Source organism: Zea mays, chromosome 10 (assembly GCF_902167145.1).
Source record: "Zea mays cultivar B73 chromosome 10, Zm-B73-REFERENCE-NAM-5.0, whole genome shotgun sequence".
Taxonomy (NCBI): Eukaryota; Viridiplantae; Streptophyta; class Magnoliopsida; order Poales; family Poaceae; genus Zea; species Zea mays.
Window position 1 is genome coordinate 148,805,659 of NC_050105.1, and position 59,314 is coordinate 148,864,972.

Here is a 59,314-nt window from a genome sequence, read left to right on the forward strand (position 1 = left end):
GTGGACGCTTGTAACCCCCCTACTGCAAGCGCACCTGACCTGGGCGCGGGACGAACACGAAGGCCGCGGGACTTCCACCTCTCTCACGCTCGACTCCGGCCACCTCGCCTCTCCCCCCTTCGCGCTCGCCCACGCGCTCGACCCATCTGGGCTGGGGCACGCAGCACACTCACTCGTCGGCTTAGGGACCCCCCTGTCTCGAAACGCCGACAAGCATAGACAACCAAGTGTTTTTATACATGCAAACAGAAGTATATGCACTACTTTGTATGAAAATAAGGAACGATTAATACGACCTCCGTTTTTATCAGAGTTATATATGTTAGCCATAAGATGCCCGGACCAATGATGATTTTATGGAGGCCCTAAAGAGAGTTCCTAAGAATCACCCCTACAAGAAATCTTGTATAGAAGCAAAGGAAAAAGGCCCCAAAAGTGGAGTATAATCTAAATACTTAAAAGAAAAATTATCTATACTAGAGAAAAGGGTCTCTAGATCTCACCATTGGCGCTAGGGGGAGTTGAAAGGGAAATGTGCCCTTGGTTCTAAGTATTTTGGTGATTTAGTGTCCAACACAAGTGCCTAAGTGTTAAATGGTGGACAAAGTACAAATCAAGTATAAAGGTATGTTTCTCAGACTTAGTACATTGTTTTAGAGACTAATGTATTGTGTCTAAGTGCTGGAAACAGGAAAAATCAAGTTGAAATTAAAGATGGCTTTGTTCAGCCATAGTCAGCTCTGTCTGGGTGCGCCGGATTGTCCGGTGCGCCAGGCTGGCTCAGGCGAACTTTCTGCTCTCGGGAAGTGATCAACGGCGTACGGCTATAATTCACCGAACTGTCCGGTGTGCACCGGACTGTCCGGTGAACCAACAGTCGGCCGAGGAATCTGCGCGCGACGCGTGGCAAGCGCCAACGGTCGGATGGGGCACCGGACTGTCCGGTGTGCATCGGACAGTGTCCGGTGCGCCAACGGCTCCCAAGTGCCAACGGTCGGCTTCGCCAAATAAGGAAGGAGATCCGCACCGGACAGTGTCCGGTGGTGCACCAGACTGTCCGGTGCGCCAGGCGACAGAAGGCAAGAATTGCCTTCCTGGAATGCTCTCAACGGCTCCTAGCTGCCTTGGGGCTATAAAAGGGACCCCTAGGCGCATGGAGGACAATACCAAGCATTCTCTAAGCATTCCTAAGCACCAAGACTTCGATTTCGCGCATTTGATTCTTTGTGATAGCAATTAGAGCTCTATTTGAGTTGTGAACTCGTCGAGTTGTGTTGTGAGCTCTTGTTGCGACTTGTGTGCGTGTTGTCGCTCTGATTTCGTGTCTTGTGTGCGTTGTTCATCCTTCCTTACTCCGTGCTTCTTTGTGAACATCAAGTGTAAGGGCGAGAGACTCCAAGTTGTGGAGATTCCTCGCAAGTGGGATATAGTAAAGTGAAAGCAAAACATCGTGGTATTCAAGTGGGTCTTTGGACCGCTTGAAAGGGGTTGATTGCAACTCTCGTCCGTTGGGACGCCACAACGTGGAGTAGGCAAGTGTTGGACTTGGCTGAACCACGGGATAAACCACTGTGCCATCTCTGTGTTGATCTCTGTGTGGTTATCGTGTTATGCAAGCTCTCCTCTCTAGCCACTTGGCTTAATTGTGCTAACCCCTAATCAAGTTTTGTGGATTAAGTTTTAAGTTTTTACAGGATCACCTATTCACCCCCCCCCCCCTCTAGGTGCTCTCAGGAGTCTCCAAACTCAATTGCCCTCTTGTGAAAACCACTTGATTAGGCCTGGTTTGGGACTATCTCCTTTGAAGACAGGTCTGCCACACATATCATCTTGCTCCCCATTATACTCCCACATGACACCTTTGATGCCTTTGGAGCGAAGCAATCCGCTAAGCCAGAAAGTGTGCTGGGAGCATAGATTTCGAGAGCCTAGCCCTCACAAGTTCTTCTATCCTCAATAACACTGGTTTCTAGCCTTCGTACATCTTGGGGACGTAATCGTAACTGAGGCCTTGTAACCGTATTGTTTTCGTAAAGACTTTATCGTTTTAAAAAATTACCGATTTTAAAATTTGAATTTCAAATATCTATCAATATCATATTGTAGTCGCCAGTAAGTAGATTAATTATGAAACCGGGTAAATTTTCGATCGGCCGACAATCGTTTTCGTAAAGACGATATTGTTTCCAACCGATTCCGATCGTTTTCACCCTATCCACCTATGCCTCCCCCACTAACATCTTTTGAAAAACTGCTTTCATGGGTCATCACATATATCTAGGTTATTCTCCAATATTCCCACTTCTCATAAAAGTCCATGGAAATATATGAAAGGGGGAGGAATGTGACAACATCTGCCCCTTTGAATGTTGTTGTCGACAATAGCGAAGATGGAAACATAAGCTAGGTCAAAGTGGAAGAGGTTAAAGTCGATTCGATGCTCGAGAGGCTCAAACGAGTGACATGATAAAACAAATTGTACATCAACCTAGAGTGGATGACACAACTGTCCAAACTTGGGCTGAAGGAGGCAATGCTAACGCTAACTAGAAGAGAGGGAAGAATGGACACAATACTAGCCTGGCCGGTTGTGACCGGAGGGCTGGACTCAGGGCAGAGCTAGGAAAAATTTAGGAGAGGCTGAATTAAACCGCTATTTCGATATGAACTTACTAAATCACTCACAGTAGACATATATAATAGTTTGAAGTAGTATTATAATAAAACATCGAAGTAGCATTATATCGAACGAATGATAAAACCCCATAAAATATATAATGAAATTATGCTATATACATTTTAAATTTTTGGAGAGGTTTTAGTGGGGCTCTATGGACTTGGGAACGGTAAGAGACTCCAGCCTCATCCACCGCACCGCTCGATGCAGGTAACTTTCTAAATTTCTAGTGAAAAAAACATTGTTAATTAATGTAATTTTATAGTTTGGATTCAAACAGTAATTATGATGATCCTAATAAAATATTTGCTAACTTCGCTATTGGCTGGATGGCTGGATCCATGTGCTTGTCTTGACTTGTTGTGATCCTAATCGAAATCTAGTGGTGTCGTAACATACAACCTTAGTGTATGGACCATAGCAGAGCAGCAGAGACAACTTCACACATCCTCTAGCTAGGTACGCAGTATATATAGATTGCTTTTGTCTTGCGCCCGGTTTTTTAAGGTCGGCGAGCACACGAGCGAACCCCGGCAGAGTTTTTGCTTAAATTTGACTGATAGCACATTTTATACGTTGAGTGCCTCAATTCGAAGAAAAATCAGCATGTTGTGACAAATGGGCAGCCACATCATCATGTACTACGCACCGAGTTAAACTAGCATATCCATCGCTCTTAAACCTCACACAAATAACAACCACCTGTCCAATCCTCTCACATATGCATATGTAGGCTATCGATCGATAGCTTCCTCCTGAATTTAATACAGGCAACTATTTATATATGAATACATGCCTTGCTTTATTTCATTCATGACACATCAGGTGACGAGATGAAGTACCAAATTGGAGATGTATATGTGTGCCTTCAATCATCACATTAACTATAAATTATATCCACCCTGATTTGCTAGACAGGCCCCTCCATTGCATCACCATACATACATAGTCCATAGCTGGCTAACTTAAATAAACTAGCATAATTAAGGAACCACCATGGGTGCCACACTAGTAATCCTAGAACCTTCAGAAGGACCAACTAGGCATGTAAACAAAGAATAAATCTTATATACATATATAATCTTCTTATTAAATTGGTCCCAAGATGGTCCCAAAAGTGTGTAGGCGTCGTCCCTTCATCTCACCAAGAACCATCCAACCAGACCTCACGCGGCCCTAGCAGCATATATATGCACCCATTTTGTCCATATGGCGAACCAAAGCATTTTAGGGTAGTTAGCTAGGCCACGTTCCACAGCATAATTAAGGTCTTTGGCATGCTTTAGCCACACCCCTAGTTGGCCATGTGTAGAATATCACAATATGCCTCTCGCAAAAAAAAAGAAAAAAAAAGAAGAATATATACACCACATCATAATGTATATATGTATAACACCGCATGTACTACCACTTAGTACAATTAATATCTTATATAAATCCATATATGATCCACCACATCCTTTTCTTGTGGGACACACTTACAGCCTGACATGCCAATGATTAGTAGTTTTGTGTTGCGAGCTCTGAGCAAGTGTCATGAGATGCAAGGGCTATAGCTTTCGCTATAGCGTGCTTTCAGTGATGGCAACAATCATCACGCCATCATCATCATCATCATCATCACAGCAGGCTACCTGTAATAACTTACTGATACCTCACCTACTAACTGGCTAGCTAATGGCAAAATGCTAGACCGTGCTCTCTCTCTCTCTCTCGCGCACACACACACGCACTCGCTATATATACTCAGTCACTTGACTGGAGTGGCAGTGGCACACAGCAGCTAAGTAAGTGCTGCCATCATCAGTAGTGGCGAACAGACCGAGAGTGTAGTGTAGCTTGAGCTCCGCGCACAGGCCGGGGACGATAGTGGCAGGCAGGAGGTACCTTACCCATGGGTAGGCTGGGCTCGGTGGCGCGGTGGTGCGGCGGGTGGAGGGCGCGGCGGCAGAAGCTGCTGCTGCTGCGCCGGCGGGGGCGGCAGCACAGCGGCGGCACGGTGTGGCTGGGGCGGCGCAGGAGCTGCGGGCGGCTGGCCGTGTCGCGGCTGGTGCGGTGGCGGCTCGTCGCGGAGCTGCTGCGGCCCATCAGGAAGGCGCTGATGGAGATGGTCGCGGGCGCCGGGTCCTCCGCCGCCCCGGGCCGGCGGCAGCTGGTCACGCTGCCGCAGCTCAACTTCCCCTTCGTCGGCACTCTCACGCTCCCGGCCGTCGCCTGATCGAGACGCGCGTCTGCGGTCTGCGTGCCCGGCAGGCATGCATCGTGTAATGATTCTGCGTTTTGTTTGTACGTATGCCTTTGGTTAAAAGCGATCTCCCTGCTGGACGCCCCTCTCATTCACACTAGCTAACCTGCTGTGAGGCTGTGTCTCAATCGTGTTAACAGCTAGCTAGCTCCTAGCTGACGCCCTTTTCCCTTTCATAATACTTAGTCTTGCTGAACGTACTTTAATTAAGATCCTTGTGATACAATTTAAGAGAGTGTTTACATACTAAATTAAATCCTCAATTATGTCCTAGGAGTAAAATACTAGGGGTGGGGATGGATTAGTATTTTTTTTTATTGATTTACGACATAGTAAAATTTCATATACATAAAATTCCATATGAGGCGAATAGACTAGCGACGCGGAAGTGAGTTGTTGAGGAAAAAACATTTCCTAGCTAGGAAGCTTCCTACGTGCCCTTGATAATTTTTTTTACTCTAGTATGTATGTACACCAAAAAAATTTAGCAATGATTCGGTTTAGGTCCCTCCTAGAGATGCTCAAACGTGGCAGGGACCCACACGTGCTTATTAGTATGGACTATGGACACTTGCATCTTCCAAAAAGAAGACCCACGGTACGTGCCCGTGCTTGCACCTCTCAATTTCGAAGAGGGGTGATCCACTCTCTGGCGTACATTCTGAAGCATATACATCTCTACTATATTTCGGGCAAAAAAAAAACTTAATTTGCATGTAGGAATTCATATGACCTTTCCAGCTGAGATCTACATAAAACAAATTCATTCATCTAGAAATAGAACAAAATTTCATGCGCGACAAAAGCAAGTGAAATTGAAGAGTTTTAATTAGATCAAAGAAACATCTTAAAGTGGTCAAAGGCAATGGCAAGAATACGGGAGGGGTTGAATAGGCTAAAATTCTCATGCTATTCAAAATTGAATAGCAAGGGGATCTTAGGCCCTCCAATCCGCTATGATATCCTTGCTCTCAAACAAAACACTCGCTAACATCTGAAAACCAGAGCTCGTGTCATCTCATTTATTTATTTGTTGCGAGGTATTTCAAGTTTTTTTGTTCAACTTATTAGATACAAAAAGTGACATGCATCTCATTTATATGGACCGCGAAAACTAAAACACCATGCATTTACAACACTCACATGCATCTCATCCGGAAAGTCGGGCTTATATGTATCCTTTCATATGCAGCTATAGTGGCAGCACATCACACTTTCTAGCTTTATCGTACGCTAATTATATGGAGCATATGAGCTGAGCATGTGACAGATGTTTTCTTGCATTTCTGAACCTCATTTGCAACATGAATGTCTTTAAAGGCGACGGATACCATGTCCATATACAAATTGATTTTCGATGCATGGAACCAGTCTGTCCATCTAGCTGGCGACAACTGTAGCGTGCGTTCTGCGGAATTCTACAACAAAACGCGCGCCTTCGGGAAGTTTGTCTTCAAAACTAATTTGAATTAATAATTACCTTCGGCTCTCTATCTACTTCGCCTACATTTCGCAAAATAGTTTTACCCACAGTTAATGGTAGCTCAAAGGTGGTTCAAAGGCTCAATTAAAAACATATAAAGACGAATAGTTCCTCTAGTCCTGTGTATAGCTAGTAGGAATGAGCATCAGTTCTTGACCCAGACGTGAGACGTGACAGGAGAAAAAACAGATGCCAATTCAATTCATTATTCTAAGACAAGTATTTTGACATTATTTTTCCAATAGGTTATTGTGAATTCGTCTCTTTATAAATTACTCTAGTATATTGTATCACATATGCATAGCTGCAAGCAATTGTTCTGCTAGTTGTGTATCATTTTTTTATACTACTAGCTGTTGCATGTATGCAAAACGAAATATTGTGGGCAACCATATATAGTATTATAGATGAACACCAATACCCAGAGAAAATGATAGACACATATGTGGTGACAGTAACTTGAGACTATTAACTGGTATGAGTGACATGGCACCCTTGTTCATATATATGAAAGCCAGATTGCCATGAATATGCAGTTTTCTGTGTTAGCATATGTAGAAAAAGAAATAAAACAAATAAGATGTGATTACCAACAACAATCAATAATGTACACAAATGTCACACTAAGTACAGAAACTAGTCACGCGTATTGAGATGGATTGGAGTGTAATTACGACTTAAAAAACACAGAAGCAAAACCTCTCAGGCCTTGTTTGAGTACTCTTATTGTCAAGGGCGTTAACCCCTCGAGCAGCTGGACCGCGGCTACGTAACTCGTACCCGCTGTCCGTCTTCTCCGGCGAGGTAATCCTCTGCCGTAGGCTTTAGAGAGAGTGTAGGGAGATGGGAGATAAAGCTGATGTATTTCTTATTCCTTTCACTGCCTCATGGTTCCATATAAATAGGCCACTGGCCCGACCAACTAGGTAACTTCTAATTTAGGAAATGACTTATTTGGAAACCCTAATTTAGGAAATGACTTATTTGGAAACCAACTCCCCTCTAATTAAGGCCTATCAATTTGGCCACTAATCTAGCCACTTTCCTTGGATGGACCTTCCTTGGTAGTGCTGCTGCTGGCGCCTTCCTTAAACGCCCTAGCCTCAGCCCTCCTGGCGTCGCGGGCCCGGGTGTAGGTGCGGCCCCACATGACATCTCTCCCCCCTCGAGGTCCAGCTCGTCCTCGAGCTGAAAATCTGGGTATGTAGCGCGAAACTTGTCGAGGTCCTCCCAGGTCGCCGAAGTGTCTGGTTCGCCCCTCCACTGGACCAGCACCTGTTGAACACCCCGTGCCAGGCAAGCGCGTTCCACCCGAGCCGGCTCTGGAACAATCGCCCCATGATGGATGTCGGGTAGGGGCGGTGGGGCGGATGGAGGTGCCCCTACAAACTTCTTCAGGGTGCCCACGTGGAAGACGTCATGAATGCGGGCCTGTGGTGGTAGCTCCAGGCGAACGGCGACATTGTTGATGAGCTCGATGATGCGGTAGGGCCCGAGGAAGCGGGGCTTTAGTTTGCCCGATGTCTGTTGTGGCAGTGAGGACGGAGCTCGCTGGCGAAGTCGAAGGAGTGCCCAGTCGCCGACTGCATATGTCACTGGCCGGTGTTGCTTGTCGTAGTGTCGTTTCTGCACCGCTTGGGCCTGCTCGAGGCGATAGCGCACATCGGCCAGGAATGCCTCGCGTTCCTCCATGTTGCGTGCGACCGCATCCACCCTTGTTTCACCAGGCTCATAAGAGCGGATGGAGGGCGGGTCACGACCATACACCACCCGGAATGGCGTCTCCCGGAGCGAGGACTGGTATGCCGTGTTGTACACGTATTCGGCCCACGGCAGCCAGCGAAGCCATTGTCGAGGACGGTCGCCTGTGAAACAGCGGAGGTACATAATGATGACGCGGTTGGCCACCTCCGTCTGGCCGTCGGACTGTGGGTGGAAGGCGGACGACATGTGCAGCTTAGTGCCCATGAGCCGCATGAGCTCACGCCAGAACGTCGAGGTGAACACCGGGTCGCGGTCGGACACCATGGATTGCGGCACACCATGGAGGCGTACAATGTCGGCGAAGAAGGCCTGCGCCACCGACTCGGCGGTGTATGGGTGGCCGAGGGCGATGAAGTGGCAATACTTGCTGAAGCGGTCGACGACGGAGAGGATCACCGACTTCCCGTTGACACGGGGAAGTGCTTCAATGAAGTCGAGACCGATGTCTGCCCAAACGACGGTGGGAATCGGTAGTGGCATGAGGAGACCTGCCGGGTGAAGATGCTCCGACTTGTACCGCTAACAAGTGGGACATGCCCGGACGAAGTCCTGCACCAGACTCCGCATGTTGGGAAAATGGAAGTCACGACGGAGGCGGTGTAGTGTGCGCTGGACGCCCTCATGTCCATCATTATGGACAGCCGCCACAATCTCCTGCAGAAGTGGCGAGGCCGGTGGGATGTATAGGCGCCTGTCATAGAGAACCATGTCGTCGACCACCGCCCATGGATCAGTGCGTGTGCCCGCCCTGACTTCGTCGTGGATGGCAGCCAGAGCGGGCTCAGTAGCCTGGGCGTGTCGGAGGCGGCTGATGAAGTCGAAGCGGGGAGCTGAGATTGCCTGGAGAGTCCCCGTGCCGTCCTCTTCGGTGTCGCGGCGTGAGAGCGCGTCGGCCACCGTGTTCGTTGCTCCTGACTTGTACTCGACGGAGAAGTCGAACCCGAGGAGCTTACCCACCCAATGATGCTGTGGAATGGTCGCCAGGCGCTGATCGAGGAGGTACTTGAGGCTGTAGTGGTCTGTCTTGACGACGAAGCGTCGCCCCCATAGGTACGGACTCCAATGCCGTACGGCAAGCACGAGCCCGATGAGTTCGCGCTCATAGGCCGCTAGGGAGCGATGGCGGGGCGCCACCGGTCGACTGAAGAAGGCGAGCGGATGAGCCTCCTGTATGAGCACCGCCTCGAAGCCATAGGTGGACGCGTCGCACTCCACGATGAAGGGCTTGGTGAAGTCCGGTAATGTCAACACCGGTGCTGTCGTCACTGCCCTTTTGAGGGCACGAAAAGCGGCGCTTGCCTCGTCGGACCACACGAACCCCTCTTTCTTCAGGAGTGCTGTGAGGGGTGCTGCAATGGCGCCGTAGTTGTGGACGAACTTGCGATAGTAGCCTGCCAGACCGAGGAAGCCCCGCACGGCGCGCGCCGAACGAGGTTGGGGCCAGTCGTGGATGGCCTAGACCTTCGCGGGATCCATAGCGACACCAGCCGCTGAAATGACGTGGCCGAGGTAGGCGACGGAGTCAACACCAAAGGAGCACTTGGACCTCTTGACAAAGAGTCGGTGCTGGCGCAGGGTGTTGAGGACGACGCGGAGGTGCCGGAGGTGGTCCGCCCATGAGGTGCTATATATCAAGATGTTGTCAAAGAAGACAAGCACAAACCGGCGGAGGTAGGTGCGCAGGACGTCATTCATCAAAGCCTGGAATGTGGCTGGGGCGTTGCACAGCCCGAACGGCATCACCAGGAACTCGTAGAAGCCGTCGTGGGTGCGGAACGCCATTTTATGGACGTCCTCCTGCCGCATCCGCACTTGGTGATACCCCGACCGCAGGTCCAGCTTGGTGAAGAGGCGTGCACCATGGAGCTCGTCGAGGAGCTCGTCGACGACCGGAATCGGAAACACGTCTTTGACAGTGAGCGCGTTCAACGCGCGGTAGTCGACGCAGAAGCGCCACGACCCGTCCAGCTTCTTGACAAGGATGACCGGGGAAGAGAACGTCGAGTCACTGCGGCGGACGATGCCCTGGTCGATCATGGCGGCGCACTGCCGCTCAAGTTCGTCCTTGTGCGCCGTCGGGTACCTGTACGGTCGCACCGCCACCGGGGAGGAGCCTGGCTTGAGGACGATGTGGTGCTCGCGGCCGCGTGCTGGAGGTAGTCCGCTCGGCTCGGTGAAGACATCGGCGAAGGCGTGTAGCAGCCCGTCGATGAGGGTGTCGTCGGTTGTGGCGGCTAGGAGAGTCGGCGTGGATGGAGGTGCTACACCGCGCCAGCAGACGTCCCGACCCTCCCACTGGAATGCCATGGTTCGGGCGGTGAAGTCCCATACAATGGGCCCGAGCGTGGCCATCCAGTGCGTGCCGAGGACGACGTCGTATCCCGCTAAGGGCATTACGAAGAGGTCGACGCCGAATACCATGCCGCCCACGTCGATCGGAGCGTTGCGAAGAACGCCCGGGCAGGCCACACGCTCCCCATTGGCCACCGTTGCCGTGAGTCGAGGCCGCGGCTCGATGGTCAGCCCGGAGCGTCGCGCAGTCGTTTCCCCGATGAAGCTGTGTGTGGAGCCTGTGTCGATGAGCGCGACGAAAGTAGCGGCGCCGACGATCACCTGCAGTTGTACTGTATTGCCGACGAGTACCCCTGCGACGGCGTGAAGGGAGAACACCGGTGTCTCCGTGTTGGGGTCCTCCCCTGTGGCGGACTCGTCGGCGGTGTCCAACTCGACGCCGTTGATGTAGAAGATCCGCGTACAGACGCAGTTGTGCCCCCGTGTGTAGCGCTCGTTGCAGTTGAAGCAGAGGCCTTGCCGACGACGCTCCTCTTGCTCCTGCATGGATAGGTGTTTGCGCCCATCTGCCATGACCGCGGGCGTGGCTGCCTTCTCAGCCGGCGGGGCAGGCAGAGCTAGACGCGGTGCAGGGGTTGGCAGCAGACCACGGGTGGCGCCCTTGGGAGGCGGCGATGTATATTGTTCCCGAAGCTCCAGCTGGCGCGCCAGGCTCATGGCAGCCGCCAAGGACTGCGGGTTGTGTACCTGGACGTCAAGGCTGAGCGGGGGACGGAGACCCCCCGTGAACAGTTGGACCCGTTGTGCCTCGTCGAGGGGTCCTGCACGTGGAAGGAGCGCCTGGAAGCGGTCCTGATAGTCCGCGACAGACCCCGTGCGGCGGCAATCAGCCAGCTCGAAGAGAGGCGCAGCGCGGAGAGGAGGACCGTAGCGCAGATTGAGCAACTCCTTGAACCTGCGCCACGATGGAGTACCCTCGTCCGTCTGGACCTGGATATACCACATCTGCGCCCCATGCTCCAAGTTGTAGGATGCCATCCAGACCTTCTCCTCCTCCATGATGCGCTGCTGATGGAAGTAGGATTCGCAGCGGTTGATGAAGATGAGAGGATCGGTTTTACCATCGTACCGGGGAAAGTCCAGCTTTTGGAACCTCGGTGGCCGGTCCCCATGGTGCTCGCCGTAGCCGATCTTGTGGCCGGAGGCGGACGTGCGGTCGGCTGTGAGGCTGGCGATGGCTTGGGCGTTGGCCGCGACGGACGCCTGCAGGGACTTGAGAGCCTCGGCAAAGGCCTTGAAGTCGTTGGAATCGCCCATGGCTGGAACGCAAGACGCCACAGAGGACGTCGGTGATGTTGGTGCTGCGGCTGGCGTAGTGGTGGACTGGGAAGAGGATCGCCGGGATCGTGATACCAGGTTGTCAAGGGCGTTAACCCCTCGAGCAGCTGGACCGCGGCTACGTAACTCGTACCCGCTGTCCGTCTTCTCCGGCGAGGTAATCCTCTGCCGTAGGCTTTAGAGAGAGTGTAGGGAGATGGGAGATAAAGCTGATGTATTTCTTATTCCTTTCACTGCCTCATGGTTCCATATAAATAGGTCACTGGCCCGACCAACTAGGTAACTTCTAATTTAGGAAATGACTTATTTGGAAACCCTAATTTAGGAAATGACTTATTTGGAAACCAACTCCCCTCTAATTAAGGCCTATCAATTTGGCCACTAATCTAGCCACTTTCCTTGGATGGACCTTCCTTGGTAGTGCTGCTGCTGGCGCCTTCCTTAAACGCCCTAGCCTCAGCCCTCCTGGCGTCGCGGGCCCGCGTGTAGGTGCGGCCCCACATGACACTTATATTCACCAATCCACATGTGTTGAGATGGATTGAAGTGTAAATTAGTTTAGTACTCAAACAAGGCCTCAAACTTTTACCACAATTGAGATGGGCTGAAGGAGGCATTTTTGCGCTAATTCTTACGTTCTTCGTGCGTTGTGTAGGCATAAGTTATCTTTTCATGACTCTCTTTTCAGTTCTGTAACATGAAAAAAGACAGCTGTAGTGTCTATACATGACATTCACATTCAATGCAAACAAGTCAGTTTCATCCTTCTAGAGCGATTGATAAAATTTGATCTTCTCAAGCTGGTCACTCCAAAGTTGAATGTTGTGTTATTACTTAATAACCATGTGTGATGTCTACACCAGCGTCTATGTATTTCACTCAGTGCATAAATATTCTGTTCTTGCTTGAGTGCGGTGTTATTGTTTCACTAATAAAAGCTAATAAAAATACAATGTGCTTATATAAACTGATTAAACTTTGGCATGCATAATGGAGACTTCATATAATTCACAGCATGCTAAAATGCGCTGATAGTTGGATGTTGTGTTAGATTTGTATACTGGCCCACTATATGCAGTGCAACAAATAAAAACTTAATAATACTAATAATTAACTCGTGTATAAAGTATAAACACACAAGAAAACAAAGCAGAGACCAGATCAAATGAGTATACATTTTTGTTGCATTGGTATAGAAGCCTCCAAATTAAGGAATTGGTACCCAATATTCACCTGCCACCATTATTCTATATAGTGGGCAACATATAGTGTTATGTATATTTATGTTAATCAATGGAAGATGGATGTATAGCTATCTAGAAAATTATTGGTACAGCTAGCTAAATCTTGTGGGCCGATAGAATTGGCTAGCTAATTGCAAAGGTTGGTTAGCTTAGCTAGCTATATATAGATTCAATCGAGTACCAGAATTTAGTGTCATTAGTACTGATTTAGGTGTTCGAATTGGACAGCTATATTAATCACCTAATTAAATGTAATGTGTTATGCACGTGCCCTTACCTTATGTCCAAAGAGAAAATAAAACAAATGAAAAGGATACTCTTATCTGTAAGGAATGTTTATGATGAGTGCAATGTCTGAACTATATATGCATGTGTAGTCTGATGATAGTATAAGATTTGCACGAATATGCTGCTTAGCTTACCCAGGGGCACACAATTTGCACAAATCACTTCTCTTTGGTCAGTTGGAACAAACAGAAGAAGCCAGTATTAAGCCTTTGGGATTCTTACCTCACAAAGAAAGCAACAAAAGCATGTGCCAAAGACAACAACAACCAAGAATAATAACACATGACAAAGAACCAAAGAGAAGAAAATTAGGTACAAGTACACAGAATAGTCTTTAGAGACGGTGGCACCTAAAAAGGAACTGGGGATAATTAGTTGGCCTAACTAGCTGACTGAATGTGAGATGAGGCAAAAAAAAATTCCAGGGAGGGCGGAGGGGGGCAAAAGGGAGGTCCTTTATTTAATCAAAAGATGGTAACTGCATTAGACAAACCAATTGAACACAACACCACCATCCTAGCACTCCAATTACACAAGGCAAATAACAACTAGCTAGAGCTTCATGCATGTACCTATGCCCTATGGTTGTCAGCTCTCCCACCGTACAGAGTAGAGGGAGAGAGAGAGATACATGCATACACGTGGGCAGGTAGCCGCGCGCACCTATACCTCATTCCAGAAAAAACAAGAATAACAACTAGTATACCTAACTCGATCTAGAAGAAAAAAGATAATAGCATGTTAATAGCTTATTCATGCGTCAGGCATTATTCATGCAACCACTCATGGTAAAGGTTCATGTCATGCCATATATATGATCAGTAATTACTTGTTCCCCATTCAGATAGGTAGACCTACGTACTACATGCATAGAAAAGGAAGATTGACAGGCAAAAAAAAGTGTGTAACACAGCTATATACCTACCTACTACGTAGTTAGGTACAAAAGATACATGACATATGGCTCCACAATTTTTCACAGGCATGTATACGCATACTCAATCATCTGACCAAGTACCCAACAGCAAGCACTGCACTAATAGCTTATATATGTATGTGGCTCAATTGTCTCTCTATATATATATTACAATTAATTACCCGAACAATCTCTTCTCCCTCCAATTGATCGGTGTGTGGTTCCATCCTCCATGAATGTGTGTTCCCAACCTATACACCCACTAAACATATGCACTAGCAGCAATAATAATAATCGATCTCTCTCCTCAACAATAATCTCCTATCTTAATCATGCATCCATCTCATGCATGTGTGGCATGAACAAGAGATATGCGATGATGATTTAGACACAAACCGCGGCGACGGCGGTGCAAGAGGGAAGAATCAATTGACCATGCGGTATTGATTAATTACTGGTTGGGTTGGGCGGAGAGAAGAGGTCGACGAGGCTCTGCATGAGCTGCACCTGCGCGCGGAGGTGCAGCACGTAGTCGGCGGTCTCGTCGAGTAGGCTGCAGTACTCCATGCCGGCGCCGCCGGGGACGATCCGCCGGAGCGCGTCGGCCCTGGCCGGCTCCCCGGCCTGCCTCGGAGGCGGGCCCTGGACCGGCGGCGCCGCCGCCGACGTCGCCCCGGCGCTGGCGCGGAGCATCGGTGGAGGCGCCGAGGCGGAGACGCGCCTCCGCAGCAGGACCGCGCGCCTGGACGAGCCGACGACGGCCACCCCGCGCGAGCGCGCCCGGCGGAGCAGCAGCGCCTGCGTCCAGGCCCGGCGCGGGCTGGCGGCGCGCGCCATGGACGAGTAGGCCGCGCGGCGGATGGTGCGCGGGCGGCGCGGCGCCGGCGTGGTGCTGTGGATCCGTGCCAGCGCGCGGAGGAAGTGGAAGGCCAGCATGCGCTTCGACGACGGCGAGTCGTCCGAGGCCGGCGGCGGGTCGGCGACCCCGCGGCCACGGTTAGGGCTAGGGTTAGGCGGCGGCGGCGGTGGGTGGTTGTGTTGGTGGCGCGCCGTCGTCCTCTTCCCGCCGGCCATCAACGGGCGCGGCGCGGAGGAGGGAGAGCCGGGGGAAGGGTGGTCGATCAGAGGGTCCTGCGGTGGGAGGTGGGCGCGTCGCTTAAAAGGCAGGCGGGAGGAGAGAGAGAAGACGGATGAGGGTGAGAGAGAGAAGTTAAGGACGAGGAAGATGAGAGAGAAGGGGGGATTTGGGGCTCTGACACAGAGGATCAGGGGAGGAAGGTCCTGCCTGCCGGTCTGCCTGCTTCTGCCTCTGTGATCATGCTGTGAGTATTCTATTCTAGAGAGAGAAAGAGGAGTAGAGAGAGAGAGGGAGAGAAAGTGAGGAACACGGGTCTGACACAAATGTCGTCTGCAAGATCCGGTGTCCTACAACACACACTACCCTGTTCTGTTGACAGCGAGAGACAAAACGAAATGAGGCAGGAGCCCGGAGGGAGGACCGAAGCGGCGAAGTGGTTGGTGGTGGGGCCGGGCGTTGCAAACCACCACATGTGCGCACATGGGGTGCCTGGCCCACCTCCCCTTCCGCGTGGCGGTGGATGGCCCGCCCGAGGCTTTCCAGCCCGCGACGTGCAGCACACACGGACACGGGGATTAGATGGGCCGGCCGGGGAGGAGGAGTCCTGCTAAGCTAGCTCTCCCTTCGTGTTATCTTTGCTAGCTTGCTAATGAATCCGAGAGGAAGTGTGGTTATGTGATAATGCATTCGCAACCGCCAGATGCTCACACGATTTGTCTGGAACTAACAATGATGCATGCATGGATCATGTTCTTGGAGCTGTCGGCCGGGCATGCAAACAGCAATTTTATTAATATTGCAGTAGTGCTTGTTTCTGTCCAAGCTAAACGACGTTTTGTTCGGTCGAGATCACACATCATCCACGTATGTACTATATTATTAGTATCCATCACAAATTCTCCACATAGATTCCCTTTCTCGTGAGGGGTTCGTATATATGCGCTCTCCCAGCATATATATCTACATAATCTATGTCTTTGCCTGATACCTACTGTGTAACACTAGAAACCAAAGTGATTCTCCCGTTCATCCTTTTTTTTTACTAAAAATCGGAATGGTGGTGCCTCCAAATAAGCCTTCGACATAGGCAGATTTTGCTATTTAGAAGACAACCAAAATAAGATACATCTATAAGAATTCCAAAATTAACTTGTATAGATAGGAATGCAATCCATAAGAAATTTTAAAAAGAATTGATGGTATTGAATCCTGTATTGTTCCAAAGGCTCACGCAGGAAATTTTCATGTAGGAAATGAATTATTCAAAAAAATCCTTCATATTTCTTTTGCTTCGAAGGGACCCGTATATACTGTGATGTGTGGTAATAGTTTTGCTGCCGATTTCATTTGCATGCAAATGTACGTATTGAGTTAGTATGTACTCTATTTTTCAAGATAAATTAGTGCCAGCAGTTGCAAATAGTTTTGAATTAGGAATAAAGAGGAATCAGAGGAAATTGCGAATAGTTTTGAATTAGGATATATCCAAGAACATCGTTCTCTATTTTGATAAGATCGATCTGTGGAGAGATGTAACTGTCAGATGCATACCCCTTACCTTCTAATGTATCATTATCGTGCTCAATGTCTAGTATGTGTCTTCTTATGTAGTACACGGAAACTGTGAAATAACGAGAATTAAAACCAACTGTTTTAAGTGTCTATGTATATAAAAAAAATGAGATTAATGCGTGTTCACTTGTCTGAAAAAAATATTTAGACATTTAGTAGGTAAAAAAAGGGCGTACCCAGTAGGTACCTTACAAAAAAACCGAGCAATTAAGTTGCAACACCAGCTTTAAATTAAAAGTGGAACAAATCTGTCAGGGTAGCTTTTCAACATAAACAGTGGGGCATGCATAGCTAGGAACTTTGCAGCCGGTCTGCATCTTTTTTTTTTTCCTAGATCTATGTAGCTCAACTGTAACTCAAAATATTAGATATCCAGGAAGTTCAGATGATATGACTGGAATGTGTCAATATATATATCTGAGCATACAATGGACTGGTGAACAGATCAGCGCCTGCTAGCTTTTGTTTATCTCATCCTGAAGCCATTAGCAGTAGATTATTAGAAGATTTCAAGAAGCAGGAATTAAAGGATGGGTTGCGAGTACAACGACAGGCCGGTCATCAAACTTGTTTGTCAATTCACATCTCATAAACCACTTTCACTGATGATTTGGGGCCTTTGCCCACATCCACATGCACGCCGTGCAAATAAAGCAGTGTAGCCATGGAGACGGGGCACGACGAGGGCAATATCTACTTTTATTCAGTCCCTTTAACGCTAGTTAGTCTTAATACCATGAGACACACATGGGTGGACGATGTTTGATGCTTCGATTCTTTGCCCGTTTGGAAGTAAAAGGGTGATCAAACGCCCATGCACATGTTCATCATATGTATGCATGGGCTTTAATTAATTATTGATATATTGAGGATAATCATGAAACGCTCGTGTTCGATACTTATATACCTTTATCCATAACCAAGCAAAGCAAGCAAAACCTCTCTATATAGTTTTTTTATATTCCACCTTGTACGTAACATGCCTTACAAGACACTTCACCCCTTCAGGGAGATGAGTGCCATGGTCATAGAGGCTAGAGCTGTAGCCAGCGGCGAAGAGCCGACCGAAGCCGACAAGCTAGCTTGCATAACGTACGTTTATTTTAAGGACCGGATTGGGATGTCTACTGCTGCTAGCTGCTGTTGCAGGGAAGAGAGGTTATATATATCTATGTATGTGTCCGCTGTTGCATCCACTATCCACTAATACAAAAAAAAGCTCTGTAAAGATGATTATGAATCTATTTATATTGACGTTTTTCATAAACCACTAGTAGAAATTGATTTCCACTGACGGTCGATGTAATAAAACCATCCATACTAATAGTTTCTAGGAAACCTAAAATGAGTTTTTAAGATAGCAAAAAAATAATTTAATGTGGGGAGATCATGCCCGTCTCTCTCCGTCGAAGTCGCGGCTACACGACGGCTAGGAATCAAACACGTAACCTCACCTAGCGCGAAGCTTTCTCTACCACTCCACCTATAACATGTCTTATGCTTAAATTATAGTCTTGTTGCAAACATATTATAACCACCTGAGCGTAAATTGACTATTTGGGGTCGTAAATGAATTCAAACAAAAAAAGATTGACAACTACAAAGTTGAATAACTTTTAAAGTTCTACAACTTTTGTTTTGATAATTTTTTCCATCCGAGGTTGTTTTTGCATTTTGAATTTGACAAATTTTCGAATGCAATTTTTTAGAACCGAGATGATTTCGAATAAAAAGGTTGTTAACTATAAAGTTTTATAACTTTTTAAGTTCTACAACTTTTATTTTTAATAGTTTTATCATCCGAGGTCATTTAAAAAACTCAAAATATTAAAGATAAAAAGAATTTCTAGTGGCAGTTTCTTAAAAATCTGTTACTAGAAATCATGAATTTTTAGTGTCTGTCTGTAAAAATCCATGATTTTTAGGTGCGGTTTTCTTAAAAACGTAATTAGAAATAGCATTGTCGAATGATAGCTTAATTTTTTTCTACTAGTGATCTTGTGTCGTCGTTGCTAGTTTAGCTAGCAAAGCTAGGGTCATCTAATTAATTAGGTTAATAGTGCCTGTCATTATGCTTGCTAATAATAAGTTGGCATCGACATAATGGCACACGAATCGATCGCGATCGGTGCATCCGTGAGCTAGCCTTTGCTACGCCATGGCGGTGCACGTACGTACGTCTCCGCTGCGACTGCTGTGTGTGTGTGCATGAGTGACGTATGTAGAGCTGCAACTGCCGCCAACGCAGACCTACGCGCTAAACTGCTTAGCCCAGTTCATAAAAAAAACGAGCTGAGCCGAGCGACGGCCACCGCCAGTTCTATTCTACAACTGTGTGGATTCCCGCTGTTCCTGTGCTTCAGCACTAGCAAGTGTGCATGCGCGCGATCGTTTTCCGGACGGCGACGCGGCTAAAACGGCAGGGGGAAGGGCGCGCGGCGCGGTCCCAGCGCCGCGGGCGGGCGTCCGTCCCCCGCGCCCGCGGTCCGCGGCATGCATGTGGCTGGCACACCTCCCCTCCCGCGCGCGCGACACGGCACCAACCAACAACCACACACCACTGGTGCACACCTGCGCGCCGCGCCGCGCACTAGTAGGCCGCTGTCATCGTCGTATCATCATCGCCATCGATGCCCTACGCGGACGGCTAGACACAATTCATAATTATTGGTACGGTGGGTGCCGTCGTGTACCTACGGCGCACGAACACCCGGCCGGCCGGCCGGCCCCTACCCTACGACTCCGACGACCCAACCGTACGTTCCCCCATGCGGCCGTATGCCCGTATAGCCGGCATATGCGTGCAGCAGGCACAGGGTGCAGTATGTATAGCCGGCCGGCCGGTAAGGTTAGAGTCGTTGGGGACCGGACGCCGGGCCGCGTTTCCATTTCCATGCGTGGTACGGTGGTTGAGACGTTGTGGCTTTTGAGACTACTCCATCCGTCCGATCCCCCAGCTACAGCACCCACCCTATCCCGCGGCCGGGCTGGATTTGCCGCTGCTATCAGACTTGTCCTCGCCCTCAGCTAGCTGCAAATCCTATGCGGCTATTGCCATGATGGTGACGAAACGCCGGAACGCCTGGTGACCATGGAACGCTAGCTACATGGAATGGAACCCGTGGCATGCATGTTCCAGCTCCTAGGGATCACACACAGACGGCGTGGGCGGTGACCCCTGCTGGGTGCTGCCTGCCTCCACTACTCCATGCTTATTCCGACGGATGGGGTTGACGACATGCGTGCACTGCATGGCCAGCTTGCCAAGGACGACAGACAACTTGGTCAAGGCTGCCGGCCAGCCAGGGAGCGAGTGGCTGCAGGTGGTGTGTCACGGTTCCATTCCATTCCATCCAGCCCTGACCTGCCCGTCTCCTCATTGCATTCTGTCGACCCAGGCACACGGGTCCAAAATCTGAGAGGCTAGTGGGTCCAGCTAGCTACAGCTGCTGTCACTGTGGCCTCGTGCAGCCGCTAGGAGTGCAGAAGCAGAAGTTCACGCTCCAACATAGCTTGGAGCTTGCGAGTTTCCTACAGAGCATCTACAATCATTTGGAATATTTGTTTTTCAGTTTTATATCCTCCCCGTGGAACTCATGAAGCTGAATGAAATAAACAACAGACATGCACGCCGTGAATTTGGCATGAATAGTTGATCATCTCATTGTATACGCTTAAGAATTATGTAATGTAATGCATCAAAAGAACTATGTGATGCTTTCTTGCATCCTGTTAAAGACGTCCACGATATCAACCATTTTGCTTGGTGCAAGTGGGTCAGGCTAGGGAAAATCTACTAACACACGGAACAAAATGTCAATATGGTTTAAATTTTTTTAATTAGATTGTCTAATTTGCAATTTCTTCACTAACATACGCTAGATATACACAGCACTGGAGGATAGCAAGCCCATTTTATCCTGCACCAAAACGTTGAACCTTTCTCCCAAAAAAGGAGGGATCAGGTACAACAAATGAGTCTGGTGCTCGTGAGAAGCCACCACAGCAGAAAAGGAGGCAAAAAGAGAAGGACGCCCCTTTTCTTCCTCTAGCGAAAACGTAAACACTAACTTGAGAGGAAAACACATGACCCATCAAAATCACAATACTGTGTTGATGTGCAGCGCCTTCAGCAATGAGGTGGCCATTTGTTTGACCAACACTTGATGGCCGCCCCGTTGTCCACCCCTGCGTTCTTCAATCAGGTTTTGTAGCTTCTGAGGGAGGTCATTCTCTACTATGACCTGTTTTGGTCGAGGATGATGCTCATAGACAACCTGGAAGAATATGTAAACAACAAATTTGAGACTCTACAAACTACTAGAATCATTTCAATCACAGTGAGCGTCCTAAAACTTCAGGACTAACAGCTAAGGCTAGGCAGCAAACCTTTATGAGTTTCAGCAGAGTCAGGCGGGCAATAGCGTCTCGATGGTTAAGCCTTGCAATGAGCAATGCTGTCAAGCCATTGGTGGCCATTGCTGTGTTTAGCCTAGAAGATTTCCTGCCGAAACATGCATACAATGTACAGATCAGTAATCTGTCTTATAGCATGATTGCAACTAATCAGGAAATATGCCTTATACTCTTACATTATTATCTTCAAGAAAGAGTCCAATATATGGACAAAATACTGTTCTGGGCAGTCTTGGAAGAACTTCACTAACTTTTGAATTGCCTCTTTTTTCAACAGTGCCTGCTCCACTTTTCTATGATCATTATCGTGAGCCAAACAAACAGCAATAGAATCTAATGCCGTGCACGCCCATACATCATCCTCCAACAGATTTAAGTACGCATCTAGTCCTCCATGAGCCCTCAACTGCTCTCTAGAGTTGCGAGAAGCATGAGCCATATCACACAGCAAAGGCAGGGCATACTGCCTCAGAGGTGAGTCTGACATGACAAAATTCATCAAGTGAGGAATGATTCCATTTTCAGCTGCCTGTTCCTGTCTTCTTTTATTAATCTTGCAAAGGTTGAACAAAGCATTGAGGACCTAGAGACAAAGGCAGAGGCAGTCAATTATGTGCTCAGAAAATAGTGCAACAGAAGTCAAATTATCTGCTGATAAATTGGTTGTTAGCATTTAATAGCATCAGGTCTCAACTTAAAAGGTACAAAAAAGGAGCACAGCTAAAACAAATTGTCATCTTTGTAGACAATGCTGTTCTGCTGGCTACAGTTTTCTCACTCTAAGATGGTTCGCTACTCCAACTATGAGTATACTAATGTATTGCATACTGCTATAACAAGGCATCAAATGTAATATTGTTATTTCACTCGTTTAGGATAGTCCCACTCCCCCACGGCACCCTCTGAATAATAATACTCCCTCCATTTTAAGACGTTTTAGTTTTTCTAGATACATTGATTTTGCTATGCACTTCGACATACAATAGTTGAAGCAATGTATCTAGAAAAGCCAATCATCTTAAAATTTGAAATGGTGGGACAAAAATGTAGTAGACCAACTCCAGCAGATATAGAACATGGGTCATAACTTAATCTTCAAAACTATTGACTCTGGATGTTTCACCATATAAAAAGGAAAATGAGTCCTGAAAAACTAGTTAGTAGGATTTCTTCCTTAGCAATCATGCTTGGTTGCAAGTCTTCAACAAAAAACACTATGCACCTCACTATGTATTTGAAAAACCAGAGGTCCATCACAAAGCTCAAGAATCGGTATCAGATGTTTGATTGCATCTGTGCGTTGAAGTGTCTCGAGACAATTAGGATCACCCGACAAATGATTAATGCACCTAAGAATCTGCACAAAAGATCAAATAGTTCCATAAACCAAACAAACACACACAAAAAAATGGAATCACATAAACAAGTATATAGCAGAACCAAAAAAATGTTTTAGATTATTACCTTAAGAAGAATAGGAGGTTCTATCTTGTTAAACATCTGAAAAAGCCTTGTAAGAAGGCTTTGGCTGGCCATCAGAGATCTTACCACAGTGTCTGCCTGTGCAAACTCCAAAAGAAGATCAGCTACTTTTTCAAGATATTCGCGTGCCACATCTGCGCTCATGGAAGAGAACATCTGAGCTAATGGGCCTGATGATGTTGTACTCCCTGGTCTTAAATTGAGCACTCCTGATCCAGATAACACACCAGATGCTGTTTGCGATGCAGCTCCAGAAGTTGATGCTCCTTCATTAGAGGCACTTGTCGAAGGTGCATATTTCATACTATGAACTCTATTTGAAACTTTTATACTCGAGTCCAGATGGCCATTCTCTCTTCCATGTCTAGAGACCTCTGCATTAAATTTAAAAACCAATATTTTAGCAGTTTAGCACATAAATAAATACATGCTACGCATCTTTTGCATAAAGGGAATGGATGGTTCTTTCCGTACTTCAAATTGTTTCTACAGTTCACAAATGACTGTCAGAGTGTTACAATAAAGTATGACATTACTTGTCATTTACACAAAAGAAACTTAGTAAACATGCACAAGAGCTGTGTGTCCTCATTTACGAGAGGAAGTACTGGTTTGAAAACAGAACCCCTCCAACAGGAAGTGTGCAAACTTTTTTTTTTCGAAAGAGCGCAGGAGGACTGCGCACCCATATATTAAAGTAGAGGGAAAATAAAGGGCCATAATGACCCAGGTACAAGCACTCCTTATGGAGGCCAGAAACAAGCGTACACAAAGCTATCCATAAACTGGACAAAAAACACTACAGCCCTAGGAGCTAGGTAGTTTGGCTGGCCAAAAAGGAAAGCCCCTTGGCACCAGCCAGCCGCCACGTCTCCTGTTCATCCTCAGCAGCTTGAAGAAGGAAGGAGATAGAGGGGGTCCTTCCATCGAACACCACCTTGTTCCTATGATTCCAGATCATCCAGGCCCCTAAAGCAACAAGGGAGTCCAGTCCTTTCTTTCTCATGTTGAGGACCTGAGCCGAGGAATTCTCCCACCAACCAAGGAAGGAAGGCTCCACTTGCTGAGGGGATAAGCTGTGTAACCCAAACTTTCTCAAAAGCCTATACCAGAAAACTCTTGAGAACACACAGGAAACCAGCAGGTGATTAATGCTTTCAGGTTCTTGATCACAAAGAGGGCACCTAGCCGGATGGTTCATGCCTCTTTTCTGCAGCCTATCAGCAGTCCAGCATTTATCATGTGCCACCAGCCACAGGAAGAAATGGCACTTGGGTGGCATCCAGGATTTCCAGATTCTTTTGTGGTGAAGAAAGGAGCACGATCCCTGGAAGAGCCCTTCATAAGCAACTTTTGCTGAGTAGTTACCATCTGGCGCTATGGTAAAAATGTGTCTGTCTTTGTGCAAACTCATCCACACACTCCCTTACCACTAAAGAGAGCATATGTTGCACTTGAAACATTGGAAAACCCAACTTGAGTGACATACTAGTCCGACCACAAGGTCATATAGGCTTACATTTGACAGTACACAAGTACTTTAAGGAGATGTGAACAGTCAAATCTGATTCTGAAATTAACTAATAATCTAATGTAGGTCTATAACCCAGGAGGGTTCTTTGATGTCTCTTTAGTTTCTCCTTTTTACTTGGTCTGTAACTAGATTACTAGAGCATAGGTGCTTTCAATTAACTTGTGCATTACATTATGCAAAAGTGTGCTGGATAGTCATACCGTAACTCTCTTTGGTTTTATGATTTATCCAAATACCGGAAATCAGGAACTCCTTCCTTTTTATAGGGGAGCTACCTTATTTGGGGGAAAAGGACTTAGTGGAACCAGAACCGACCAAATAGACAAATATATAACATAAAGAAATCTCAATAATTAAACATTAGAACTATACCAAATGTGGTATATGATGGCACATGAGCTTATAAAGAGTAAAGAAAGGTTATAATACTACTCCCTGTGTTCCATACTATAAGACATTTAGGGCTTGTTCGGTTATTGATATTACATGTGTATTGGAGTGTATTGGGTGGGATTGGGATGTATTTTGACTTGTTATGGATTTAAACCGGCTCAATCCCACCCAATACATGTGTATTATCACCAAAACGAACAAGCCCTTAGGCTTTTCAGATACATTCCTTTTACTATGTATCTAGACACAATGTATATCTAAGTTCCTAACAGAGTTATGTATCTAGAAATGCCAAAATGTCTTATAATCACTATCTATATTCTATTTTTAGGTTTCTTTGTCCATGTGTAACTAGAATCGAAAACGTTAGCATTTAATAAAGAGTATAAATTCAACAGGGAAAAGTGGAACATAAAGCAAACTACTTAGGTGAAAAGTAGAACGCACAATAGGAGGATGCACCAATATGCTAAGGACTAACATCTGAATAATGGGCACAGAATAAAGTACCAGCAAAATCCATCATTAAGTCAAGTTCACCATTTGTTTTCCTTTCTGTCGATGTATGTAATAGTGGCAAAATGGTTTCATGCCTTTCCAATCCAGTTATGTGGCAAACGTAATCAAGTTGTCCAGATATATGTCGAGAAGGTGGTTCTTTCTCCAACAAACTCAGTAGAGGTCGGACCTGGTCATTTTGACCGCTAATATGACCATTTGAAACTAGTTCTACATGCTTTGGTGATCTGTCTGTAGATGTCCTTCCAGCAGAAACACTAAGCCTCTGTGGCCGAATAACCAAGTCGTTATCATTCCTCTCCAAGTTACTGCCGGTTTTATCACTAAACCTAGGAGATGACGAGTCCATTAATATATGGTGCTTATCTGCGTCTGTTTGTAGAGATTGCAGAGAACCAGATGAATGATGATGATCCAGCCTTGCCTTGCAACTTTCAAGAACTGAAGGGTCTAATTGGCCAGATCTTCGTCGGGGGGTTGAGCCATTCTGTGTTACTGAAGCACCTGACCCTGAGACTGAAGCAAATCTTGTTGCTTCGTTCAGGCTATATAGTGTATTCACCAGCCTAGGAAGCATCCCATTTTTTGCCGCTATACGACAGAAGTTGTTTCTTGGAGTTGAATGCTGGAGCTTGAAGACCTGCCAAATGCCGTCAATTGCAAGATGAACCATATCCCTGCTAATTTAAAATATTTTTTCAGTATATTAGTTAGATCCAACCATTTAAACAAATTAACACACAAGAAAAATATGGAGGAATAATTGTACCAACAACCATCAGACTTGCCTGTATTTTGCATAGTCAGGCTCCATAAAGCTTACCAAAACAGGGATCCCTTGGCATGCAACAAACATTTGCAATGTCAGGGTGCTGGAGATAGAAACCAGAAATTAGTACACCAAAGCTTTTGTCCCTTCCACTCTTTTATTAAAAAAATCAGAAATTATCAACTATGTTGGAGAAAGAAAGCTCGTCCAACATTGGTTTAGATGGTTTGGACATATCCAACGGAGACCTCCAGAGACGCCAGTGCATAGTGGAATCCTAAGGCGCAACAGTAATGAGAAGAGAGAAAAGGAAGACCGAAGTTGATTGGAGAAGAGACAGTAAAAGGGGACTTGAAAGGATGTGATATACCCAAAGGTTTAGCCTTGAATAGGAGTGCATGGAGAACAGCTATCCATGTGACCGGACCATGACTTGTGGGTTCTATTAGGTTTTTAACTCTAGCTTACCCCCAACTTGCTTGACATAAAAAGCTTTGCTGTTGCTGTTATGTTGGAGAAAGAAAAAGACCTGGCTTGACAAAGCTGCTGAAGAAACAAGGATGCTTGCACCCGAACATCCTTTGGACGATTTGGCTCTGCAAAATTCATCACCACTGGAATCTGCAGATAACTTTTAAATATCAACTATCTATCCCAGTCAACAGAGCATGAAGGTCGTGAATTGCTCTGGAACATTAGTCTTACAAGGCCAACAAGGCAAGCATTTTCTAGGAAGCATGTACTATCTTTTACAATGTTGTTGATAAGCTGCAGAACAGAGCATAATATCTGCAAAATAAAAAAATAAAAAAAACAAAATAAACAACTTCTATGGTGTAAAGGGGCAGGAAAAATGTTTGTAAAACCACAGTGAAACATCATACACGATTTCTGGGAATTTCAAGGAGTTCCATCAGCGGGAGGAAACCATTTTGTGCCATATAAATATGTTTTTGCTCAGGGCGGTAACTGAAAATTGATAGAAGCTTTTGGCATGCCAACAGTATTACATCTTCACTTTCCCCTGGTCTCAGTTGTGCTACTATTTTGTTGTATTCCACAGACTACAAAAATAGAGAACAAAAGGTATGTCAAGGCCAAACCCTAGCAATTATATATTAAGAAGATAGAGAAAAAAGGTCTAAAGCAGACCATACATCAGAAGGCCTCCTTACGGATGCCAGTAGATAGCATACAAGAAAATATTCATCAAACAAAAACCAAAGAACCACCCTAGGGAACAGCTGAATAGGCAGCCAGAGAACATAAGCCCTTTGACCCAGCTGTTTCCCAACGACTTCTCTCCTCATCCGCCAAAGCAAGGATTGAGGTGACGCTTGGAGACATTCCATCAAAGACACATCTATTCTGATGGGTCCATATAATCCAAGCACCCAGGATGAAAAGGGAGTCAAGGCCTTTTCTAGTAAGACCCGAAACCACATCTGACACTTCCTCCCACCACCTTAGCATGGAGGTGGCAGCTGGCTGAGGGGCAAGGGAGTACAGCCCAAATTTCCGGAGAAGCTGATACCAGAAGATTCTTGAGAAGGAGCAAGCCACAAGAAGATGGTCCAAAGTTTCTGCAGCTTGAGGGTTTGGTCTTGGTCTGTTTTTTCGTTTTTTCTTTTCTGCCCTCTGGGTGTTGTATTTCGGTCCACTTTGGACCTTTCCTCTCTTAATATAATGATGTGCAGCTCTCCTGCGCGTTCGAGAAAAAAAGTTTCTGCAGCTTGGTCACATAGAAGACATTTTTCAGGGTGGTTTTGACCTCTTAGCTAATCGATCAGTCGTCCAGCATCTATTATGGGCAACACGCCAAATGAAAAAACGACACTTCGGTGGAGCCCATGATTTCCACACCCTTAGCAGGACAAGTCTTAACGTCAGACAAAAATACACTGTACTGAGTAAGAAAAAATAATTGTTTCGGGGTGATCTCTTTTAGGACAGTTAACAGTTAAGTTAATTAGCAATAAGCCATCCAACATACTGTCTATTTCAAATGCAAGTATCATAAAATTCAACTGGAAACTTATCATGCCATCAACCAACAGGGGCATTCTTTTGCATAAGAATTGCAAGAACCATATTACAAAATTCAGATTTAAAGCATCCATGACTAGTGTGAACAGCATAGGAGAAAGGGGGTCCCCTTGCCTCAAACCCCTTACCCCTTTTATGTCTAATAAAGCTACCAGGAACACCATTCAAAAGAATTTGAGTGGAGCAAGTGGAAAGAAGACAACTGATTAAGTCTCTCCAAACTCTTCCAAAAACCCAAACCTTCCAAGATATCCAAAAGGAAGGGCCAGAGACAGTATCAAAAGCTTTGGTGATGTCCAATTTGAGAAGGGTCCTGGGAACCTTCTGGCCGTGAAGAAACCTAGCAGTTTGTTGGACCATCATAAAATTATCTTGATTCTTGAATAAACCTTCCTTTAATAAAGGCACTTTGGTTCTTGGCCACAAGCTGATCCATAAAACCAGCTAACCTGTTAGCCAGCAGTTTTGTAACTAGTTTTGCAAAACTATGAACCAGACTTAGTCTGTAATCTCCAGCATGTCAGACCTCTTCATTTTTCAGAATTAGTTGGGGCTGCTTCAGCCATTATCCTCTAGATTCATTCAGCATAGGGTGTCCTTATATGCTGATGATGTTATAATTTTTCTTAGCCCTAGTGCTAATGATATTGGTCTGACATTGAGGATCTTGAACCTTTTTGGTGATGCTGCGGGGCTGAGGACAAATATACAAAAAAGCAGTGTGGTTCCTATAAGATGTGGACAGCCTGAGGTTGACATCATACAAGGTCTTTTGCTCTGTCGTATGGATAATTTTCCTATTAAGTATTTAGGACTGCGGACTGCCTTTGTCTATTAAGAGATTAACTAAGATGCAGTTGCAGCCACTCATTGACAAACTTGCAGGCCTCCCTCCTGGGTGGAAAGCTGATCTCATGACCAGAGCTGGAAGGGCTGTCCATGTTCAGTCTGTGATCACTTCCACTGTTATTTACCATGCTATGGCCCTTGATCTGCCCTCTTGGGTTTACAAAGCCATTGATAAAATTAGGAGGAGTTACCTTTGGAGAGGCTCAGGATTTCAGACATTAAAAATCTGAGTTGGGCCTTGAGAGTAAGGTGGTTGTGGCTCAAGAAGACTGATACCAGTAGACCTTGGGGTGCCTTCAAGTTCAGTGTGCCCTGAGTTGCAAAGTCTATTTGATATGGCTGTGTCTTCAGAAATTGGAGATGGATCCTCAACTCTTTTTTGGAAAGACAGGTGGCTGCATGGTCAAAGGATTAAAGATTTGGCCCCATTGATCTTTAGTATGATCCCAAGGCGCTTGGTTAACAGGCGATTGGTGACTGAAGCCTTGGTCGACTGGTCCTGGACTCCTGGGTGCAGGATATTCATGGGGCAGTGTCATGGGAGTTGCTACAGGAATTATTCCAGCTTGGGAACCTTCTTTCAGTTGCAGGGGCAGCCTGATAAGCATATCTGGAGGTTGTCAGCTAATAGCAAGTATTCAGCCAAATCTGCCTATGAGGTACTGCTGCAGGGATCTTCTGTTTTTGAGGCCTATGACCGAGTATGGAAGGCCTGGGCTCCTCCAAAATGTGTTTTTTTCATCTGGCTGGCGCTTAATAACAGATGTTGGACTGCAGATAGATTAGCCAGACGAAATCTATCCCATCCCATTCTTTGTGTCGTTTGTGACCAAGACATGGAAACAATCAATCATCTTTTGGTGGGATGCGTTTTTGCCAGACAGTTTTGGTATGTTCTGCTCCAAAGGTTGGGGTTGGCTGCCTTTGCTCCTCAGCCAGACGACCTCACTTTTGACGAATGGTGGAGAAATGCTGAAGCAGGTCTTGCCCCAAGTCCCCAACCTTTAGGGCTGGTTTGGCCCCCAACCTTTAGGGCTGGTTTGGTGACCAGGGATCACGAGGGGATCCATGGGTGAATAGCAAGGGGATTCCTCCCCATAGATCCCTGGTCACCAAATCAGCATGGATCATCTGGAAACAGCGGAACGATTGTGTTTTCAATGAGAGTTTGCCTAACTTAGGTTCTGCGTTGGTAATGGCTGGTGAGGAGTTCACCTTCTAGGGCTTGGCTCGAGAGAAGGGTATCCTTCTGCTCACAACCATGACCAGGATAGTACCTAGTCCATGTTTTTGGTCTAGTCTTGTCTCCTTTTTTCTTAGTGGTGTGTTATCCTTGGTGTTGAGAAGTGGGGTGTGTGTGGGTTTTTCTGTTACCCTTAGTGGGGTTTTTTAATCTCCTTTATCTATTAATGAAATGATATTACATAATTAAACAACTGACAGTCATATATAAAAGGAAATGTATCAGGTGTAAACCGTGCAAGCAGTCATGATAATTTTTCAAAACAGCCCTCCCACCGTGCATCATCTTCCAAAACGACCCTTCCACCACCCCTAGTATATTTTTAAATACACCCTCCCACCTCCACCAACGTATTGGTTTGCACGGTTTGCACCAAGTAGTTGGTTTGCACCTGATATATTCCCATATAAAAGATGTATGTTTATAGAACTGTAAAGGTTCACCAAGAACATTGCCAAAGCATCGTTCTTAGGTTGCAAGGCAAGGCATGGCAAACCAAACCCCTTCATATTGACAAGGCACTTGAGGTGGTAAGGTAACACGACACCATACACATCTCAAGGGAAAAGGAAAACAAGAAAAGAGACTGCCTTCCTAGACTATCCAGCTTGTCACCATTTCTAGGTACTCAGCCAATCCTCCTCTCAAAGAGATAGTCCATGCCTTGTTATACACCTAACATATTGTACCCACCACAATTACGCGCCAGCAGCAGCAACGTAAAGGCACACTACCAGTGGTATTCTGAGCAGAGTGAGGGGAGCAGGAACGAACATGACTGCCACAAAAGTAAGCTCTTCCACAGTTCCAGCAGCCTGCATGCTGCCCCCCCCCCCTCCACAAGCAATGGAACCAGCGGTTGCCTTCCTGCTGGTTCCTTCCCTCTCACTGCTTTTGGCAACACATCAGCAACGCCTTGAGCCCTGAAGACACCTTACAGCCTAGTGGACATCATTGTATATGCCAACGTATTGACATCAATTTTACACAAAAACAGACCAAAGCTGTAGAACACATCATGCTAATAAACTATAGAAGTAGATATGGCACACCTGCACAGGGAAAAGACTCTCTCCAGGAATATGTTCACCAAAACCCTATAAATTTGGCCAATACCATTGAAATCAGAGCTAGAATAAACAGAATCCATCTATTTTAAAATATAAAAGGTACAAAGATAGAGTAGTGTTGTGCAGTACCAACGCGTCAATATTTTCTAGTTGCATGGCAAATTCAATTAGCTTTCCACCATTCATAGACTCGTTATCATTTTCTTTTTGCTTCTCCACCCTAGCATTGAGCCCCTTCAAGAACGCATTTTGTACACCATTATATTTAAGTTCTTGGACAGTAGTTGATGTTGAAGGTTCAGCCCCATTATCTCCCCATTTATCATTTGGTGGAAATAAGTCTTCCAAAGAGGCATCTTCAGGTTTGTCACTAAATCTACTAAGCTGTTTTGGCCCCTCAACAACTGAAGGTTCAACCACCTGTCAAGACAGGATATGGATATGTTTAAGGGCAATTCAAAGAACTTCCAATAAAAATAAAATCAGTTCAAGACCTTGATAATGAGTAAACATTGATAGCTATTCACCTAGCGAAAGTATTATAGATCAATTGACAAGTAATCAACACGATTGATTAATGAATGAAAGGTCGGAGATGTGCGTTATGATGGTTTAATAGTTGCATGTAAACAGCTAAATTTGAAAATTAATTGCCAGTGGCAGCATAGCGGGTTGCATCATTCGATCAAAGGGTGTCAATTGTAACTTAACTCGAACTGAATAGACGTGCATAATCCCAGCATGTTCCTTCATACACACAAGCCAGTCCAAGTATATTTCCTCGTATATTTTGCTTCAACCTTTTCAACTTCCACTTGTACAACAAATGGTTGTTTAAGAAAGTGCATGTAGGGTGCATATAAAAATATGGGCTCTGGTGTCGCTGTGTATGGGTGGGGCAGGGGTTTTCTCGGAGTGCGTGAGGTCTTCTTAATGCCCGGGGACTGTCTTACCCCCCGCAGGTCAGAGTTATACACACACACACACACACAAACATGTGCATCATAGTGACTCCTTACAGTTCTTGATTAAGGAACTATAGAAGATTTTTTCAAGTCAAAATGCTATGCACAAGGATCTCACCTTTTGGAAGCCAATATTCTGTCTTCCAGCCTGAAAGGAGAACACATCACTACTTGAACTTTCTTTATTCTCCAGCTCTACCTTACCTGGCGGACCACCTTGCAATAGTTCATGTGCCATTACTTTGCCATTCAAATCAGCACCTCCAGATGAAGATTCCACCGGTAACTTCTCATGTAAAACTAGTGTCGGACCTTTATTAAGGACCACATTATCTTTCATAAGCGCCACACTGTTTGAACTACTGCCCTCAGTAAGTTTTAAATTTCCATCATGAAGCTCTTCAGATTTACTTTGTACAGTAGAGTCCATAATTGGTTCTTTACTCCCATTCTCCTAGAGCAGCATAAATAAAAAATAATTTATAATTTGCAAACCTCAGAGGCTAAGAATATAGTGGGTGCACTGCAGAAGATTTGGGAGGATCATAACCCTGAGCTAAACATGACGAGTAAAAAACCCTGATAGTGTTACCTGGTCAACATTAGAAGTAATAGTTGTTTGAATATCTCCTGGTGTGTCGCAAAAACCCAAGCTATTATCACCTCTTGAGCCTTCATCATCACCATCGATGTTCCTGATTGTACCGACAGGAGGAGAATGTAAGTGTCTTCTCAATGGAAAGAAGGTTCAAAACTTCAAATAATCAATGAACATCCAATTTAGTGATATATTATGAAGCAAAATAAAAGTCAATGATGTTTGTACTTTTCTAGACTGTATATATGTTCATCAAACTATTCGCTATCACATGACACTCTTATTTATACCTCAATGGAGTAGGTTGCCGAAGAGAACCAGGCAAAGCTCGTCTTAAGTTTTGCAACCATGTATGCATCAATAATGCTTTTGCATCAGGCCTTTGCATCGCATCCTAAAGTAATTTAAAAAAAGTCAGGCCATGTAAGTAAAGAAATACAAATTGAAGTCCTCAAATAACATTAAGATAGAGAACCTTTTGGAAACACTGTTGGAGAAAATCAGTAACCTCAGGTGACAGTCCTTCTGGTATTGGTGGATGCACATCCTATACAAAAAAAATAGTATACTCACATAGCACAATAAAGAGTAACTTGCAAAGATGAACATAAATCGAAACAGCTGTATGCAACCAACCTGAACAATACGGAACAGTGCAGGCATAGGTTGGAGATCATAATATGGCGGGGCACATGTCAGCAACTCAATTACAGTGCAACCCACACTCCAGATATCAGAAGCAGCGCAAACGCCGGACATTTCAATGACCTAATGTAGTCATGTGTGGATAAGATGATGAATGAAACTCAAATCCTACAATGTATTAAAAAACTAATGTAGTCATGCATTGATAAGGAAGGGCAGGCCTATTGCAATGGTGAGAGCTCTCACTGAGTCATCAGATCACAGGTTCGAAGCAGCCTATCTGCATTTGCAGGGGGGGAGGCTTGCTTCGGTTTATCCCTTCCCTATACCCACTCATGTGGGAGCCTCTGATACTAGGTATGCCCTTCTTTAGTCATGCGTTGATAAGATGATGAATGAAACTCAAATCATAGATTGCATTAAAATGCAATTATATACATTTTTATGGTGACAGACATAAGACCATAGTAGCCATCATAGCAATTAATATCATCCCATATATCTATCGGAGTAAGAAACACAATCAGTTATGTGAATTTTCGAATTAAATCAGTCCATTTGTCCTAGTTGAATATGTAAGTAAAACTCTTCAGCCTAGACTAGATATGTTGAGTCAACCTTGTGTCCAGACATCCTTTAGAAACCTATACTTTTGTGGTGCCACTGGCATGTATTTGCAAAACCATGATCACCAAATATTGAAAATACATATAGGATTCCAGAAACAATGTAACACATTGGTGTAAATAAGTTCTACTGACCTCATGATCATCTTCCCAAGTTCTAAACAATGTGTCCCCCACATAAGCAGACATTGTTATTTTTTTCTATGAGTTGAGCTTTCAACTTGATGAACTAATGTTAAATTAATGGTTGCCCTAGTATTTGTTGATTCCACAGATTTTACATCCACAAAACAATGGAACCAGGGAACCTTCAACACATTTAATAGTAAGACGCAAAAAATTAAGATAATAACCTACTCCAGTATGCTAAGTGGCATAGAGGGCAAGAATGCAGTAGAAACATCATATTCAACAAATGGTTAGTCAATAGCCGACCTCAGGCGCCATCCAGTATGGAGTGCCGACCACAGAATGAGTGTTGATGTCAGCTTCAGTCAATTTAGTGGCAACTCCAAAATCAGCAAGTTTGACAAGACCCTAAACAAGCAGGGTTCATAAATGAAGATATGTAGAGAAAACATATTACTGCTATGTTTCTATTGCAAGTTTAGAATTAAGGGGGATACACACTTCACAATAAAAATGCATCCTCCCAAAATCTACGCTAGCACACTATTTGTCCATGGTTTTATCTCTAGGATGCCCCTTTATTTCTTTCTTTTTTACTGCATCAGTCATGTGACTACATGTTTTCATGGTTTTATGCTTCCAGTTATGGTATTAGAAGGTTACTTCCAAGTTCCAAGACAAGTTTAACAACATTCAGATTTCTAGGCATTCCAAGATTTCTTTTACCAAATTCAATGATTGAAACAAAGAAAAAAGGAGGGAAATAATATACAGCCATTAACCTCTTTGGTACTCAGTATATTTGCGCCCTTGATATCTCTATGAATGACACCTTGTTCATGCAGATAAACAAGACCTTCCAACACCTGGTCATATAAAAACTGAAATCAGATAAAAATAAGGGGAAAAAGAGAAAAGTAGTAGTATTACAGTAACCACCACAAGCACCTGAGCAATGTAAAGAGCCACCAAAGATTCAGGAATAGGTCCGAATTTGTTTGGCTTGATAATATTGGCAAGTGAGCCATTCTCCACATACCTGCAGATATCGATATGGTATTAGAACTTCCATGTCGAAATTCACTAGATGTATATTGTATACCTCTACCTTGAATCAACTATGAGGACATTTTCAACGATGATTGCTTACTCTAAAATAATATGGAGGTGGCTCTTTGTCTTCAGTGATCCCAGATACTTGACAATATTTTTGTGATTAAGATTCTGTACAAAAAACAAAAGATTTGGAGTTCTGCATAAGTGCTTAAAACAACCAAGTTCCTGCTTTCAATTTCAAAAACAATAAAAGCTACTAAAACCAACTGAAAGAATAAATAGTTTTAGCTTTCCCACCAGACTAGTTACTATTTCCAAATTTTATTGCCTCTTATATTTACTTGTTTAGGGAGAGACTGAGTATGATGGACCAAATGATCAAAAAACGAAATAAAAGCACCTCAAAGTGTATAACAGTATATACTAGACCAAAGTGTTAGTATTGTTTACGTCTCTGTGTATACCTCCATTGTAATGGGCCTTGGCCCACAACACTCAGCTATATATATTCACTCCCAACCCTGATTAGGGTTAGGGTTGTATTCTCCAACTCAAATAAAGGAGTTAGTTCGATCTATATGAATTTTCATAAGCCACAGAAACTCCCTACACACTGGTAGAGCATGCAAATATAATAAAAGTTCTGATTAAAAGGAAATAACATATGTCTATTTGTGTAAGTTAACAGGAAAAAAAATAGAGATGTGATTATAGTTGCATAATATAAAAACAACAAAACATACTTTCAAAAGGTCGATCTCTTGCTGCATACACCATACCAGAAAAGCATTGTGCAGAATCGTTAAACATGCACCAAAGACAATTAATTAGAACCCTAGGCTGCAGGAATACAAGAGCAATTGCAGGAAATAGTAATATTCACCAAAAAGAGGGGGAAGTGTTTTAACAAGAGCTGTATAACACAGTGGTACTGTGGTATAAATGGTTATACAAGAAGAATGCAAAAAAAATGTATTACTTCCTTAAACCCAGTGTTCTAAAAAATCAAGCAGTGACCGCACTAGTGCATCCTGTGGTACTTGATGGCGTATGTGGCCAAGTAAGTCCGACCGTATGTCCGTATGGTAAATAAGCAAACAAAACAACTAAAGTTGTTATTTCACAAGCTCTGGACAGATGCATCAGATATGCTCCAAAAGTCCAAAGGACAACATTTAGACAAGGCATACACACAGATTTCAAAATCATCTTCAAGTGTTAGGTGATATATGAAACCAATATCAAAAGGATGAAAAAAAAAACTCAGCGAACTTGCAAAATTAACACCAACACATAAAGTTCTATTTTAGATATTATCAGTTTACACGATACCTATACATCTGTAGCTTAGATTTAGAAGAACCACGTGTCAGCCTACACATTGCTTTTATTTGCTGTCAAACCACCTATATGTAGTTAAGTAGGCAAAAGACTAATCCATCAATTGCAGAAAAGTTGCAGAGGTTCAAAATCTCATTGTTGCTTGCAAAGGCATATAAGGCTGAAGTCACTATTAGTCATGGTGTAGAAACTGCAGATTTTTTTTCTCGTGAACAATGTGACAAAACAAAACCTGTATATTGGTAGTAAATTTGGAAATAATACATTGTTTTTATGAAATCCCAATATAATCATACTATAATTTTTTTGAACAATGTGACCAAACAGAGAGCTTGCTTACAACTCACATGAGTAAGCTAGCAGAACCTATCCATGGGATGTAATCTCACAGCAAAAAAAGTACACTACAAAAGGGCGAGCTGCATGGCTCAAACTCCATATTATAGCTGCACTGCAGCCGCTGTGTACACAGGCACACAGCTCCGCCCGAAACCACATTTCACGCAATTCCTCACGTCTGCTGGTCGTCAGTTCCTGTGCATGATAAGTTAAAAGAAAAAAAAATATCACCATTATTATGTTGAGATCCTCCTGCGGAATGTTCTCCAGCGAGACCTGTTTGATGGCCACGAAATCGCCATTCTCCAGGTCAAGCCCCTTGTATACGCGGCCGTACGCCCCCTTCCCTATCTCATCTCCGAGCATCTGCACACGCGCCCGCGCAGGGGCAGTGAGTGAGAGTAGAAAACCCCAAAATTCGCAGCAACGAAACAAGAATTCTCCCCCGGATCCGTGGCGAGAGGCGCCAGAAATCCTCACGTATTTGTTGTCGAGCGTCTTGGATTTGTGGAACTGTGCATTGTGCTGCCTCGACGCCATACCGTCGCCTCCTGCGTGACAAAGCACCGGGCGCGGCGGCGGCGGGCGGATCAGCAGTCACCGGCGGCGGCGCAGAGTCTCTCGCGAGCTCGTGGCGAGGGCCATTCAGCTTTGCTCTAGGGTTTGGGTAGGGAAGGGAATTGGCGGACGCCGCAAGCAGGAAGAAGTCCGGAGGAAAGAAACCGAAGATGGGGTGCTCTTCCGTAATTCTTCGTGTTTTTCGTCCTTGTTTCGATATTTTTCCTGGACGTGGGAAATTAACGGAATGGATCCGCCTTTTATACCGGGGTGGGCCTTCGAACTTGGCAGATGCCAGCGAGGATGTTGCAGGGATAAAGGGAGAGGAGGACTGTTAATTAGCTGTCATCAACTAGCATATGAGATCTTGTCATCATGTGTCCGTCTCAATGTCCTTTTCAAACGATTGAACAAAAATGTGACATGGTCGAAAACGTGCATATCAACACCTCCTGGATATATTAACGGTCCTCACTCTCAAGTAGACAAGGCGCTAATGCATGAGCTGCACGGTTTGTAATTTTTTTTTTTTTTGAGAAAAATGACTATGAGCATATAATAAAATGTTTCATTTTGAGGAATACTAAAATAACGGTGATATACTAGTTAGATGTCCGTGTATGGATATGGTTTCTATATTTATATATATTACTATACATGTAGACCTTGACTAAATGTGATAGTTATTTAAACACAATCCTATTTAATATTGTTGTGGCCCGATCCGGCAAAGTAGGCCCATATCTATTCAACCTGCACTGTCGAACCTGTCCAGCATGATTATATTAATATATATATATATATAGTTTGTATATTACGAAGCCTGAGTTTCCAATGGCTAGGAAAGCTCTGGCCTAATGCTGTCATCCGGTTCAGCCGAACCAGGTTCTAGTGTCTATAAAAGAGTCCCAGACCGCCAGGGTTTAGTTTTTAACGCTCCACCACGATGCACGAGTGTCGGACACCCACCTTGGCACGTGCATCAGCTTCCGGTCGCACGGCCGATGGTCGATCCCAAATTTGAAGGCGTGGAGGTGGTGGCTCCCCGATCCGAAGGCTTGACGGTGGCGGCTCTCTGATCCGGAGCCGCAACGACAGTGGCTCCCTGATCCGACGATACTGTGGCGGCGCGACCGCAAAGGTTTCTTGATCCGAAGGCGGAACGACGGTAGTTCCCTAATCCGGTTGCACGGCGATGGCAGTTCCTCGATCCGAAGGCGCAGCGACAACAGCTCTCTGATCTGGAGGCGCAATGATCCTCAGAGGCACGCGCTCTAGAGTGGCACACGCTGGCGTCCCACCTCTCGCGACGATGCATGTCTTCCCTAGGCGAGAGCGACGACGACCGACTTCTCTAAGCGCGAGAGGTGGCGGATCGACAACCTTGTTTTTATGCTATTTTGTATACATATTTATGCCAAAGTCAATAGATTTTTATGATACATTGTCAGATCATTGCTCTCCTTCCATCTTTTATATGTTTATGATATATCTATTCATATTTTATGTAAATGTTAGTTGATTTTTACGTAGTGTACCGCAATGCATAAATACATTCGACGTGTAACATAATTAGTATCAATATATATCATAAACTGGTTCTAACGAGCCTAATTGTGTGGCTGTTAGGTTCTAGCGAGCCTAACAAACTTTTTACGCGGTGTACCACATATGCACTTTCCATAGGATTTGCAATCAACACACATATACACTTTTCCTATGTTTTTCAATTTGCCTAGCAAATACATGTGCTTATGATCATACATCAAGATGTTAGTCAAAGACAGTGTGTTGCACATTTAATCAACAAAACAAACTAGAAATGACCCAAGAGCAACATTTTCATTTCAGCTATAGAGGGACCAATGCAAACAAAATACCTATAAGAGCTTATTTGGTGGACAGGGAAATGGAGTGGATCCATGGGTCCCCATGGATCCTCCATTTTCATGTCCCCTTCCCCATGGATCTACTCCATTTCCTGGGGGATCTCCTCCATTTCTCTGTCCACCAAACCAGCCCTAAAGCTCTCATACGTTTGGTCTAGGAAACTATGCGAGGAGCCATTGCAGAAGTAAAATTAAACAACACAAGTTCAATACATTTTGTTCACAAAATCATTAGAAGCACTACCTCTGATCCCAGAAGTACAGATAGAGGAACTTAACAAATAAGCTACTAACAAAGCGGAGACATGAATTTAAAAATGTTTCAACAATAAATGATCTAAAAGATGATGTGCATCCTAGCTGTATAGCTCCCACATCCTTGGTCTTAACCTAACCAACTTTAGTGTATTCTAACTATACATTGAGATGATAATGTGATCAATATCATCAACATGCGTATGAGAAACTTAATTCTTGGCTAAGAACAATAATTGATCTAAAATTATAAAATATCAAGACATAAGTTCATTTCCACCAGATATAGGAAACATTTTTACACGGTGTACCACACATGCACTTTCAATAGGATTTGCATTGTACACACATATACACTTTTCCTATGTTTCTCGCAAATACATGTGCGTATGCTCATACATCAAGATGTTAGTCAAACACAGTGTGTTGCACATTTAATCATCAAAACAAACTAGAAATGGCCTAAGGGCACATTTTCATTTTAGCTATAGAGGGACCAATGCAGACAAAATCCCTCTAAAAGCTAATTTGGTGGACAGGGAAATGGAGTGGATCCATGGTGGAGGGGTCCCCATGGATCCCCTCCATTTTCATGTCCCCTTCCCCATGGATCTACTCCATTTTCTAAGGGATCTCCTCCATTTCTCTGTCCACCAAACCAGCCCTAAAGCTTTCATATGTTCGGTCCAGGAAACTACGTGGGGAGTCGATGTAGAAGTAAAATTAAACAACACAAGTTCAATGCATTTTATTCACAAAATCATTAGAAGCATTACTTCCAATCCTAGAAGTACAGAGAAAGGAACAAATAAGCTACTAACAAAGCAGAAACATGAATTTAAAAATGTTTCAACAATAAACAATCTAAAAGATCACGTGCATTCTAGTTGTATAGCTCCCACATCCTTGGTCTTAACCTAACCAACTTTAGTGTATTCTAACTATACATTGAGATGATAATGCGATCAATATCATCAACATGCGTATGAGAAACTTAATTATTGGCTAAGAACAATAATTGATCTAAATTTATAAAATACCAAGACATAAGTTTATTTCCACCAGATATAAGTTGACATGGGTTGTATCATATAAATAACAAACAACATGGATACAAGTGTTCTTTCATTCTCAAAACTTTCCAGCAATTGTAAGCAGTGCAATAATTTTACTTGAAACCACAACAATACACGAGTCCAGTAGTCCACCAACAAACAATATATTGTTCCAGTCTTGTAAACCAGTTAGACTAAGAAAAGGTTGAATAGAACCTATCCACAAGCAACCAATCAAGCAAGAACTTTACGTAATAATCAAATGATCAGTCTGGGGATTTCAATTGATCATCAATACGAGCGAAAAGAGAATTCTACCACACTAAGGGTTTGTTTGGGAACCACAAAACCGGAGGGGATTGGAGGGACTAAAATTCCCTCCTTATTCAATTTTGAATAAGAAATTGATTTTAGCCCCTCTAATCCCTCTGGGCTTTGGACTCCCTAACTAGCCCTAACATGCTACATCCTCATAATTCCCATGCATTTGATTATGTCAAAGCAATAAAGCTATCTCATCATAATTCCCACGAATTTGATGATGCAGAACCAACATAACAAGGGATTGAGAACAAGCCTTACCAGTTTCCGCCTGACCCCATGAAGGCTGTTGACGCGAGCAGCAGCCCTATTGGCGGAGGCCAACGAGGACGCCACGGGCGAAGCAGTGACCACCACAAAATGGTCTAACGTCGTGGCCTCGCTCGGCCTCTGTGGCGGCGTGTCAGTAGTAAACCACAAATTCTTCATAAAATAAAAATGCAAACCTAACCGATAAAATTGTATTTTGAAACACTAAATTGGTAGGCCAATGTAACATCCCAATTTTGATCCCAAGGTTAGAAACCCTAAAACTCCTAACCCCCCCCCCCCTTGATTATCTCCGGAGACCCTGTCGGTGTTTTGGGTCCGACCGCACACCCGGGGTTACCCCTCAAGGTGTTTTTAGGAGTAGGACAGTGTCAACGACTGTAGCAAAATGGTTCGTGCAGATCGCACGAGGGACAGTGGACAAGATTTGCAGGTTCGGGCCGCTTAGAGAGGCGTAACACCCTACGTCCTGGTGAGTATTCGAGTGTGGTTACAAGAGGGCTCTCTGGATTGAAGGCACAGAGAGTTTTCGTGAGTGGCTTGGTCAAAAATAGGGTCGATCGTCCTGAAGGGGTGCCCCCTAGGCCTTATATACACGACCGTGGGGCAGTACACGTGGATATGATAACAACAAGTAGCTGAAAGGTAGTGAACCTCTTGAGTTTATCCCTACGTAACCCTCGCCGACTTATCCTCGCATGGCTCCATCGCATGGGGGCTTCAGCGCGGGAAAGTCGGGTCTCTGTTGGGATTTACTTGTTCGACGTTGTGGGCCGTCCGGGTTTGCTCCAGTCCGGTCTTACGTCTTCTCTGCTTTGTTGATTGTCTTTCCCAGGCCCACGAAAGAACGATCTTACGATTTATTGGGCCCTTGGGCCTTTCGGGAGATCTTTTATTTCTTTAGTGGACCCGGGGGATATCTATCCCCCACAAGCCCCCGATCTTTGGGTTGATTTAGAGGTAATCAACCCAAAGATCCAAGGTCCAGGAAAATGACTTCCTGCTGTCTTCTCTTGCTCCGATCACTCGTTCGACCAAAGTTTAGTTCTGTGCTTGTGCCTTAGAGGTCGGCATTTTGACTCGTAGGATTCTGAACTTCATTGGGTGCACCGGAGGTGCACCCAATGGGTGTAGCCCCCGACCTTTGAGTAGATTTTAGAAGGTAATCTACTCGAAGGTCTTCCCCAGAAATTATCTCCATGTGCGCTCCTGTACCTCGGTTGAGGATTGGTCTTTTCAATCTTGTCCCACGCCTTAGAAGTCGGCGCTATATCGGTTTTAGAATGATAATCCGTGGGGTGCACCGGAGGTGCACCCAATGGGTGTAGCCCCCGACCTTCAAATGGATTTTTTAAGGATAATCCATTCGAAGGTCTTCCTTTTGCTTGTAAAAATTGGCATGAAGCTATTCGCATTATGCTTTGGAGGTCAGCATTATGTCATCAAAATTTTGCTGCAGAGGTCAGCATATATTTTGTCTTTAGCAGCCGAGTTTGCAATCCATCCATATCTTGCTAGGTAATGCAATTTATTTGCTTCTGCGACTTGATTGGACGTTTGATGGACGTTTTCTGTCTAGTCCTCACATCGCTTCTGTCGGCCATATCTTGTACTTTGCTGGCTATATTTGGCTTTCCTCTGATCCTTACTGATATCTCATTTTTGTCTTGAGGTATTTACTACGTGGCCTGCACGGATGTGACCGTTTTGAAAAATATACTGATAATTCCTGGGCGTCCCCCCCAATGGGTGTGGGCAAGGGACGGCTTGGTACGCTGAGTGTTTTAGCCGGCTGCTTCTGAGTAGTAATGTGATGGGACGGCTAGTGTAATCATATCCTTTGCGCTGTTGACTGGAGTCCCAATGGGTGTAGTGTTGCATGAAACGGCGTCTGCCGTCTGACGTGTCTTCAGATGGGTGGGAGTGCTTATTGAATGCTTTGCGACTGTTCAGTGACCGCGGTTGGAAGTGAGCGGTTGCCTTTCCTTTCTATAAATAACGCCCTTGCTCCTCTGGTTTTTTCACATCTCTTCGTTGTTCTTTACTGCGTCCTTCTTCTCCCCTCTGTCTGCTTCCACCATGGGCAAGGGTACCAAGCGCAAGCGCGAGCCGACTCCTCCGTCGGAGGATTTCGGTGACTCGGAATACTCGGAGGAAGAGTTCTCCTCCGAGTCCGAGGGATCTCCGGCTCCCGTCTCTCCCCCGACGTCGTCTGATGATTCAAACGACTCCCAGGGGATTGCCGCGGAGGTCTGGACGTACATCCGGGCCGTCGAGCGCTCCGGGCTCGAGGGCTCGGATGAGTCTGAGTTCTCCTCGGACGAGGAGGACTCGGACGGCGGTGAGGACGAAGATGACGACGACGACGACGGCGACGACGACGACGGTGGCGACGGCAACAGTGACGGCAGCGGCGGCAAGGGCAGCATCAGAGGCGGCAGCAGTACGGGAAGCACCAGAGGCGGCAGTAGCAAGGGCAGCACCAGGGGCGGCGGCGGCAAGGGCAGCAGCAGCAAGGCCAGTGGCTAAACGCCACTGGTCTTTAGATATTAGTATAGTGTAGTTAGAATAATGTAGTAGCAATGTAGAGTAGTATAGTGTAGTTTAGTAGTAGTAGTAATGTAAAGTAGAAGTAGGGAAGCACCAACTCGCGAAGAGTTGGTTTGTAAACTTATTAACTTCCCCTTAATGAAGAACTGTCGTTGGCCCCTTCTCGATGACTCGCTTTCTCTGATTGTCGAACTGATTCTTTTGATATAGTAGATGAATAACTTGCGCATCACATTGACGCTTCCAGAAGTAGCTGCCGAGTAATATTGTAGTCGGTGTCGGCGTTTTAGAAGCAACGCCGAGCGATTGAAGGTTGACATCAGCGTTTTAGAAGTAACACCGAGCATTCGAACACGAGACCAGTGTTTTAGAGGCAACGCCGAGTCAGTGAAGGTCGACATCAGCATTTTAGAAGTAACACCGAGCAATCGAACACGAGACCAGCGTTTTAGAGGCAACGCCGAGTCAGTGAAGGTCGACATCAGCATTTTAGAAGTAATGCCGAGCGATAGAATACGAGTTCAGCGTTTTGGAGGTAACGCCGAGCGATTGAACACGCGTTCGGCGTTTTAGAGGCCACGCCGAGTGACTGAAGGTCGGCGTCGGCATTTTAGAAGTAATGCCGAGCGATAGAATACGAGTTCAGCGTTTTGGAGGTAACGCCGAGTGATTGAAGGTCGGCGTCGGCATTTTAGAAGTAATGTCGAGCGATAGAATACGAGTTCAGCGTTTTGGAGGTAAGGCCGAGCGATTGAACACGCGTTCGGCGTCGGAATTTTAGAAGTAATGCCGATCGATTGAATAAGAGGTCAGCGTTTTAGAGGCAACGCTGAGTAATAGCTGGCCGCGCGAGTTATTTTGAGGATAATAACCGAGTGATGAAGTGGCACGTCGGCTTTTTCGGAAATAACTGCCAGATGTCCACGTGGCATGCTGAGGTTTCGGAAATAACCGCCGGGTGATGACTGGGCACTTTTTGAAGCGGTATCTGGCTCAAGAATATCCCATAAGAGTTGCGCTTTTAGCCGCCTTTGCTTTTCGTGCCCTAGTTCTTGCATTTCCGCATCTGAATCTTCTCTGCCACTCGCCTCCTACTCTGTTCGCCAGTAAGAAGCAAGATGGCGCCCAAGAGGAAAACTGCGAACTCGTCTGCTGCGGTGATCCCCGCAATCGACCCCAACAGTCAGTTACCCTTCGCAGGTAACCATATGTCTGTTATTTCCAAAGCTGAGCTTCTCCGCCTCGTCTCCATCGGGGTTCTTCCTCCACGGGAACTCTGTTCTTGGCGGATTTGCCACGGGACTACTGTCCCAACAGAGGATACCCACGAGTCTGTAGTTTACGCTCCTTTTCTTCTCCGCGACCTCGGCCTTCCCATCTCTCCTTTTTTCCGCGGCCTCCTTGATTTCTATCATATCAACTTGACTCATTTGAACCCTAATTCCATTCTGCAAATCTCCATTTTCGTTCACCTATGCGAAGCCTATCTCGGTGTGCTGCCGCATTTCGGTTTATGGAAGTATCTGTATCATTGTCGCCCTGGGATGGCCGGGGGACAACACCAGCTGGTCGGAGGTGCCAGTTTGGAGATGCGCCGTGGGCGGAAGACCGAGTATCTTGAGATTCCCCTCAAAGATAGCATTAAGGGGTGGCGTCTGGAGTGGTTTATAGTTGATAATTATGGAAATTCTCTCCCCTCCCGGTCGGGAAGACAGCCAGACGTCCGCACTCCGAGTTGGACTGAGTCTCCCACAGATCAGGAAGTAGCCGAGGCAGGTGTGTTGCTAACTGAAGTCGGATTACTGAAAGAGAGAGGTCTGACTGCCGAAGCTGTGGTCACTGATTTTGTTTTCAAGAACGTTCAGCCACTGAAAGACAGGGCTTATCCGGCATATCTGTATCGAGGGCTGGCCGACTCAACTCGGGTTACCAATAGGAAAATTCCTTCTGTTGACTTGGTAAGCCGACTTGAAATGATTCTCAGGGGTAAAGTTTCAAATGTTGGTGCTCCAGTAGCATACTCGGCTTGGAACCTACCTCCTCCCAAAGCTTTCACCCTCTTTGTGTCAAATCCGTCTGTGACTGATAGCAATTTGGGCCTTAGAGTGCGACCCTCTGCTGAAGAAGTCAGTACTTTGGTTGCTTCGCTCGGGGCGATTCCTGATGATGAACGGCAGGTTTATATTGAAGTGCCTCTGAACCCTAGTGATGCCGACATAAATGACATGCTTGATCTGTTAGCTGAGGATTCATCCGATGCTATTCCTGATGGTACGTTGGCGGTGGTGCCCCTTCCAGAGGTTGATACAACTTTGGATGTCCCGAAACCTATCAGTACTCGCCCGAGGCGCCCTAGCCGAACCAGTCAGCCCGAGCCTTCTGCTGATGAGCAAAAGAAGAAGAGAAGACGCCTCCGGCGAGTATCCAGCTTTGATGAGGACGCCGGTACCCTAGCTCCTGCTGCTGAAGAAGTGCCTGCAACTGGCCTTACTGACACTGATCCCAATGGGTGTGCCCAAACTGCTGTTGAACCCAATGGGTGTGCTCCGTCTGCTGCTGACCCTGATAGGGGTGATGTTTGCGTTGTTACTGTGGAAGATGAGGAGGAAGAAAATGAAGCTCCATTATCTCGGAAAAACAGTCGGCAGTTCATCGCCAGCGGTGGAAGTAGTGGAGTTCCTTCTCCTGCATTGTCTGCCCTTATTGGTCTGCAAGAACTGTCCATGGCCAACTTTGATCAAACTCTAGAGGATATGGTCCCAGAGGACTTGCTATCAGAACCTGTGGATGATGACGCAACAGAGACTTGTGCTACCGTGCCAGATGCTGGATTGAGGTCATCCCGTGCCTCGTCGACCTTAGAGCACGATCTCGAGGGTCGGGATGCTGACTTGGATTGTTTTGGTCCCATGGAAGTAGCTGAAGGCCCGTCAACCTTAGAGGTGGTTACGGCAGAGAGCTTGGACCCCTTGAATAGTGCTGACATGTGCCCAGCCCCCGAGGATGTCGCCGGGGAAAACTTAGCTCGGGTGAAGAGTATAAGCCACTGCCCAGCCCCCGAGGGTGTTGCCGGGGATGATCCGGCTCAAGTGGGCAGTGCCAACTGTGACCCAGCCCCCGAGGGTGTCCGAGCAAGGTCTCCTTCCTGCACTTCCATGGATGTTCATGCTGGTTCACCTCCACACTCTGGCGGTATGGTGGTGGCCCAAACTCTGGATCAGGGAGTCGCTTTAGAGGGCAGCATCCCCGCTGGTCTGGCGTTAGGCTCTGTTGAATGTACTGAGCTCGTTCCTACTGGTCTGTTGCAAGCTGCTTCGGGTGGTGGTCTGGTACCTGGTTATCAGCTGATTTCTCCTGATTTGGGGATCCCTTCGTTCTTTTCCAACTTCCAGGTACTGTGCTGTACTTTAGCTTGATCTTTACGTTGCATGAATTTTTGTCATTATGTTCATCCGCTCTTCTCATCAGGCTTTGGTGGATGGGATGGCCAGCCAGCTGAGATCGCAGGGTACTTCCATCCCAGAAGTGGCTTCATCTCTTGAACGTTGGAATCCGGTGTCACTTCATCGTCGTGTATCCGAGTTGGAGGTAACTAATGCTGGTTAGTGCCCTTCTTCTTCTTCTTTTGCCTTTGTTCATGGATTGTTTTACCTTCTGACCTCATTTTGTTTGATTACCTCTTGATAGGAATAACTCGGCAGATTGCAGTTCTTGAGGAAAAACATTCCCGAGATCAAGCTGAAATGGCTCAACGGTGCGCTGACTTCGAGGAGAAGTATTATCAAAGCCAGACTGAACTGAATCAGGTCTCCGCTGCTTTGGATGACGCCAACGCTCTGAGTTCTTCTCTTCATGCTCGGCTTGACTCTGAAAAGGTAACTTACAAAACCGTGCTTCGCCTTGCTATGCTCTTATTACTTGCTTGGGTTCTGAAGGAGTTGATTTTTGTTTGTAGGAAGAAAAACGTATCCTTGCTGCTTCTCGCGACAATCTGGACAGATTGTATCGAGATTCTAGCAACTCGCTGACCATCTTGGAGAGGAGTCACCGTTTTACAATGGAAGAACTGGACAATCAGCGTTGCAGGCTGCAAGAGTCTGCAGATGAAGTGACCCGCCTCACGCAATTGATATCAGCAAAGGATGCCACCATCAAGGGACTCCGAGCTTCTAAGAAATCCATTGCTCAGGAGTTAGAAGCTGCTCAGCTGGCTGCTAGAGTTGCCGAAGAAACTGCTGTCACTCTCAAAGCTCAGCGTGATAAAGCCATGGACAAGGCTATTCGGGCGGGACGAATCTTGATGAGAAGACCCGGCGTAGTTGTTCCTGAAGACATAAAAGCCGATGTGACTGCTGCCCCCGATTCTTCGAATCGCCCTTCTTCGTCGGTCGTTCCTGAGAAAGACATTGGAAAATAGAGAGACATTTTGCGTGTTATGAGCGCGCGATTAGCACGATCGAGTATTCGTTAGAAGATATCGGCTTATCATTCGAATGACATGATTACTCTCTTATTGTATCAGAATTTTATTGGTTCGCAAGTTTGTGGTAACGCTGCATGATGATTATGAAGTTTGTTTTGGGATATGGAAGTCATCCCCTGAATTGCATAAGCGCGAGTATGCTGCACCGGCTTAAGCCATCGTTGACTTTTAGCCGATAGCTCCGTTGGTAGGGCATAGTGGTCGCCCTGGGTTAAGTAGGCGTGAGCATGTTGCACCGCCTTAAGTCGTTGCCGACTTAAGTCGATTGCTTCGTTTGTAGGGCATAGTGGTCACCCCGAGTTAAGTAAGCGTGAGCATGTTGCACCATCTTAAGTCGTTGCCGACTTAAGTCGATTGCTCCGTTTGTAGGGCATAGTGGTCACCCCGAGTTAAGTAAGCGTGAGCATGTTGCACCGCTTTAAGTCGTTGCCAACTTAAGTCGATTGCTCCGTTTGTAGGGCATAGTGGTCACCCCGAGTTAGGTAAGCGTGAGCATGTTGCACCGCCTTAAGTCGTTGCCGACTTAAGTCGATTGCTCCGTTTGTAGGGCATAGTGGTCACCCCGAGTTAAGTAAGCGTGAGCATGTTGCACCGCCTTAAGTCGTTGCCGACTTAAGTCGATTGCTCCGTTTGTAGGGCATAGTGGTCACCCCGAGTTAAGTAAGAATGCAAGTCAGTCGTAAACGAGCCGAGTATCTTTGAAATCTCTCTTTATTGATGACGTACTTCCATTTTACAGAATACATGGTCGCCCCAACTGTTTTGAAATACAGCTAGGGGTAAAACTTTCTGAGGTGCTCTATGTTCCAGGAGTTCCCAACTTCTGTGCCATCCATCTGGGTGAGGCGATACGATCCGGGCCGAGTAACTTCTGCTACTATGAAAGGCCCTTCCCATAAGGGTGATAACTTGTGTCGTCCCTCCCCCGTTAGAATTCGGCGGAGGACGAGGTCTCCTATCGAAAAGAAGCGTTGTCGCACAGCCTTGTCGTGATAGCGCCTTAGAGTTTGCTGGTACCGTGCTGATTGGATCACTGCATTCAGTCGTTCTTCCTCAAGTATATCAATATCCTCCAGCCTGGTGGCCTCGGCTTCTGCTATGCTTTCAAAGATCAATCTTGGCGCCCCAAACTTGAGATCAGCAGGTAGCACTGCCTCCGACCCATAGACCATGAAGAAAGGAGTGTTTCCATGCAGGGCTCGGCTAGGTTGGGTTCTCAAGCTCCAAACGACATAAGGCAGTTCTCTTATCCATTTTCCTGCGAATTTGTCATTCTTATCGAAGACCCTTTTCCTGAGTGCCTCCAATATCATTCCGTTGGCTCGCTCAACCTGCCCGTTGGCTCTTGGATGCGCTACAGATGCATACCTGATCTGAATGCTCTTTTGCTCGTAGAAGTCAAAGAATTCTGAACTGGTGAAGTTGGATCCCAAGTCAGTGATGATAGTGTTTGGTATCCCGAATCTGAATATTATGCTTTGTATGAATTCCACGGCTTTAGCAGAGGTTAAAGAAGCAATGGACTGGAACTCTATCCATTTAGTGAATTTGTCAATCGCCACCAATACATGGGTATATCCTCCTTGAGCTTTCTTGAAAGGTCCAATCATATCCAGTCCCCAGCATGCGAAAGGCCAAGTTACTGGTATGGTCGGTAGCTGCTGTGCTGGCATGTGCTGTTGCTTTGACAGGTATTGGCAAGCTTCGCATCTCTGAACTAACTCGGCTGCATCGTTCTTCGTCGTCGGCCAATAGAATCCTGACCTGAAGACCTTCCCGACTAGTGTTCTGGATGCTGCATGTACTCCACACTGCCCTGCATGGACTTCCTCCAGAAGTTGCTTTCCGGTGGACGGGAGAACGCACTTCGTGAGGACGCCTGACGCGCCCCTCCTGTACAATACCTCCCCAATGAGTGTATAGTGAGCTGATTGTCTGGCAATGCGCTCTGCCGAGTTCTTGTCATCTGGTTCTTCTTCATTCCTTATATACTTAATAATCGGCCGTCTCCAGTCATCAGAGTCTGACTCGGATTGATCTATGATGTTGCATTCTTCTGTTTGATCCATTGAGATACTCGGCTGGAGAATTTCTTGCACGAAGACCCCGGGCGGGACCTGAGTCCGACCGGATCCAAGCTTGGAAGTACATCGGCCGCCGTGTTCCGATCTCTTTCTATATGATGGAACTCCAGACCCTCGAATTTATCTTCCAGCTTTCGGACGGCAGCACAGTATTTTCCCATTGAATCACTTGAACAATCCCATTCTTTGTTTATCTGGCTGATGACTACCAGAGAATCTCCATATACCATCAATCTCTTGACGCCCAGTGACATGGCGATGTTCAATCCGTATATCAAAGCTTCATACTCGGCTGCATTGTTAGAGGCCGGGAATAGCAACTGGAGAGCGTACTTGAGGTGCTCGCCTCCAGGTGCAGTGAAGAGAATCCCTGCTCCTGCTCCCTGCAGCTTCAGCGAGCCATCGAAATACATTCGCCATACTTCTGCAGTTTCTGGATTGTCTGGTACTTGCTGCTCTGTCCACTCTGATACGAAGTCAACCAGTGCTTGAGTTTTGATGGCAGTGCGAGGTCGGAACTCGATATCATGGGATCCCAACTCGCAAGCCCACTTGGCTATTCGGCCAATGGCTTCCTTGTTGTGAAGAATGTCCCCTATTGGAAAACCAGTAACTACTATGACTTTGTGGTCGTCAAAGTAGTGACGCAGCTTGCGGGCAGTTAGGAGTACTGCATATAATAGCTTCTGAACCTGAGGATACTTTTTCTTCGAGGGGCCTAGAACTTCACTGATGAAGTAAACAGGATGTTGTACCGGATAAGCATGCCCTTCTTCTACTCGCTCGACTACCAACGCGGTGCTTACCACGTGAGTCGTGCAAGAGATATACAGCAACAAATCTTCAGCCGGTTGGATCGGCGTAGCTCGCCGGGGTGGTTTCAATACTGGTGGTGTCGTCAAGAATTTCTTCAGTGCGTCTAGAGCTTCTTGTGCTTCTGAAGTCCATTGAAACTTATCCACCTTCTTGAGTAGCTTGTAAAATGGCAAACCTTTTTCTCCCAGCCTGGATATAAATCTGGTCAGAGCTGCCATACATCCGGTGAGTCGCTGAACCTTCTTTTGTGACCGAGGGGCTTCCATCTTCATGATAGCCTCAATCTTATCTGGATTAGCCTCAATTCCCCGGTGGCTGACGATAAACCCGAGCAACTTTCCTGCTGGTACCCCGAAAACACATTTTTCAGGATTGAGCTTCCACCTATATCTTCTCAGGCTGTTGAAAACCAGCTGTAAATCCTCGATGAAGTTTTCTGAATTCTCTGTTTTGATCACCACGTCATCTACGTAAGCCTCCACACGCTTGCCCCAGTGATCGGCTAAGCATGTTTGAATGGCTCTCTGATAAGTCGCTCCAGCGTTTTTGAGGCCGAACGACATGGAGGTATAACAGAAAGCACCAAACGGAGTGATGAACGCCGTTTTCTCCTCGTCTTCCTTTGCCAAACTAATCTGATGATACCCGGAATAGCAATCTAAGAAAGACAGCACAGAACACCCAGCGGTGGAATCCACCACCTGATCTATCCTCGGGAGCCCGAAGGGATCCTTCGGACAGTGTTTGTTGAGATCAGTATAGTCGACGCACATGCGCCAATCCACTTTATTCTTTTTGAGTACAAGAACAGGGTTGGCTAACCACTCGGGGTGTAATACTTCTCTAATAAATCCAGCCGCGACCAAGCGAGCTAACTCGGCACGAATGGCCTCTCTCTTGTCGGGCGTGAAACGACGTAGCTTTTGCCGGATCGGCCTCGCCTGAGGATAGACCTTCAATTTGTGCTCGGCCAGTTCTCTTGGGACTCCCGGCATATCCGCAGGTTGCCATGCGAATACGTCTCGGTTATCTTGCAGGAACTGGACGAGCGCGCTTTCCTATTTGTCGTTCAAACTGGAGCTGATGATGGCCGTCTTGCGCTCATCAGCGAACCCCAGGTTGATTCGCTTGGTTTCTTCAGTCGGCCGCATAGAGGTCGCGGCCTGAGCTTCGTTTGCCGGTACTGCAAGGTCCTCCTCAGGCTTAGAGTTCGCCAATGTAGAAGGAACCGTTGATGGCTTAGTGGTGAGGGCTGCTTGGATGGCCACTCGGAAACATTCTGCGGCGCCTTGGAAGTCGGCGCGCACAGTTATGATTCCTTGCGGTCCTGGCATCTTCAGTATCATGTATGTATAGTGCGGAATGGCCATGAACTTGGCCAGTCCCGGCCTCCCGATGATGGCGTTGTACCCGCAGTCGAAGTTCGCCACTTCGAACCTCAGGAACTCGGTTCTGTAGTTCTCTGGAGTTCCGAAGGTGACCGGCATGTAGATGTGGCCCAGCAGGTATTCCCCTTCCGTTGGCACGATGCCGAAGAAAGGAGTGTCCGACTCGTGGAGCTCTTTGAGGTGAACTCCCAAGCCTTGGAGTGTCCGGGGGAAGGTGACGTTGATGCTGCTCCCCCCGTCCACTAGCACCTTCTTTACCCGGCTCTCTCGGATCACCGGATCGACGAGGAGCGGGTATTTGCCTGGATGATCGAAATTGAGCCATTGATCCTCCCGAGTGAAAGTGATCGGGTGCTCCGACCACCGGTATGGGGCGGGAGGACCGGTGGTCGCCACCAGTATCTGGCGGTCGTTGAGCTTTTGTTGTCTTTTGTTCTCCTGCGACCCATGTCCGCCGAAGATGACGTTGACCTCCCTGTCAACGCGTGGGAAAGCTCCTCCTCCCCTCTCCTCCTGCTGATGGGGCTGTCGTGGTTCATCTGGTCCTCCCCTTGGCGGAGGAGGCGGTAGAGGTTGGAAGGGTCGGCCGTGCCCGACGGAGTGCTTGAAGTCCCGGCAGTTACGAAGAGTGTGGCGCATGTCCTTGTGGTACGGGCACTGGGCGTCGAGGATGTCGTCCAGCGTGCGCTCGCCTCCACGGGGTCCTCCTCGGGCGCGAGAGGCGGGTGGTCCGGCGGCGTGTACTTCCTCACGAGGCCTCTTCTCCCAGCGTTTGTCGGATGGTTGGTTCGCGTCACGTCGTGGTGCTGCTGGTGTAGGCTTTGCTCCCCCGATGAGATCCTGGGCCCGCTCGTCGGCGATGATGTAGAGGTCGGCTTCCCGGAACAGCTCCTCGGAGGTAGTCGGCGCCTTTTGTAGTATGGCCCGGACGAAAGCCGAGTCATTAGATCCTCTGTAGAAGTCCTCGATCACGGCCGCCTCCGTGACCTCGGGGATACGGTTTCTCATGGTCTGGAACCTTTTGAGGTACGACCGGAGAGTCTCGTCCCCCCGGCGCTTGATGGATTTGAGGTCCCATGGTTGCGCTGGTTTGTCGGAGAGGGACTGGAAGTTGGCGGTGAAGCGTCGACTGAAGTCTCCCCAGTCATCGATGCAGTGTCGGGGTAGATGTCGTAGCCACTGCAGCGCATCTTGCCCAAGGACAATAGGCAGATACGCGGTCATGACGTCTTCAGATGCCCCGGCAGCCCGAGCAGCGGTGGTGTAGACGGCTAGCCAACCCCACGGATCCTGCTTAGGCTGATATTTGTCGACATTGGATACCTTGAAGTTGGGAGGCCATTGGATGGCCCTAAGGCGCGGAGTAAGAGCGGATACTCCGCACGTGTCCTCCTGTCGTCGGGGACGATGTCTGTCCCGGGGAGGGGAGTGGCGATGGTGGTTCCTCGACCGTCCCCGGGTGGTACCGCCAGTTGAAGCTGTTGCCGACTCAGTCCTGGTGGCCTGGCTTTGAGTCGGAAAGCCATGATCTCGATCATACTCCTCCCGACGGCGAATTTCATTCTCATGCCGCCGTTCGCGCGAAGCATTGATGGAGCTTCGCGCGTCCCGGCGGCTGTTGATGGCGTGTCGCAGATCGTTCGGCGGATGAGCAAGCGGTAGAAGATGGTTGGCTGCTTGGGTGAACAAGCGTTGGTAGCCCTCAGCGTCGGGAGTCCGGGGAAGTCCATCTGCTATCCGAGCTAGTACGCCTCCGACTTCGCTTGGTGTGTTCATAGCTCGGGCGAAGTCGGGGTTCAGGTTGCGCCCGAAGAGCGGATTCTCCCGGCGTTGCCTTGCATCTTGCTCGGCTTGCTCCTGAGTCCGTCGGCGATCACGTCGTCGGGAGTTCCTTCGTTCTCTGAAGACGCGTTCCTCCGGAGTTTCTCCTATCTCCGAGACCTCGTCTCGCGAGACAGGCTGCTCCGGATCCCGTTCTCCGGCCGCGTGATGTCGTCGAACGTTCCTGCGTCGGTTCCTCCGTCGGCGGGATTCTCGTTGAGGTGGTTCTTCTCCGGGCGCTGTTGGTTCGTCGTCAGAGATGGCGGGCGACTCCACTCTCCCGATGAAGAGGACGTCGGGGTAGAATGGTGCTGCTGTCGTGGCGACTTTCTTTCCGTTCTCCTTTGAGGCCGGAGTAACGGAAAGAACGACTTGCCTTTCCCTGGTCTCCTTCTTCCACGCGATCTGTGTCCATTCATTTGTCGGGGAAGTAGACAGCGGAGTCTCCCGGGTCGGCGAGCTTCCAGCTCCAGCCTTTCCGGAGACGATCTTTTTCCGAAGGGTCAGAAGTTGTGTTTCTCCAGCTTTTTCGGAGTTCGTTGGAGGAGACTTCTTTTCCGGCGGGTCCGCGATGCGGTGTAGAATTCCCTCTTCATCCGCTACAGATGAGATTGTCCCGAAGCAGAATACAGATCCGGGACGCACGGTGATCTTGCTGTGGAAGGTGACGGCCATTGAGCTAGCTTGGATCGTCGACACACCCCCTACCTGGCGCGCCAGCTGTCGGTGTTTTGGGTCCGACCGCACACCCGGGGTTACCCCTCAAGGTGTTTTTAGGAGTAGGACAGTGTCAACGACTGTAGCAAAATGGTTCGTGCAGATCGCACGAGGGACAGTGGACAAGATTTGCAGGTTCGGGCCGCTTAGAGAGGCGTAACACCCTACGTCCTGGTGAGTATTCGAGTGTGGTTACAAGAGGGCTCTCTGGATTGAAGGCACAGAGAGTTTTCGTGAGTGGCTTGGTCAAAAATAGGGTCGATCGTCCTGAAGGGGTGCCCCCTAGGCCTTATATACACGACCGTGGGGCAGTACACGTGGATATGATAACAACAAGTAGCTGAAAGGTAGTGAACCTCTTGAGTTTATCCCTACGTAACCCTCGCCGACTTATCCTCGCATGGCTCCATCGCATGGGGGCTTCAGCGCGGGAAAGTCGGGTCTCTGTTGGGATTTACTTGTTCGACGTTGTGGGTCGTCCGGGTTTGCTCCAGTCCGGTCTTACGTCTTCTCTGCTTTGTTGATTGTCTTTCCCCAGGCCCACGAAAGAACGATCTTACGATTTATTGGGCCCTTGGGCCTTTCGGGAGATCTTTTATTTCTTTAGTGGACCCGGGGGATATCTATCCCCCACAGACCCCACCTCATAAGACATCTTATTCAACATATGCACACACCATGGTTGTTTGTAACACATCACATAGAATATTTTTGACACCTAAAGAAATATAGCTAAATATTTGTTCAAAAGAAAAAGGAGATAAAAGAAATAGAAATAGAAAAAGAAAAAGAAAAAGGAAAACCTCCCCTCCCCTCAGCTGGGCCAAATCCGGTCCAACCTCCTCGCCTCTCCCTCGCGCGCCGCGCACGGCCCACGCGGTCCACCCCCCTCGCGCCCGCCCACGCCACTCCCTCCCCCCTCGCTGACGACCCGACCCCACCCATCAGTCGCACCCGCCCTCGCTCCCTCACAACCGCCCTCTCTCTGGCAAGCGGGCCCAGCTTGTTAGCCCCTCCCTCGCGCCCGTGACCAAGCTATCGACGCAATCACCGCCGGCCGCCGGCCGCCCCGTCGCCTCGCCATTATCGCACTCACCAGCTCGATTTGGTGCCTTGCGTCTGCCCGAGCCATCCTGTCGCCCCGTCTGCCTGAGCCATCCCGTCACCACCACTGTGCGCCATCATCGCCGCCGTGGCAAACTCGTCGGTGCTCGCCACCTCTCCTCCCATTCACTGCCCCGGGCACCTATAAAAAGGACCGCCCGAGCTCCCTCCTTCTTCACATCGGCCTCGACCACTCCCTCTCCCCTCCCCTGAGCCGAATCGAGCTCCACGCCGCCATGCCCTCCCTCCGCTCCGGTGAGCTCCGCTCTCCTCTTTCTGTTGAGTTCTAATCCAATTAATGTAGCTCTTGAGCTTCACCACTCCCTCACGAACACAACACACCCCTTCCCTTCACCTATTGCGCCCGGCAACCTCGCTGGCGATCCCACCGCCATGGACGCCCGCCACCTCGCCGTGGACTGGCCACCCTGAGCGTCCACTGGCCAAATTGGCCCCACCTCTGTAATCCCCTACCTCCGCCCGTGCCTTGCCACCACTCCGTCGACGCAGAACCGGGCCACCGGCGAAGAACCGCCACCAGTGGCCAGTTCTCACCGCCACGAGCCGCCCTTCTCTCCCCCCCCCGACGTCGTTACCCCCCCTCCTCCCCCTGACGCGTGGGCCCGCGCCCACGACGTTCGCCCGCGCCGTTCCTCCCTTCCGTGGGCTGGCTGGGCCAAAATCCCCCCTGGCCCAGATAGCAGAGAAAACCCTTTTCTTTTCCCTTTTTAATTTCTTTTTCCTATTTTTCTTATATTTATGCATATATTGATATTTTATGCACCAAAAATAGTCTAAATAAATTATAGGGCATAAAATGATAATATCTAAAAGTTGGCACACTCCATCAAGTCGCCATGGTTGATGTATTGTTCATTACCTATTTTTGCTAGGAGGAGAGGGATCCGATCCTCCAGAATTTGTGGCTCCAGAAGAAGGGCCGGAACCTGACTTCTCCGAAATAGATCTTTCGTGCCAGGAAAGCTTCGACGAAGGTAAGTCCATTCTTCCCTTGATGCATAAATTACCTGCTCTCTCTACCACTACCTAAGCCGGGAATAAGGGTTGGGTCCTTTGCATTGTGAGAGGAGAGATAACCCGCATTAAAGAATATCTTTTGAGTACAAAATGTGGGATGGGAAAATGGCAGTATTTTTACTAATCGATGTTTACAAAAATGTATGATGAAGGGTATTCACCCTTATCACCTCTTGAGTGGGACAATCAGGGACTCCCTGGTTTAGGGGAGGGCCTCAGGTGTTGGCTCAGCCGGGTTAGGCGTGAGTAGAAGGATTGTCCCCTCTTATAAGGACCGGTTTGTCATTCTTCACTACTTGTACTCATGACAAGTACAACCACTCAAGACTGTATGGGTAGTCACTCAATCTGAACTCGTACGGTCCAAACCCCAGGGTTGTGATGGCTGGGGAGCACCGGGAGGATAAGGAGGGGGAATGTGTTTGTCCGGTTTGGATATGGCGGTGGCCTGACTCCTTCCGGTATAACCGCTAAGGTATGGACGTGAGAGGAAAGAAAGAGATTCAGATTCGGATCTCATTGGCCATGAGATCGCATAGTCGGACTAGTGGGTAAATTGTACCCCTCTACGCACAGTTCAAACTTATTCGAATAGTCTGTGTCCACTAGAATGGACGAGTCTGGTGTGGTATGACGATTAGTGTTTATAACATTCGCAAGCAGGGAAATGTGTGAGTGGGTGTGTTTTTGGAAATGAAAACAATGCCACAGGAGCAGGAAGCTCAGTGGTGGTTGACTGTGAAAATGTGCTACTTCCTTCTTTGGGGAAAACCATCAAAGAATTGCCTTTTTCTGAAAAAGAATAGTGACTTCAACTCCACCATATAAAGCATGTAATTTATAGGTCCCTCTCTCTTTATGGGCAGGATGGGCTTGTGGAATACCTAGTGTATTCACCCATATTTATTTATGTTTTTCAGCAGCTGAAGACTTCTTTTCTGCTATGCTCGACTAGAAGGGGGCCGTGTCTGCACCCAGTTTTGCCTGTGGCTTGAGCTAGCTTATCTTCCACTGTGCTTTGTATTTCAGGCTCATTAGAGCTTGTACTCTGGTATTGTAATAACTTGTATTCGAACTATGTACTATTTGAAGTAAGGAATGTGGTTGCTAGCCTCCTGGGACTAGTAATTGTATCACATTTGAGTTTTAGAGGATTGGGGCGCTTCAGGTGGTATTAGAGCCATAGGACTAGCCGTAGATCGCAGCCCCGACCTTAAAAGTTTGTCTTAGAAAGAAAATACCTCTTACCCTCTAAGAAGAATCCTCTCTCCTTTCCCCGATATTGACAGACCCTTCTTTTCTTCTACCAGATGGAAGACTCCTTTGTCATTAGGACATCCTACTGCTCAGAGGTGGAAGGATTCCCTCATCTTTTACGGAGTTGCGTGCTTCGCATGGGGATCCGCAAGAAGCCGGAGTATGTCTGGAAAGAATACCGCGAGAATGGAATTGAGAAATGTTCTATGGCAGTCTACCTGGGAGAAAGCCAAAACTGCCCAAATCACCCTCCTTTCCAAGTCACCTTCACTAGACACCGCTTCCTAGACACTTGCCAAAATGTTGCCCAAAAAGCCCTCCGCCAGCTTTGCCAAAACTACAGCAGGGAAGTCTCCGAGACACCCCTTCGTTACTTTCCACCCAGCAACAAAAATACCCCTACCTGGAGGAAAAGACTTCAGGCCCTGCCAGGAAGAGATCCTACTGAGGATGACCCCACCATAGTATACATGGCTAGATACCTCCACACTCTTGATAACCACTATGGCGACCTTTTCTCCCACTGCAACCGCCTAAACTCACGGGTGGAGAGCCTAGAGCAACAAATCAAGAAATTAAAAGAGGAGAGGCATCCCTCCAAGAAAGTCTCAATACAGCAGAAGGTGAAGAGCCCAACACTCGTGAACCCTACCGAACCCTGAAGATGGATTGCAATAAGAAGTTAAAGAAGCTCGCCCCCACTAAGAAGATCCGGAAGAGGACCAAGAGCCAAGGATGCCAGACTGAACGAAAAGAGGAAGCCCCACCAACACTGCCTCCCTCCAGGATAG

General features: G+C 46.9%; 2 protein-coding genes across 8 annotated transcripts; both read right to left on the minus strand.

Annotated features, from left to right (window-relative positions):
- Positions 1 to 14,363: 14,363 nt before the first annotated feature.
- LOC100275788 (uncharacterized) lies at positions 14,364 to 15,587 on the minus strand. The gene is given in 1 exon segment (NM_001149787.2): positions 14,364 to 15,587. A coding segment is annotated over 1 exon segment (627 nt). The 5' UTR covers positions 15,322 to 15,587; the 3' UTR covers positions 14,364 to 14,694.
- A 5,120-nt stretch (positions 15,588 to 20,707) lies between these two features.
- On the minus strand, positions 20,708 to 37,753 carry LOC103642154 (MAP3K epsilon protein kinase 1). 7 transcript variants are annotated; one of them, XM_008665468.2, is made up of 24 exons: positions 37,398 to 37,753; positions 37,149 to 37,283; positions 35,981 to 36,001; positions 35,332 to 35,405; positions 35,130 to 35,220; positions 34,964 to 35,047; positions 34,488 to 34,589; positions 33,418 to 33,549; positions 33,257 to 33,328; positions 33,072 to 33,175; positions 32,776 to 32,878; positions 32,302 to 32,637; positions 31,348 to 31,638; positions 31,201 to 31,245; positions 26,895 to 27,074; positions 26,716 to 26,799; positions 26,540 to 26,631; positions 26,030 to 26,113; positions 25,233 to 25,918; positions 22,778 to 23,169; positions 22,536 to 22,670; positions 21,490 to 21,896; positions 21,287 to 21,401; positions 20,708 to 21,174 (listed from the first exon to the last, which is right to left on the minus strand). In XM_008665468.2, exons 1-24 carry the CDS (start codon positions 37,455 to 37,457, stop codon positions 20,998 to 21,000), a joined length of 4,002 nt encoding a protein of 1,333 aa, XP_008663690.1. In that variant the 5' UTR covers positions 37,458 to 37,753; the 3' UTR covers positions 20,708 to 20,997. The 7 variants fall into 7 exon arrangements, with proteins under 7 accessions (XP_008663690.1, XP_008663688.1, XP_008663692.1 ...); XM_008665466.4 differs by having other exon boundaries at positions 37,149 to 37,716; XM_008665470.4 differs by lacking the exon at positions 34,488 to 34,589 and having other exon boundaries at positions 37,398 to 37,715.
- Between the last annotated feature and the right edge of the window lie 21,561 nt (positions 37,754 to 59,314).

What these genes read in the sequence shown, in the direction of transcription:
- LOC103642154 (XM_008665466.4), bottom strand. Translation starts at nt 37,457, where the DNA reads ATGGCGTCGAGGCAGCACAATGCACAGTTCCACAAATCCAAGACGCTC. An exon ending in AAGAGATCGACCTTTTGAAA is followed by an intron (nt 35,406 to 35,980) that starts GTATGTTTTGTT and finishes TTTTTTGTACAG; the next exon opens with AATCTTAATCACAAAAATAT. An exon ending in CAGCAGCTTTGTCAAGCCAG is followed by an intron (nt 26,114 to 26,539) that starts GTCTTTTTCTTT and finishes TTCTATCTCCAG; the next exon opens with CACCCTGACATTGCAAATGT.